This window comes from Spodoptera frugiperda, chromosome 24 (assembly GCF_023101765.2).
Source record: "Spodoptera frugiperda isolate SF20-4 chromosome 24, AGI-APGP_CSIRO_Sfru_2.0, whole genome shotgun sequence".
Lineage (NCBI taxonomy): Eukaryota > Metazoa > Arthropoda > Insecta > Lepidoptera > Noctuidae > Spodoptera > Spodoptera frugiperda.
The window spans coordinates 5,333,885-5,394,832 of NC_064235.1; the positions used below are offsets into that span (position 1 = coordinate 5,333,885).

General features: G+C 39.2%; 4 protein-coding genes and 1 long non-coding RNA gene across 5 annotated transcripts; 2 read left to right on the plus strand and 3 right to left on the minus strand.

The window, feature by feature from the left end:
• Window positions 1-3,561: 3,561 nt before the first annotated feature.
• LOC118279003 (serine hydrolase-like protein) lies at window positions 3,562-8,031 on the plus strand. The gene is made up of 6 exons (XM_035598516.2): window positions 3,562-3,692; window positions 4,121-4,191; window positions 4,938-5,207; window positions 5,862-6,061; window positions 6,860-6,957; window positions 7,676-8,031. Exons 1-6 carry the CDS (start codon window positions 3,658-3,660, stop codon window positions 7,968-7,970), a joined length of 969 nt encoding a protein of 322 aa, XP_035454409.2. The 5' UTR covers window positions 3,562-3,657; the 3' UTR covers window positions 7,971-8,031.
• Window positions 8,032-9,465: 1,434 nt separating this feature from the next.
• Window positions 9,466-14,909, plus strand: LOC126912290 (uncharacterized). The gene is made up of 2 exons (XR_007706920.1): window positions 9,466-11,829; window positions 14,743-14,909. It is a non-coding gene; the product is annotated as an uncharacterized LOC126912290 (long non-coding RNA).
• Window positions 14,910-16,331: 1,422 nt separating this feature from the next.
• LOC118278629 (uncharacterized) lies at window positions 16,332-31,474 on the minus strand. Its single transcript, XM_035597928.2, has 15 exons — window positions 31,163-31,474; window positions 30,517-30,648; window positions 29,945-30,082; window positions 29,270-29,420; window positions 28,735-28,872; window positions 28,110-28,428; window positions 27,456-27,516; window positions 25,342-25,503; window positions 24,572-24,706; window positions 23,153-23,260; window positions 22,273-22,436; window positions 21,009-21,115; window positions 19,894-20,175; window positions 19,288-19,431; window positions 16,332-16,670 (listed from the first exon to the last, which is right to left on the minus strand). Exons 1-15 carry the CDS (start codon window positions 31,215-31,217, stop codon window positions 16,361-16,363), a joined length of 2,406 nt encoding a protein of 801 aa, XP_035453821.2. The 5' UTR covers window positions 31,218-31,474; the 3' UTR covers window positions 16,332-16,360.
• Window positions 31,475-35,670: 4,196 nt separating this feature from the next.
• On the minus strand, window positions 35,671-42,240 carry LOC118278633 (uncharacterized). The gene is made up of 3 exons (XM_050703821.1): window positions 42,055-42,240; window positions 38,217-38,304; window positions 35,671-37,536 (listed from the first exon to the last, which is right to left on the minus strand). The coding sequence occupies exons 1-3, from the start codon at window positions 42,074-42,076 to the stop codon at window positions 37,281-37,283; spliced, it is 366 nt and encodes a 121-aa protein (XP_050559778.1). The 5' UTR covers window positions 42,077-42,240; the 3' UTR covers window positions 35,671-37,280.
• An 8,961-nt stretch (window positions 42,241-51,201) lies between these two features.
• On the minus strand, window positions 51,202-60,736 carry LOC118278768 (homeobox protein Hox-C5a). Its single transcript, XM_035598111.2, has 4 exons — window positions 60,048-60,736; window positions 56,114-56,192; window positions 55,317-55,458; window positions 51,202-51,467 (listed from the first exon to the last, which is right to left on the minus strand). The coding sequence occupies exons 1-4, from the start codon at window positions 60,502-60,504 to the stop codon at window positions 51,348-51,350; spliced, it is 798 nt and encodes a 265-aa protein (XP_035454004.1). The 5' UTR covers window positions 60,505-60,736; the 3' UTR covers window positions 51,202-51,347.
• Between the last annotated feature and the right edge of the window lie 212 nt (window positions 60,737-60,948).

Consider the following 60,948-nt stretch of genomic DNA (forward strand, 5'->3'; position numbering starts at 1 on the left):
TACCTACTAGCAAACTCGGCTAACTCCGTTTCGCTAATGACTTTCCCTGTTTTTCTACTTTACTCTTAAATTTTTTCCGGAGTTTTCTTTGCTATAAACTTTACGGAGCCCGATTCCTTTCCAACGAATTCAAAACCGTGGAAATCGGTTCGTGCGTTCTGGAGTTACAGCAACAGGAAGGAAAACCCGACTTATATTTATATTATAGATGTATTTGTTAACCATATTATTCATAACATGTTTTTACTGTTTTATTCAACTAAATTAGATCTACATCGTATTCATTTTAACCAACTTGAAACTTTTAAATGTCCTTTAGAGCCAATTTCAAATTATTTACAATCTTTTATTGTTTTAAACAGTAGTATCATCAGAATAGCGTGACATACTTATCTGTAATTACATAATAAATCATCGATATATCAATTTAAGTACATAAACGTGTGTAATAAGAAAATGAATTGATAATAGTCACGTAGAAACTAGATAAGGCTTTAGTACGTAGTAGCTTCTAGTAACATAACTCTTTATTGTCTTTTTTTCACTGAGAAGACAGATGGACTCGCACCGTACACAATGAGATACGGTTCTCATGCATTTTTCTTCTATTTTAAAGTCAAAGTCAAATCATTTATTCCAATTAAACCATATACTTAGGTACTTTTGAAACGTCAACAAAGAATGAAATAAACAACAGTCTGTCAGTCTGTCCGTCAGTGAAGCTAGGTGCTCGTTCCAAAGTGTAGTCTGCGTTCACTAACTCGCCTGGTGGTAAGCGATCATGATCAAGGGGCCAACGATAAAACATGCTTACCTACGCCTAACTGGCGTCGGGGATCGCGCGACAATCTCCGGTCACCGTATAAGTGCGGGTCTGCGGACGGTGAGCAAGGGTAGCTCGCTGTTCTACCAGAACCAGACCCGTGCGTGAGGAGCCTTGCAGTCCGCGCGCGCCTCAAAGAGCTATCAGACTACCACAAATGGGGCCCAGTAGGGCTGATGCCTGATCCGAAGCTGCGGACTACCTAGCGGGTTTACAGGGGCTCCGGCTCGAAAAACAGGAGTAGAAACAGGATTTAGTCAGTTAAGAGTCTGACACTCCCTCTCGCCTTGCCTAAGACGGGAGAAGTCGTAAAATGATTTTCCACTCTTAAAAAAAACCTTCGCCTACCTACTTACTACTATTACTAGACATAAACAAATGACTCTTAACAAATTAATTATTATGTTATCGGCTTACTCACGTACTGTTTTGACGAGGAACTCGACTAGCTTCAAGCCATGCTAGCGGCCATGCTAGCGACTCTTAACAAGGCGGGAGCGAGCGTCCTGACTAAAACTATCCTGTTCCTGGCTCCGAATTGCACAACTTGATTCCCCCTAATCCTTTCCATCATCGAACCACAAGACATCACCATTTCATGGTAGATATCCCACCCACTCACACGAAGCGCTTCGCTTCAAGCTTCCTTGTGCGAACTGCTAGGGAGTGGAACTCCTTGCCGGAGTCTGTGTTTCCTGATATAACGTGGGTGTCTTCGAGGCCCGAGTGAATAGATTGCTCATGGGCTGACGTGCTCCATCGTAGGCCGCATCATTACTTACCATCAGGTGAAATAGCAGCCAAACGTCGACCGATCAAATGTAAATGAAACTGTCATTCCAATCCACGACCACAGACGATCAGTTCTAACTGATCCAATCGGTTGCGTCATGCCAATTGGACGATAGAAAGTATGTTGTGTGGCCACCATAATAAACTACAATTACTTATCAAAAACCATGGAATGAAAAAAAACATTTAAGTTTAAAAAGAAAACAAAATCGCTTGAATATCTTGAAACATTTATCTTGTCATCGATTACATTTTTTTACAAGATAATAATGATTATGTTAAAAAAATGTAAAATAATATTAAAACCAATTTAAACATACAGTTTACGGTGGCGCTAGTTTCTACAGCGCTTATTTGATCCTGTTTTTAAATTTTATTTTAAAGGTACACATACATATGTATTTATTTAAGCCTTTTTTTGAAGGAGGAAAATCATCCAATGACTTCTCCCGCCTTAGGCGAGGCGAGAGGGATTATCAGACTCTTACTGACTAAAAACCACTCCATTCCTACTCTTGCTTTTCGAGTCGGAGCCCCGGTAAACCCGCTAGGTAGTCCGCAGCTCCGGATCAGCCATCAGCCCTACTCGGCCTCATCTGTGGTGAATATTTTTGAATAAAATGTTAAACTAATTATTATATGTTATCGGCTTACTCACGTAATTGTTTGACGAGGAACTCGACTAGTTTCAAGTCATGCTAGAGGCTCATATTCATGAGCAGCATTCCGCGACACACGACGCGGCGATTGTCGCGCTGCTACTCCATGGAATAAAACTAGTAGAGTTCCTCGTCATACAGTTACGTGAGTAAGCTGATAACTTAATCATTAATTTAGTATGTCTCACGAAACTTATAATAAAATGTTAAACGTTTCATTAGTTCCAATTTTCTCCACCCGCATTATTAAATTGGTGGCGCTGTGTTCAATTGTTTTTTTATTACGTCTGCTATTTGTTAGTGACGTAGTATTATGATATTTATGATTTTATCTCTTTATTGATGTATTTGAAGTATTATAAGGCGTTTATGAAGATGTTTACTGTACATGGTGTAGTTATTTTGAAGGCGCTAGTATCGCAGTGGATTGTCACGGGCATTGGATGTTGAAGCACTCAAATCTGACTATTAGGTATTATATTATTTTAATGATGTCCTTACTTGATAATTAGAAAAATAATGCTGTTTTTTAAATATTTGTTAATGCACATTCAATAACAACAATTAAGTATTGCTGCTTACCGGTACAGACATCTCAAGTAATAAATAAAATTTGAGTGTCGGTTTGTAATATTGAGGTATTTATTACCGGAGTTGTCATATTAGTAGGTATAACAATAACTACTGTTTCTGCACTGAATCAATCTTTATTTTCTTACATGCATACTAAGTTTAAGTGTGGGAGAGCCATGCTTCGGCACGAATGGGCTGGCTCGACCGGAGTGATACCACGGCCGAGCAGAAAACTGACGTGTAGCAACGCTTGCGTTGTGTGAGTGAGGTTACCGGAGGCCCAATTCCCCCTTTCCCAATCTTCCTAATCCCCGATTCCCGAACAACAACCCTTAAATTCCTAACTCCCAAAAAGCCGGCAACGCACTTGTAACGCCTCTGGTGTTTCAAGTGTCCATGGGCGGCGGCGATTGCTTACCATCAGTTGTTAGGTACGTCTGCTCGTTTGTTTCATAAAAAAATATATCTCGTCTCGCCCAAGGCGGGAGAAGTCAGTACCTACCTAGGTACTTAGATGAATTTCCTCCTTAAAAAAGCTAATAAAAAAACATAAAGTCTTTAAACAAACAATTCCTAGATACTTATTTATATAATTACATGTTTAATTGCAATTTTATAATTAATCTACACATACGCAGGAAAAAATATTTGAAAAAACCATGTTATCTGACATAAAACTGACGTCAGACTAATGCCTTAATAAATACGCTTTATATTTTGTGTATAAATAAATAAACACGCTGTGAATTTGTTACATTCGTTCGTCAAGGCCATTTATGATAAGTCTGATAAGGTTTTACGCTGCAAAACATGAGATTGACGAAAATATTGAGGACAATACACACGTAAGTTACTTTCTATTTCAATATTCTTTTATATAAATGTTTAAATTAAGATTTTTCCGCCATAATTGTTATTTTTAAGTGTTATTTTTAACAATCTGTGACATTTATAACCTTTACCTAGGTTAAATTTAATTATTCCACATAAAATATTACAATCAAATAACCTTCAGTAGCAAACAGGCTTTAGTATCGTGTGATTGTGTCAAAATATAGACGTTTAACATTAAAATTGATAAATAAATAAAAGCAAAACGTATTTTTTACGTTTAAAACAAAACTTTGTTTCTTTTTTGTGCATTTGTGGATAATAACGCCATCTAGTTTGAGAAATAGTAACTAAATTCATTGGTGTCGTCAATTGAGTTATAATTATTAATTTTCTGAGTAAGAAAAATAATTAATAATATATTTTGTGATTATTATTTTAGGACAATGAAAAGTGCATTACGATTGAAAGAGCAGGAGTATTCGATAAAAGCGCCATGGGGGAATATCGCTGGTAAGTATTATAAATGATAAATGATAAATGATATTTATTTCTGTAAATAGATTATAAAATAACACTTTTACACGTCAATATTTCAAATAGCTAGATGAATAGTATTTACATAATAGTTCTTAATATTACTATAAGGGTGATTTTCTAACAGAGATGTGCTAGTAATAGCTAAGTTGTGAAACAATGTGACCGTTTCCAATGATACTACGCTACCTATGTACTTAGCCGTGAGAGGAAGACGCGCAGCTCGAGTATGCGATGTATCGATAGCAGGGAGCTCCATAGCAAACATCTATAGCACGCATTTTTCCTTATACAAAACGTCGCTTAACTGAGTCCGTTTCCCCCAGCGCTAAACTATGTATACCGATGAATATGATTAGCGGAAGCCAAACGTATCCACAGTAACGTAGCATAGCGCATCTCTGGTGGAAAAGCACCCTTAATGTAGTGCTTACACTAAATATTTGCCAGAAAAAAAACTACCTATGTATGGCTGGAAAAATACATAAAACTATTTACTTACTGAAGGTTTTAATTTTTGCGCTGAGCAGATGGCGCTACAGTAGAATAAAGTCAGCAGTGGCCACTTATAGTTTCTTGATTATGACGATGATGATACGTAGCGAAGCACACGCCGTGGTGGTCACCGGTGACCGACGTTAGCGGAGGATTTGCCTTCAACAGTTTTTTATTGTCAGTCAAAGACTTAATACGATACTAACCCCCCCTTTATTTCTCCACAGCCTTAGCATGGGGGGACCCCTCAAATCCACCAGTGATCCTCTGCCACGGGAAACTCGATGCAAGCTCTGGTTTCCGACCCCTCGTCTCCAGACTACCAACCTGCTTCTTCTACCTCAGCATTGACCTTCCAGGGAACGGGAAGTCAGATCATTTGCCGAAAGGAGTCCGGTATACCGTCGTGGACCTGGTACCGACTATTGTAAAGGTTAAGGATCACTTTAAGTGGGACAAATTTATCTACATTGGACATTCTCTTGGAGTTCCTATTGGTAAGTGACCGTTTAATCAACTCTTTTTTTGTCGGGGGGGGGGGGATCCTCATGGACTTCCTTCCCCCGGGGAAAGGCGGAGGGGTATGCCGCCGGACTCTTACCGGCTAAAAACCCCCCGGTGTCCTCTCAGCACGTGATCGTGGGGGGCGCGAGAATCCATTCTTCCGCAGCCCCACATCACATGCCGGCCAGGTCCGTCTGACCTCATCTCTTGCACGGGGTAGTAAGGATGGACTGACCGATACCCACTCACGCATTTACCTCGGGTTATTGGAATAGGGGGCGGGGACTTCAATCTCTGGAATCCCTAAGTATTATAACTTAAACACAAACTAACATATGTAACACTTATAGGTAATAACGTCACGCCCAGCGCCGGCGTGAGGGCCACTGATACCCTGGGCGAAAATATTGTGGCGCCCACTTAAGGGAAGCAATATCTAATGTTAGTTTTTGGGCCATCGCTATCACGCCGGCACTGGTCACGCCTTTTATCCCTAAAGGCGTGACAGAGGTGCTCATTACGGCACGCAATGCCGCTATACAATATACACCCACTTTTCACCATTAGCCTATCTGTTCAGGAATAAAACGACGAAAAAATAACGTTGTTGTATTAACAGCTAATCTTAATAATCCGTCACGTTCCAGGCAAAATCTTCAACATAGCCTACCCAGGCCACATCACGCGTGTGGTCGAGCTGGACCCAGTACCAGCGCACCACACGTGGCCATTCACCAGACAAGGCCTACACGACTGGTACCACTCATACTATCTGATGTACAATGATGAGAGGTTCCACAAATTCAACAGTGGGCTCGATACTGCGCCGAAGTATAGTTATGAAAAGGTGAGACGTGTTTTGTGTAAAAGCTAGGATTCTGAATACTAAGCAACAGCAACGCTTACGGCCCGCCTGATGGTCAGCAAACACTATAAACTAAGTATATAGGAGCGCTTATATCCTATCTACACCTCTTTACTTATAATATCATTGGACAGGGCCGTGTTTGTGTCACAGTACACAATCACATTATGGCATCTCCTCTTTGTACTTGCTTCATGGTGATTTTTTAGAGACTAACTAGAAAAAGAGAACAGTAATAGCACATTTAAAGCAAGATCTACCTATCATGATAAGTAATTAGTGAACGATATTTATACACGTGATTGTACTCATGATTACAAACAACTTTCCCAAAGAAACTTCTTTTGTATACCCATTAGTTTTATTTTTATCGTAATAACAAAACAACAAAATTTCGCGCGTGCGTACTTTCGCATGATTAGCTGTTAGCAGCGAGGCACCCGCGCCCGCGTTATAGGAAGACTAGTATGCATGATAACAGTGGGTCAGGCATACCCGCTGTCATCATTTTTGTGCTTTTCTCCGGAAGTTTAACTTACCAGTCTGTCTGCGCGCAGTAACGTCAATACTATACTCTGGTATCTGTGAGAGGGTGGTATTTCTCCGATCCAGGTTACCATTCAAGTTGAATAAAACAGTTTATAGATTTCACGATGGCAATACTAGCCTCTGCTCTTTTTTGATTTTGTTTTCCACAAAGTAACACCTGACTCTATTTAATAAATTATAGACCGGTTTTGTAAAACATTACCAGTAATTTCGTGTGTCGTGTGGTTTCAGGCACAACAGCTGATGATGCAGACGCGAGGTTTGTCTAAGGAGGCGACGGAACACGTCCTGGAGCGCTGCCTGGTGCCCGCAGGAGACGGGCTATACAGGTATGAACGACTAACATAAATATTTACCTAGTAAAAAAAAGCAACGTCACGCCTTTTATCCCCGAAGGAGTAGGCAGAAGTGCTCATTACGACACGTACTGCCGGTATACAATGTACACCCATTTTCCACCATTTGTGTTATAAGTTCCATGTAAAAGGGGGTGAACCTATTGCCATATACTGGACACATTTCTAGACTCCGTGCTACTACTGAGAAATTTTCGAAAATCCGAAAAAAGCCCAATAATGCTTTGCGCAAAAAGCCCAGTAATACTTTGAGTTATTTACCAAGTATGAGGATGCTTTTCCACCAGAGATGCTATGAAGATGTAATAGCTAAGCCAAACGCATCCACAGCAACGTAGCATAGCACATCTCTGGTGGAAAAGCAGCCTTATGCCCCCTTCTTTTTGGGATAAGCCCTCCACAACCTCCCATACCACTGCAACTCCTGTGCATCAGGATCCACAGTAGATACAACTATGAAAACACCGGAACATTGATGTCCGCCGCGTCCCAGGAACATGAATGACTGTCTTGGATCCCGCAACGAAACAAATCAGAAGATATTATTAGAGGAGAAGAAAAAGAAAACAATAGTTTCCATTTCCCTCAGTGAATTTAATGCAGGAGACAGAATGGCTTAAGTCTAAAGGCACACCGGTGCCGCCTCTGCCATATTTTACCAGTTTCTAAACAAACAATTCTTTTTTTCCAGATTTACCTTCGACCAACGCATGAAAGAAGTATCAGTGTTCCCGTTTTCCGGAGATATGTTGAGACAAATCTATACTACTACAACAACTCCTACATTTTGTGTGATAGCAAAGAAAATGATAGAGTTAGGCGTCTACGAACCAGTCCCATTCATCATGGATGAAAAGGCTTGGCCTCACGGTAATTACAAGTATAAAATCGTAGAAGGCGGCCATGACGTACACATAGACAATCCAGAGTATATGGCGGATGACATTTCAAACTTTATTTTAGAAGGCGCGAAGGCGAAATTGTGATATTTTTCGTATTGGTCCTACTTTTGTATTATTTATTAAATTAAATGTTTAATTTTTTCTATTTATTGCTGTTTTAATTATGGTATAAGCTGGTAAATGAGTAGACGGTTCACCTATTGGTAAGCAATCGCCGCCGCCCATGGACACTTGAAACATCAGAGGCGTTACAAGTGCGTTGCTGCCCTTTTGGGGGTTAGGAATTTAAATTTTGTTGGCGAATCGGGGATTGGGAAGGGTGTAAGGGGAAATTGGGCCTCCGATACCTTTTTTTTTTTTGGTGACGGGGGGAAACCTTCAAAAGGCGCCTAGCTTTTTGGGGATAAAAAACTAGGGAGTGTGGGATTTTTACCTCACTAAAACCACCCCGGTGGCCACCCTCAACACCTGTAAGGGGCACCGGGTCCTCTTAATAGACCTGCTCCGGAGCCCCATGGTGCAACGCCTGTTACGGCACATCCCTAGGGAGACGCGTGCCTCCCCTGAGCCTTACTATGCAAGTTGCACGGCAGCACGTGACCACTGTGCTGCCGTCTTCCCTGGGGTCACTGGGTGGGCGCCAAGAGTCCCCACTCTATGCGCCCGTGGCCCCAAAGGACCGCTTGCAGTTGATGCAAGCGGTATTTCGGCGTATTAGGCGTCAAGGCGGTTGCCTCCTCGACGCCTTCTACGAACAGGATCGGCCCTCTCGCGATCCCGCTCAGCAGCTTCCTTTTGGGACATTACAGTCTCACAAAAGGAAGCCACTTCCCTCCAATTTTCGGTCTCTGCCAACATAGCCTTAACTACTGCTGACAGAGACAAATCTCGCCCGATCCTGGTGACCAGGACCCGCCGCTCAGAGGTCCACGCTGGGCACTCCTCGAGCGTGTGCTGTGCGGAATCCAGGTCACCTCCGCAGTGGTGACAATTTGTCGTGGCCTCTCGCCCAATTTTGTTCAGGTACTCACCGAAGCAACCATGTCCGGTGAGCACCTGAGTGAGCCTGAAGGAGACGCGCTCCTCTCTCTTCAGCCAGGCTTCGAAGTGCGGCAGAATGGCTTCGACAACGCGCTTGCGTGAGTACTCCGGCTGTTCTAGCCGCTCACGCCACCGCTCGAGCGCGTGTCGCCTTGCTTGCCGCCTCAGCCTAACGAACGCCACTCCTGGCATCCTACCGCCGTTTCGGCGGATAGTACGAATTTGGTCATAGACCTTTGCGTCCATATCCGCCAGGATATCCAACGGCGGAAAGCGCGCAGGGCCTCCGATACCTAGGATAGGTTTGACCTTTTTTGTTTTTCGGGCACTCCAGTAGGTACCCTTAGTATGAGATTGCTTTACGTTTAAAAACGAAACGAGAGAGCGTTCGGCGCTCTGATTAGTTGGTTTATTCGAGCCGGCCAATCAGAGCACCCAACGCGCTCTTGTTTCGATTACTTTAAACGTAAAGCAAGCTCATACTAAGGGTACAGACCACTCAACCACTATTGTTAAATAAAACACTCATTTCTTTCACTACTAACATTTATTTCTCAATTTATGAAAACAAAATGTGACTACTTATACTGTGTTTTACATTAACCACATAACAAAACAATGCAATAAGTATTTAACCGACAAATAATTAGGTGAATGACCTCTTAACAAGTTCATACCGACACAGTTAAAATCTTTTCTACTATTAGCACACGCTGCTGTGTATTTGTGCCTAATCTGATCTAAAATTTAATAATAATAATAAATAAATAAGTTCATACATCGACCCCGAGACCCCTTGTCCGGGAGTCGCACTTAGAAATAAAAGTACTTTAGTATCATAATAATTTAATCAAAAAACAAAAATACAAAGAGGAGATGTCATAACTGGATTTCCCTTTAACATAACGCGTGACACTTTACGGGGAGCGCGGGACGTTACAAACCACGCCCCTCTCTATTTTCCATCTAGCGGTCCCATACTACAAAAACGTTGCCAATTGTCCACATTTTAATGTGCCACTTTCTGAGCGCTTATAAACTATCTACACCTTTTTACTTATAATATCATTGGACAGGACCGTGTTTTTGTGTCACAGTGCACAATCACATTATGGCATCTCCTCTTTGTACTTGCTTCATGTAATAAAAATGTATGAGAATTTTACATAATATAATTACATGACGTCAAACGCTTAATACATACGCAAGTAATATAGGTATATACATAGATACTAATATATTTTTACATAACAACGACCAATAAATTACCTACCTAACTGCCGTATTCAGAGTAATTTAATGCTTACTTAAAGCGGACTACCTAGCGGTTTACCGGGGCTCCGGCTCGAAAAGCAGGAGTAGGAACGGGGTGGTTTTTAGTCAGTAAGAGTCTGACACTCGCCTCGCCTCGCCTAAGGCGAGAGAAGTCTTTAGATGATTTTCCCTCCTCAAAAAAAACCTTATCCTTAGCCATTGTTTTCGGAACAAAATCGTTACTAAGGATTAGTTTAAGTAATCATTAAATGTCTCTGAGTGTGGCAGTAAATTAAGTAAAAATCACGGTTAATGTGGGAAAACCTTTACTGAAAAAAGCTCAACTAGTACTAATAGAAGTAGGCTGCGCGACGTCACCGCGTCTGCACACGCTGCTTAAAATGATGAAGAGTCCCTCTGTGACTCGAAACTAGTAGAGCTTTTCTCTATTAATTTATGTGTGTAAACCGTGATTTTTATTTAATTTAGTATGTCTCAAGATTGTTATTATAAAAAATACCTACCTAAACATTGTGTAATATCAGTATTTGAGTATTAATTATATGTTTGAAGATAATTGTATATTTAACTAATATAATTGTTAGTAATAAATATACATTAATGCGTTAAAATTAGGCCCTCAGTATAAGACCTCTCAGATGGGGCCCAGTAGGGCTGATGCCTGATCCGGAGCTGCGGACTACCTAGCGGGTTTACCGGGGCTCCGGCTCGAAAAGCAGGAGAAGGAACGGGGTGGTTTTTAGTCAGTAAGAGTCTGACACTCCCTCTCCCTCCCTCAGAACAAATATTTATGATTATTTTTCATAGATACCTAGGTAATTAGAAAGATTATTCTGACCTGGGGCCTTAGTCTGCTATTACAATTGTGTCAGAATGGTCGATCACTGAGCAGTGCGAGAGGGACGAAGCTATGTAGGTTGTATAGCTCCGTCCCTCTCGCACTGCTCAGTGATCGACCGATCGATGATAATAGCAGACTAAGGCCCCTGTTGTCTATAGACAGACATATTAAATCCAATCCAAGATAGTTAATTATCACTTCTCAAGTCTTTAGATATTAAGGCTTAGGCCTTCAGTCATTCCATACATGCCTAGCATAAATAGACAGACAATATTAATTTACACCTACAAATTAATTATTATGTTATCGGCCTACTCACGTAACTGTTTGACGAGGAACTCGACTAGTTTCAAGCCATGCTAGAGCAATAGCAGCGCGACAGTCACTGCGTCGTGTGTCGCGGAATGCTGCTCATGAATATGAGCCTCCATGGCTTGAAACTAGTCGAGTTCCTCGTCAAACAGTTACGTGAGTAAGCCGATAACATAATAATTAATTTAGTATGTCTCACGAAAGTTATAATAAAATTACACATACACATACATAATTATTTTAAATCGATTTGGTATCTTGTATTTAGGCTTTAAAGCCAGTCAAGAGGCTCATATTCATGAGCAGCATTCCGCGATTGGAGTTACAAGATATAAAGAAAATCGAAACTACACATATTAAAAATGTAGCTAAGTGCTAAGTGTATTTAAAAAAAGCTTTCAACATATATTTTGTCAAGGTATCGCTTTCTATGATATTTCCACACATTCGACGGTCAGTTTATACCAGTTATAAGTAAGCGTCCACAGGCCCGCATCGTACGCATCGCACGCAACGGATTTTAGTTTGTCTTGTATAGAAACTCATACAACGGCGTTCACTGATCCGCATCGTACGCATCGCACGCAACGGATTTTAGTTTGTCTTGTATAGAAACTCATACAACTACGTCCACTGATCCGCATCGTACGGACCGCATCATCAAATGATAAATGATATTATTTTGCAAATAGGTTATAAAATAACACTTTTACACGTTTTACAATCTCTTAAATAACTAGATGAGGCCGGCATTTCCTATTGGACTACTCTGAGAAGAAATGTCGAAACAAACTCAGAGGTAAATTCATCGGTAATGCCTATAGCGATGCGTACTGATGACGTCATACGGAATGCGTACGATGCGGGCCTGTGGACGCTTACCTTATATGTATTACCACATTTACCATTGGGGTTACTCCATAAAGTCGTATTATCAATCACACCATCTTAAAACCTTTAAATTCGTTGAACCTGTGTCGAGTTTGGTATCGCCGGACTATTTAAACTATGTCCCATTTTGAGTTCTTTAAAAATTAACATGATTTACAAAAAAAGACGAAATATTCTACTGATATGTTAAGATTAAATTACTAGGATGCTTACCTCAAGTCTAGGTGTTATTTTGTGCTGTACTCTAGACAGAGCTGCGGACAACGTAACCGGTCTTTTTTATGGTATAAGCCGGTAAACGAGCTGACGGATCACCTGATGGTAAGCAACCGCCGCCGCCCATGGACACTCGAAACACCAGAGGCGTCATAAGTGCGTCACCAGCCTTTTGGCGGTCAGGAAGGAATTAGAAATTTAAAGATTTTGGGAAATCGGGGATTGCGAAAGGGGTAATTGAGCCTCTGGTAACGTCACTCACTCAACAAAACACAATGCAGCGTTGTTTCACGTCGGTTTTCTGCTTGGCCGTGGTATCACTCCGGTCGAGCCGGTCCAGCAGTGCCGAAGCATGGCTCTCCTACACTTATTTACAGGTTACGGGGGCTCCGATTCAAAGCAGGAGTAAGAACGGGGTGGTTTTTAGTCAGTAAGAGTCTCGATACTATTGCCTCGCTCAAGGCGAGAGAAGTCATTGGATGATTTTCCCTCCTCAAAAACGCTCATACATTGACTTTTCTACACACTTGTTTAAGTAGGGTTTATACAGTAATACGATTTGAAGCCCTCTACCCCATTCAGGCGACTTTTTTTTGAGGGGAGAAAATCATCGAATGACTTCTCTCGCCTTGGATTTAGGCGACTTAGGACCTTAAGTCAAGTCAGTTAAGGTTTAAAGTTGCAGTGCAAGGAAATATTATGGGCATACCCAAAAATTCTAACAAATATTTAAGAAAAACTCAAAATGGGACACCATATCCAGATAACAATGTAATTAATCCAATTTAAGTGCATTATTCTCCCAGAAATCCGGATCGCCCGTCAGCAAACGCATGCGCAGGTCGAGAGTCCTATAAAAACGTTACAATTTAAATTTAAAACTAAATTATTACCATATTGTAATAATTTTCAGATAAAAATATATTTATATCATATCATATACAAAAAAAATATACATAAAATATGTACCTTTTATTTATTTTTCAAAAGAGGTTTCTTGGTACCTTTAGTATGAGTTTGCTTTACATTTAAAGTAAGTGTAGCCTACTGGGAAAACGTCGGCAGGGAGCTCTCTCGTTTCAATGTCGTTTAACGTAAAACAAACTCATACTACACCAGAGACGGCGAACTATTCATATAAAAGTGCCATTTTTCTAAAGAAATGTTGTTTGAGGTGCTATATGTGCCATAAAAACAATGATTAATATTTTTGAACGAGCAAATAGCTTCACTAGAGGACTGACCGACAGACAGGCATTATTAATATTATTATATTTGCTTTGACGTTCAAAAGTGCCATCCTGGTCTATTTGAAATAAATAATTTTGACTTTGACTTTTGAAAAATAAATAATTTTGACTTTGATTTTTGAAAGTTTGTTAAAGCAGAATTTCTCCTAAATTGGACTCATTTGTGTAACTAAATCTTTAATGTTATACACATATGAAAATAATGACACGCATAAATAGATTTTCAGATCAAAGACGTGCTTGAAATATTGTGTTGCGTGTCATTAATGGCACGCGTGCCAATGGTTCACCATCTCTGTACTACACATTCTGATCGGGATGGATCGACAGTATAACACATATACAAAACACAACACAAACAAATTAAATACTTTAATTGAGATTTATAAACAAAAATAAACACATGTCTCTTATATCTACAGTCTAAAGCGACCTCTTCCGTGAGCGATCTAGAAGCGAACGCGAAGCGGTGCGGTGACACGCGAATACAACGCGATGCGGTGTGACGGCGGCTATGTCCTACGTGCATGTGAATCGTTTCGTTTTGTTTCTGTTGCCGACATTATAAACAAACACGTGACGGCACCGCGTCCAGTTCACGCGGCAATATCAAGACAATACGCTAGTTTCCTACTAGTCAAATTTAATACTTTTTTCGAAACGTCAAAAACGATATTTTCTATGAACTTTGTATGAAGTACTCTATTATGACGTCATCAGATTTTACGTCAAATAGCAGACTTATTTCTAGAAATTTAGCTAGAAAAAATCGAAAATTAAGCCTAGTTCATCAAATTTATGAATGAGAGTGATTATTTTTGAATATTTTATTGTATATACTTATTGAGAAGTTGTAGGTAATAATTTATTTTTGACCGAGAATACTACCCAATTGATCGCGTTCGCCGCACCGCATCCCACGTGCGGTTGGTGACGTAGGCCACGTCAATACATTTTGACAGTTTGTTGTTTTCGCACCGCGCCGCATCGCTTTCGCGTCTAGATCGCTCATGCAGGACGTCGCTTAAAGGTAAGCGTCCACAGGCCCGCATCGTACGCATCGCACGCAACGGATTTTAGTTTGTCTTGTATAGAAACTCATACAACTGCGTCCACTGATCCGCATCGTACGGACCGCATCATCGGCAATGCCTACATGCGATGTGTACTGATGACGTCATACGGAATGCGTACGATGCGGACCTGTGGTGACTACTGAAAAGAAGCTTGACATAAAAAAAACTAATAAATAAAAAACATTAAATTATAAAAAAAAAACACTCACCTATCTTTTTTCTATAAAAAATAATAAAATAACACAAAAATACATTATTTGTATTAAAAGTTTACTAAATACATTAACAGCCTATAAGTGGCCACTGCTGACCAAAGGCCTCTCACACGGAGAAGGTTTGAGCATTAATCACCACGCTTACTCAACGCGGGTTGGCGATTTAAAACTTATACATAATTAGAAATTATAAGCCCAGGTTTCCTCACGATGTTTTCCTTCACCGTTTGTCAGTGGTGTCTAAATAATCTTAGAAAGTACGTATAACTCGGAAAGAGTCACATTGGTACTTGCCGTTGGTGGGTTTCGCAACGGCACTCTCAGGGTGTTTTTCTACCAGAGATGTGCTATGCTACGTTGCTGCGTATGCATTTGGCACCAATCATATTCATTGGTACACATAGCTTAGCACTGGTGAACTTAGCTAAACTTTGTTTTTTATATGGAAAGATGCGTGCTATTGATGACTTCCGTACTATCGATACATCGTATACTCGAGCTGCGTATCTTCCTCGCACAGTTACATAGTTTAGTATCAGTGAAAACGGAATAGTTTCACAGCTTAGCTATTACATCTTCGTAGCATAACTACATAGCACATCTCTTGTGGAAAAGCACCCTCTTGCATGAGAAGCGAGCGTCTTAAACCTCCGGGCCACCACGACATAAACATGAATGTTTCTACTTATCTACAAATTCTAAAAATACGTCTTTTGTAACTATTTTATTCACTAATTTGAGATTTATATGTAAAAATATATTTAACAAAACAAACACAATATAATAACAAAAATAAATTAAATTAACAATTGATACAATAACTGAGTATAAAAAAATAAATATGTGATGGAAAATCCTGTCTGATTCACTAAAAAGTGAGTTGATCTAATATTTATAAAAATATTAATTATTTATTATATTGATAATTACTTAATACAAAGAAATAGTTGGTAGATTTGTATATCGATTAATTTAGTGTTGAAGAATGATTATGCCTCAATCTTCTTTAATATAAAAATAAGTCGGGTTTTCCTTCCTGACACTATAACTCCAGAACGTACGAACCGATTTCCACGGTTTTGCATTCGTTGGAAAGGTCTCGCGCTCCGTGAGGTTTATAGCAAAGGAAATTCGAGAAAACTTCAAGAAAACAGGGAAAATTATAAGCAGGAAAACAGGAAAAATCATTGGTGGCGAAACGGAATTCTTCGGGCTTGCTAGTACCTACATAATACATTTTCATAATTATACCTCCGATAAAACTTATCTGGCGTTGTAAAAATCGGCCCTTTAACAGCGAATCAGACAGAATTTCCCAAAAAAAACAACAACCAAACAATAAAAAAAAACATACCTATTATAACTTAGAATTAACTTTATTATCTTTCAAAAACTTATTAACATGTGGGGCAACTCTTTCTGGATGCGTAAAATGCACATCATGGCTCCCAATTACATCTACACGATTAAAATTGTTTAATTTTGACAATCTATCTATAAGTTGTAAGGCGCGGTCCCGCCATATTGGATTTGTTGGCGCGCTTTTCATACCATCGCTAGCGACGACGAACAAACATGGCGGAATACTTTTAAATAACTCGTAATAATAATCATTTCCATAATTTTGAGGCGCGAGATTTTTTAAACGGTTGTCCCAGGACAAGTACCTGAAATTTTGAGGATTTTTTTTTGAATTTCAGAATATTATATCGTACACCTAATAATATATTGGCACATCTCCAAAAAGTGCGAAATTGTTTTTGTTTTTATGAACTGCGCCGGTAAACGACGGATCACCTGATGATAATCAATCGCCGTCGCCCATCGGATACTGAAACGCTACTCAGAGGTGTTTAAGTGCGCTGCCGGCTCAAATGTAGTACTTACTGTCGCTATCAATCTATACTAATCTATACTAATATTATAAAGCTGAAGAGTTTGTTTGTTTGATTGTTTGTTTGTTTGAACGCGCTAATCTCCGGAACTACTGGTCCAATTTGAATAAGTGCGGCTTTTTGTGTTAAATAGTGCATTTATCGAGGAAGGCTATAAAACATCACGCGTATGGCCAATAGGAGCGTAAGGTGTGAAACCGCGACGGAAATTAGCTAGTTCTTTATAAAATGACAGAGATAGCACGATATTTAAGTACAACTTAAAGTTGAATAGCTATTTTGAGTATGTCGGGCCGTTAATGATTACTTAAACTATTCCTTAGTAACGATTTTGTATTGAAAACAATTACTAAGGACTGGGTTAAGTAATCATTAAATGACTCTGAGTGTGGCGGTTAGTGTTAGTATAATAGGGATGATGACGGGGTATGATAAATATAAAAAAATCTATTTAGTCCGTCAGTTAGGTAATGAAAAGATTTATATGACACGTATTTTTTTGTTTTGTCATATAAGATAACAATACTTATATAAAACGAATCAAAGTTTAGGAGTGGGAGCAAATACGTAATTTCTACGTATAAAATGTACCTAGAAGTGACGTCATGCGACATTTCAAATCAATATATCTTCGAAAGTATTTGTATCCGTAAGAAAATAAAAAATACGTGTCTAATATTTTATAATAATCTACAAGACGGACATTGAAATAAAAATTAGTCATCTACCCTATTATGTATGTTTTTTTGTTAGTTATTTATAATTAAATTGAGAGTAGCATATTAAATAATTGAATCTAATTAGTATTTCAAAATATCTGTAGTCATATCTTCATCATTTGAGTATATTTAAAACAAACTAAAATTAAAAAAAAAATGAATAAACAAAATAAAAAAAGTAATTCAAGAACATTGGCAAATTAATTTAAACATATAAACTTTCTAAACTATCGCTATCTCTTTCTAACATTTATATGTAAGTAAATACAAAGAGATGTCATAACTGGATTTCCCTTTAACATAATGCGTGACACTTTACGGGGAGCGCGGGACGTTACAAACCACGCCCCTCTCTATTTTCCATCTAGCTGTCCCATACTATCCGGAGCTACGGACTACCTAGCGGGTTTACCGGGGCTCCGGCTCGAAAAGCAGGAGTAGGAACGGGGTGGTTTTTAGTCAGTAAGAGTCTGACACTCCCTCTCGCCTCGCTCAAGGCGGAAGAAGTCATTGGATGATTTTTCCCCTTAAAAAAACAGTCCCATACTACAAACACGTTGAGAATTGTCCACATTTTAATGTGTCACTTTCTGAGCGCTTATAACCTATCTACACCTTTTTACTTACAATATCATTAGACAAAAATGTGTGGCATATTAAAATGTGGACAATTGGTAACGTTTTTGTAGTATGGGACTGTATTTTTTAAAGGGGGAAAATCATCCATTGACTTCTTCCGCCTTGGGCGAGGGGACATTTTAAGTGTCACTCTTACTGCGCATACTCAGAGACATTTAATAATTACTTACAACTATTTCTTAGTAACAATTGTTGTATCGAAATGTGGACAATTGTTAAGGTTTGGGTTAAAGTAACCATTAAATGACTTGGGTGGCAGTTACTGACTAAAAACCACCCTGTTCCGACTCCTAATTTGGCATCTCCTCTTTGTACTTACTTCATGGTTATATCTCAAGGTAGACTAGAAAAGCAGAACTAGGACATTTAAAGCAAGACGAGGCTTAGGGCCTATGCACACCACGTGTTTTAAACGCGCCGTCGACGCGCGTTTGTAGCGATACAGGCGCGATACGCACGCAAGTTAGACGCAGCCTGTAGACCTTTGCACACCTGACGCGCGTGTGTAGCGAAACAGACGCGATGCAAACGCGCGTGTGTAGCGATACAGACGCGCGTGTATATCGATACAAACGACAACAAACTGCTCTGCAGGAGAAAAACGCGCCGGCGACGCGCGTTTGTAGCGATACAGACGCGCGTGTGTAGCGATGCAGACGCGATGCAAACGCGCGTGTGTATCGATACAAACGACAACAAACTGCTCTGCAGGAGAAAAACGCGCCGCGACGCGCGTTTGTAGCGATACAGACGCGCGTGTGTAGCGATGCAGATGCGATGCAAACGCGCGTGTCTAGCGATACAAACGCCTACAAACTGCTCTGCAGGAGAAAAACGCTCCGACGACGGGCGTTTGTAGCGATACAGACGCGCGTGTGTAGCGATGCAGACGCGATGCAAACGCGCGTGTGTATCGATACAAACGCCAACAAACTGCTCTGCAGGAGAAAAACGCGCGTCGACGCGCGTTTAAAAAACGTGGTGTGCATAGGCCCTTAACAACACAAGAATAAAACACAATATCAACTTACCCGACAGGGTCATGATCACGCATATGTTTGATAATTTCGCTGAGGTCCAGCGATGGGGTCCCGTCGGGGCAAGTCGTTGATTTCGGTACCTCGCGCGTGATGCGCACGCGTTCCGGATTGTCCGCGTTCAAGGTGCCTAGTTCACTGGAAATAAAAAAATTATATTATGTTTATTATGGCATAGGTAAATAAATAAAATGAGAGGCAGTAAATGAGGCAATCAACGAAATAGTCAACGAGGCAGTCAACGGGTTCTCTTCCCGGGTCGGGCAAAATCAAATATTAGATCAATCTATCACCAGGAAGGGGGTGAAATTCAAATGACTAAACCCAAACAAATAAATAAATAAACAAACAAACAGGGCCAGCTAAATTAAATCGTCCAAAACTCCAAACAAAAAAAAAAATCTAAAAAAAGCATGACATTAGGCTGCGCGACGTCGCGTCTACGTACGCTGCTCATGATGAAGTCCCTCTATGACTCGAAACTAGTAGAGCTTTTCTCCATTAATGTACGTGAGTAAACAGACCGTGATTTTTAGTTAATTTAGTTAATGTCTCACAATAGTTATTATAAAAAAATATATAACTTTAAAAAATACTCACCCCGAGAACCGAAGCTTATACTGCCTCAAATACTGCTCAACCAGCTGCGAGGTCGTCAACGGAGGCCCAGGGCTCCTCATCTTCTGCACCAGAGACCCATCATCAGAATCCGACTCGTACTCCAACACTGGAGACGGACTTTCCGAGATCCCTTCTAATAATGGATTCCATACATCATTCGAGGATCCGGCTCCGTCCTGGCGAGACTGTTCTCGTCGGGCCTGCTCCTGTCTCCGTCGTTGCATTTCCTCCGAATGCCACTCTTCGAGCTGATGCCAACTGCTGTTGGAGTAAGAGGTTCGTTTTCACATTAGTGTGGGAGAGCCATGCTTCGGCACTAAGGGTTGGCTCGACCGGAGTGATACTAGGGTCGAGTAGAAAACTGATGGGAAACAACGCTTGCGTTGTGTGACTGAGGTTACCGGAGGCCCAATTCCACAATCTTCTCAATCCCCGATTCCCCAACAACCCTTAAATTCCTAACCCCCAAAAGGTCGGCAACGCACTTGTAACGCCTCTAGTGTTTTAAGTGTCCATGTGCGGCGGCCATTGCTTACCATCAGGTGATACGTCTGCTCGTTTACCAGCGTCTTCCATAAAAAAGACCGCTAAACTTGTCCGCAATTAATATCTGTCCGCTGTCACTGTCCCCAAGAAAGAGAAAGAGAAAGAGAAAGAGAAAGAGAAAGAGAAAAAGAAAGAGAGAAAGAAAGAGAGAAAGAAAGAGAGAAAGAAAGAGAAAGAGAAAGAGAAAGAGAAAGAGAAAGAGAAAGAGAAAGATAAAGAGAAAGAGAAAGATAAAGATAAAGATAAAGATAAAGAGAAAGAGAAAGAGAAAGAGAAAGAGAAAGAGAAAGATAAAGAAAAAGAGAAAGATAAAGAGAAAGAGAAAGAGAAAGAGAAAGATAAAGAGAAAGAAAAAGAGAAAGAGAAAGAGAAAGAGAAAGAGAATTGGGTGTTATTTAACATAATTTGCCGACACTGACAATATCAAAGAATTGCCTCCCATTATTTTTGTTCATTTTGTTATTCATATGTCTTTATTAACCATAATACATAATTATCAATCCAAACTAGACCTTAACATCTAACAAATAAGGTAACATTCAACTTACTGATCGTCGATTTCATGAAAATTCCTTTGGAGTAGGAACGCACACTGAGGGTCGTTCAGGTCTCGGAGACGCTTCAGCGCCTCAGTGGCTGTGGTCCTGGTGTACAGCTGAAATATAATCTATATATTAATACGTGATGCAAAAACTTTGGACCCCTTTTTACGAAAATTGCGCGGACGTAGGAGCATAAAATTTGGTACACTTATAGTTTATGTGTAGGAGAAGTGCAGAACGCTAATATTTTTCAAAAATAATGCTTATAAAGTACATTAAATCAATAAATAAAACATTACACACACTACCATGCATAGTATCTGATCGTATTTGACAAAACGTCAAAATCGACAGACATTGCGATGATATTCTCACGTCTCATATGAATAGAGTTTTCCTGTTCATGATGCGCCGGTATATATTAATTAGAATTTTACAAAACTAGCAATTCGTTAAATAAAAATTATCCTTTAACGTATGTTAAGTGGTATTGTAAATTAAATCGTATATGGTCGAATTTCGACCACTAGGCGACCACTAGTAATATTAAATCTTTGACTGCCAACGCCGGTCACCGGTGACCACCACGGCGTTCAATGTGTTAAGAGTGGGAGAGCCATGCTTCGGCACGAATGGGCCGGCTCGACCGGAGTGATACCACGGCCGAGCAGAAAACCGACGTGTAACAACGCCCCTTCCTAATCCCCGATTCCCCAACAACCTTTAAATTCCTAACCCCCAAAAAGCTGGCAACGCACATAACGCCTCTGGTGTTTCAAGTGTCCATGGGCGGCGGCGATTGCTTACCATCAGGTGATACGTTTGATGGTTTACGGAGTGTTCCATAAAAAAAATTGTGTGCAGTGGCTGAGCAACTGGCTATCACGCAACGTGTAGCGGGTTCGATTCCGGCAGCAACACTTTGTGTTATCCACAAATCGTTGTTTCGGGTCTGGGTGTCATGTGAACTTGTATGTTTGTAAACGCACCCACGACACAGGAGAAAATCCTATACAACGTGTTTAAAAAATTATATGCGATAATAAGATATGTAACTGTGCGAGGAAGATTCGCAGCTCATGGATGCAATGTATCGGTAGTAGGGAAACATAACAAGTTACCGGGACTCCGGCTCAAAGCAGGAGAAGGAACGGGGTGGTTTTTAGTCAGTAAGAGTCTGACACTCCCTCCCACCTCACCCAAGGCGGGAGAAGTCATTGGATGACTTTCCCCCCTCAAAAAAAAGGAGGGAAACTTAGTTTACACTGACCTTCCTCTCAAAATTCTCATGATGGAAGTTATCATAGTAACTGTCGTAGTAGATCCTCTGGAACTCCCCTGGATCCTCAATCTGCATCCTCATCAGGGTCGGCCCAGCATCCAGGAGTATCATCTTCGTTATACGATTCGGATATATCGCATTGAAGAATAGACCTGTAAGAGAAGATTTTTAATGGTATAAGCCGGTAAACGAGCTGTCGGATCACCTGATGGTAAGCAATCGTAACCGCCCTTGGACACTTGAAACACCAGAGGCGATACTAGTGCGTTGCCGGCCGTTTGGGGGTTAGGAATTTAAGGGTTGTTGGGGAATCGGGGATTGCGAAGGGGGGGTAATTGTGTCTGGAAAGTAATTGTGACGGATGTTCAAGGCAATTCTGGCGACTTATTATCAGGAGATTCGTATACACGTTTGTTCCCTAACACATAACTTAGAATAGATAAAAATACAAGTGTAGGAGAGCCATGCTTAGGTACTGCAGGGCTGGTAACTCGACTGGAGTGATACCACGGCCTCACAAAAATCCGTGTGTGTGTGAGGTTACCGGAGTCCCAATTACCCCCTTTCCAATCTTTTGGAATCGATTCCCCAAACCCTTAAATTTTAGGTTTTGGGGGTTAGGCCCCCAAAACCGGCAACGCAATTGTAACGCCTCCGGTGTTTCAAGTGTCCATTGGCGGGGGCGATTGCTTGCCATCAACTGATCCGTCTGCTCGTATTCCAGCAAACTCCATAAATATCTTATCTACATACTCTTTTGGTGTCTGGATGTCCAAGGGCGTCCCTGATCACTTACTATCAGAAGATTTGTCCCCTAACACATAACCAAAAATACACCATAACCAAATAGAAATAAATAACAAATTACCTTGTTCACATCCCATCGAGTGTCCCATGAAGATGAATTTCTCCCATCCAAGGTGTGCGATGACCAGCTCCATGGCTTTCAGGAAGTGGAACCTCATCAGCTTTGGACCTGGTGGTGTTAAGGATAAATAAACATGGAGTTACCAACACTGCAGCTCAAGAATGGCTGGATGAATTTTGATTATTATAATATCGGCTTATTCACGTAACTGTTTGACGAGGAACTCGACTAGTTCCAAGCCATGCTAGAGGCTCATATTCATGAGCAGCATTCCACGACACACGACGCAGCGATTGTCGCGCTGCTACTAGCCTCTAGCACGGCTTGAAACTAGTCGAGTTCCTCGTTAAACAGTTACGTGTGTAAGCCGATAACATAGTAATTAATTTAGTATGTCTCACGAAAGTTATAATAAAAATATGGATGAATTTGATGATATTAGCTTGTTCCAATTATCAGAATAAAGAAGGAATTTAAGCATCATATAAAGGATGCTTTTCCACCAGAAATGTGCTATGCTACGTTGCTGTGGATGCGTTTGGTTTCCACAAATCGTATTCATCGGCACATATAGGACAGCACTGGTGAAAACGGACTCAGCTAAGCTATGTTTTTTATATGAAAAGATGCGTGCTATGGATGCTTAAAATTACAACATTAAAACTACATATACGTACATTAAAACTAACTAGAAATAAAAATTTAAATAAGCCAAATAAACAATAATTTAATTTCCTATGCTTAAGTGTTGTAGTGACTACGCTCATGAATATGAGTCCCGATGTCACTTGAAACTAGTCGAGCTTTCCTCCATTATTGCACGTGAATATGCCATATAAATTATTGTTGTTTACAGTTTATTTATAATAATAGGTCATATGTTAATAATTATGTCAAATCCAATTGTCCACATTTTAATGTGCCCCTTTTTGAGAGTATGCTGTACGTGATGTCCAACTCCATCTTGCTTATGATACCCTAGTACTTCAAAACACACAACTGCTCTATGCTATACGTTTCACTTGATAATTAATGATATTTTATAAACACTCCACGGATCATATTCGATATTATTTAACGTGCTGAGAAACGTAAACTTCCCAACACTAGTATATATTTATGCGCAGGTGCCATATGTGGAATAAAATACAAAATTGAAAGTTATTCTACAAATGGCACCCACGAAAAATACCTATGTGGAACATATGGCCCAATGTGGAACATCATCGGTGCCATTTAAACGGGTGTCCAATGTGGATTACCTTCTGTAGAATCGCATCACTCGTACAAAACTGTTTAACTCGTTATCAGCCCCAGACGTCTAACTCAATGCATATAAAAGACAAAAAAAAACTGACAGCCGCAAAAAAAATCCGCAAATAAAATCAATAAGCGCATCAAGAAAACCGACCGACTCACCGGACCGCGGATTCCTAGTCGTAAACGTGATAACACGCGCCTTACAGAAGTCTACGAACGCCTCACTGGGTTTAGGCGGGGCGTCGAAATACACCGCGTACCGCAGGTGATTCGGATCCTCCTTCTCTGAGGCGGCTGGAAAACTCCTCATTTTCAAACGGTGTTGATGACCAAAACCCAACACGAAGTAACGGAACCCATAATATTCATATTAAGTAATTAATTTTAGTATATACACTTTATAGTTAGTACATACACTTTTTCTACTTAGGTACCATCATGAAGATTTTTCTAAGTACGCAATAATTGGTAAAATTACGAAACATACACTAAGAATAGCCCATCAAATCCAAACCTGCGCTACATATACAATATAGAAAAGAAAATCCAAGTGTCCCACACACTGTTAATAACTAAGAGCCCTGTTTCAATTCGAAACTAATCGAGCTTTTCTCAAAGAGTTCACGTAGCTAAATAAGCCGTATAATACATTTTTACAATCAATAGAGTATGTCTCGCTACATTAGTTGTACTAAAAAACTCAATACTTTTCAAAGTTAACTAAAAATCAATCGTTCTGCGGAGTCATGATGAAGACTCCCTCTGTGACTCGAAACTAGTAGAGCTTTTCTCCATTAATGTACGTGAGTAAACAGTGATTTCTAGTTGATTTTTTATGTCGCACGATAGTTATTATATTTCCAAAGTCATCAACATACCTATATGAGATATCCACCAAAAACAATCACAAACCACTCAGAAAAACTTACCTTTAGGAAAGGCATCTGAGAGCCCGTTGCCAGGCATGTCGAATGCCACGTAGAAGTACTGGTCTGACATCATGCTGATGAGGGGTGCGAAGACCGAGGAGCTGTCCTGTCTCCCGTGCACCACCAGCACTGGCTCGCCATCCGGGTGCCCTCGGCTGATCACTGCAAGGGAAGGAAACGTGATTTTGGGTGATAAATAGATATGTTTCAGTTTAGTAGATCAATAGCATTGCGAAGTTTCGGTGAATTAAGTAGCAGGTGTGGACGGCGGTGAGTTAGTAACAACCTTGTAACTTTCTATCGACGTACTGAAGAAACATTTCAGCCATAAATCGCTTCGTAGGTTTTATTCTCTACACACAAAGTAACAAGTACGGCGCAATTGCATAAAATGCACTATACAAAGAGGTATGATGGTTCACTTCAAATTAGGGATGTTATGGATATGGAATTTCGGATATGGATATGGATACGGATAGTGGATTTTTTTATATCGGTCCCGTTTTCGGATACGGATAAGAAATTATTCCAAATTATCTGGTAGTTTCGGATAGTTTCGGTTACGGATATTGGATTTCTAAAGAATTTTAAAAGTAGACAAACAAATAGATAATCAAATGGTTTTATTTATAAATAGGCAGGTACTTTAATCTGCCTATAAGTAGCTTTTCGTAACTTCTCTCTCGTCTCATGTCTTATTTAGACAACATTCTAATTTGTTGTTCATGTTTATTCTTATTTATCCGGAACATTTATTTCAGTTTCGGTTACGGAAATTGATATTTTTTTATTTCGGATAACCGATAGTTTCGGTTACGGATGTGGATATCCTTAACATCCTTGCTTCAAATCAATTTGAATGTCAATACAGTAGAAGCTCCTTATTCGCGCTTCCTTCATTCGCGTTTTCACTATTCCCATATTCGCGGTCTAAGATTTCTTTATTCGCGGATCGAATCGAAATATCGGTGAGTAAACTTAAAAAATACATTCGCTATCCCTTGTCAACGTGTCAGTAGAAGGATAAAAAAATAAAATAGACCTTATTACAGCTACGTCTAGATTGTGACTTCTGCCTAAACCTAGTGTGACCTAAACCTGTTGATAATAATATTATCATCAGGCAATCTGTATGATCAGAAAGTTCAATTAAACATTTTTTTTATCTACTATTTTCTATATAACCCCATACAAATTACCATTTCATATTCACGGTTTCTGTATTCGCGGCATATTTACGGAACGCATACCCCGCGAATAAAGAGCTTCTACTGTACTATAAATTTACATGTGAAGTTTTATTTTTAACATTTGATGGGTCGACGTTTTGCCACTATCTCACCTCATGGTAAGTGATGAAGTAGCCTACCGTGCGTGGAGCATGTTTGCCCATAAGTTTACATGCGAATAAACATGGATATAAAATCCATGTGTCAAAGTTGTATTTGTACCTAACTATGATAAAAACAATGCAAAAATAATATTGTAAGACAATAATTAAACTCCGTGTATTGTTATTTTTTCTTTCCAAGTACCTATTGTTTCATATTTTTTGTGCACATTGAATAGGTAAATGTACTTATATTTAAATTTAAACAGCCTCGACAGCCACCTTAGGAGGCTGGTGTTAAGCGGAAAGATCAAAGACCTGATATAACTAGAAGGCAGTTGTTTTTTTTATGGAATGGGAAGCAAATGAGCAGACGGGTCACCTGATGGTAAACAATGAGTGATTGTGTGGTTTCTATCTCTGTAGTCTTAACTACTGGTTGCTTGGACCATGCTTCTGCTACTGGTCGGCTCCTATTTTTATTTTGATGTTTTTAGAAGTATGTAGTATTTAAAAATGTGATTTTAGATTTATCTATTTGACTGCAAGATAGGCTGTAATAGTGACTGCTGTGCATCAAACTCATACAGAGTTTGATCACCTTAAATATTATAAATGGAATTAATCTATGGTATTAACCAGAAATTATAGTTATTGAATAATGAAACGACAGTATCATGTGTAGTCTCTGAAACACTTGCATCGAGAAATATGATTAGAATCTTCTAAATATAAGAATTTTTATTGATGTCTTATTAGAAAAATAGTAAAAAAAAATACTCACAAGCCATCTGCCCCCACGGCACTTGAATTTTCCATTCATGTTGGAATTTCATTTTCACAGATTAGTTACTTATATTTATTCACCAATACAAAATAAAGAAAATATTACATAAAAATTGTTCCGAAAATAGTCAATTGACGATACGCAAGTACTTAAGTACTTAATGAATAACTTTAACACATAATTTTGTAGAACAAAGTTCACGATATTGGGTTTTCGTATGAATTACCGTTGGTTTTACATTATCATGAAAATAAAACAAAGTATTTGTGTCTCTTCCTATCAGTGATAAGAATATTGATTTGATTTTGATAGAGAAAACTTTATTACGCAGAATCCGTACCTTGAATTAAAATTATTTCAGTTTTTTAGCATTGAGTTTAGTTCTATCTTTCTCTTTTTTAGAAGGACGGAAAGAGATAGCGCATATGTTAGTGTTCAAATTAGGAAATTAGTATTCGCTGGTATCTGTCAAAATGACGAAGTGTCAAAGTGGTAGTCTAGTGTTGGGCGAGCATTAGCTTTTCTAGTGAAAACTATTATAACAGTTGATAACAGTTTACGTTTTTTATAACGGATTTAACTAACATGTTATTTCTTTTGCAATTTGTAATAGGCAAATTAAACAACGTTTTATTAAGTACATTTTATTTACAATTTACTTTTTACAGTATCGTTGCTAAACGTTTCTGGTGATCGCAAGAACTTTTCAACGTAAGGAGCGACACCTTCCGCGTTTGTTATGTGCACATCATGCCCTCCAACAACCGTAACACTGTAAAAATTGGGCAATATTGCACGACAGTTTTCAACTACTTTTAGTGCGAACTGCTTAGCTCTTTCATTAGTATTGACACCATCAGAAGCTTCAACGACAAGCGTTGGCGGTGCATGTTCAGTTAATATAGTGAAAAACAGTTCTTCTGACATCGGTATGGCAGCTATTTTCTTCATCCTGGGTTCCCAAGACAATCTGAAATGAATAAATGTAAGAAATTAACTAAATATCGCGGTTTAATCACATATATTTAATGGAGAAAAGCGCTACTAGTGTGGAGTCACAGAGGGGGACTCTTCATCATGAGCAGCGTATGCGGACGCGGGGACGTAGCGCAGCCTAAACTAAAGTCAGAGTAGACTGATTCAAACTGTGATTTTTAGGTAATTTTGTGTCTCACGATAGTTACTATAAAAATAATGTAAGAAGTTGTTACAGGTATTAAATTTGTCTTCATTAACAGTTAAACGATTTCATAACGTTTGTTTCCTTGAAACTCACCTGAATTTGCCATCACCAGCTGGGATTAATGATCTAGATAGAATGACTTCGGCTTGATCTTCTGTGATATTTCTGTTGCGAACTGATAGACCAACTGCTTCTTCGAGGGTCAAAGTCTTATGAGGGCCAGTTATAAAACTACAAATAGGAGTTTCATGTTATTTAATATTACAATTGCTTATAAATGTAAATATTATGTTTTATTAATGCTAGCCAATGTCTAGCTTCGTTGGTCAAACGTTGGCTAAACGTTTACAAGGAGTCTCCAATTCATATTTAGACCCCATTTCTATTTCTTTTCTTAGATGTTATACTCAATGCAGGTATTAAAATAGGATCAGCCCCTATTAGACACAACTTATAACAAGATATTAGACAATGATAATTATGTGAATTTCTATTTAAATTTTTGTTATTGCTTAACCATTTTGTTCCGAAAACCATTACTAAGTACTGGGTTAAGTTACCATTAAATGACTCTGAGTACGGCGCTATGTTATTTTCTGGGAAATACAAAATAAACTGAACAACTTACCTCTCATAACTATTATAATACATGTCATAAAGGTATTGATGCCAAATGCGTGGTTTGTAGTGGGGATAGTAATACGACGCTACTGCTACAACTGGGTCCAAATGCACCATTTTTGTTATTTTACCGGGAAATATGTGATTGTACACAATACCTGCAAATAAATAATAATAATTCATGATGACTTGTACTTTGTTGTGTGAGTGAGCTTACTGGAGACCCAATTATTCCCCTTCCTAATCTTCCCAATTACCGATTCCCCGACAACCTTTAAATTCTTAAGCCCTGAAAAGTCGGCATCGCATTTGTAACACCGCTGGTGTTTCGGATGTCTGTGGGCAGCGGTGATTGCTTACCATCAGTTGGACCGTCTGCTCGTTTACTGGCTTGTAAAAAAAAACTTAGAGATTCTTGAGACTAAAGCATTCATAATAACTAATTTCGATAAAAGATCAACACTATAGTCATATCTTTTTTTTTGATGGGGAAAATCATTCAATTACTTCTCCCGCCTTGGGTGAGGCGGGAGGGAGTGTCAGACTCTTACTGACTAAAAACCACCCCGTTCTTTCTCCTGCTTTGAGAGCCCCGGAGCACCGGTAACCTTTTACGTTGTCCGCAGCTCCGGATATTATAGTTATATTAAAGTTAAGCTAGTGCTAAAGAAATTTCACTTACCTATAACAAAACCCATGGAATGTGCCATAAATGCGAATTTCTCCCATTTCATGTATTTTACAACTAATCTAATCGCTTCCACCATGTTTATCTTTGACACAATAACCCCTGGAGGAAAGGGATCAGATTTGCCGTGACCTAAACAAATAAAATTACATTAGGTTCATGTTCATTGTATCTCGGAGATGATATTAAGTCACCGCGCATTTCTTATAGTAATAGTCGTTAGTGCTGGAACAAAATTCATATCTAAGCTATAAGAAATATTTGATAAATAATCAAGAATCTGATTTCACTTCTAATGAATGGTCTAGGTAAACGCTTCGTGAGACATACTAAATTAACTAAAAATCACAGTTTTTCAATCACGCAGCGACGTCGCGCAGCGGATCGGTCGCCGCGTCTGCGCACACTACTCGTGATGCAGGGTCCTTCTATGACTCGAAACTAGTAGAACTTTTCTCCATTAATATACGTGAGTAAACCGTGATGTTTAGTTTAGTAAACACTTCATGTAATTTTGTTTACCATGTAAAATTAAAACTAAAATAGATTCTAAGTCGTTTTCTCACCTGGCAAATCAAAGGCTACGTAGTAATAATCGTCTGGAAGTTGGTCGACCAATAAAATGAAGGTAGCTGCAGTATCCATGTACCCGTGCACTAGTAATATAGGCGGATTTGCAGGATTACCCCATGATATCACTAAAACAGAAAAAGGTTTGTAAATGTCACGTTTTTAGAATAAAATTAAATGAAGACTGATGACAATTGGCATTGGATTGTCTCTACCCACTCCATGGGAGACAGGCGTGGGGTTATGTAATTATAAAATGACAAGATTACTAATAAGCGAATTATTTGAATCCCATTCAAATTAAATCATGACTATCCATTGTTTAAAAAAACCTTTTCTAACGTTGTTTAAAATAACTTAGTTAAATTTATCGTAACGTTTTATCTTTCGTTATGACAGCACCAATAACGTTAAACATTGACGTGCCCATCACTAGTCTAAAAAAGAAAATTTATTTTATACCATTGTAATTTCAACCGTATTTTTATAACGATAAAATCTAAAATAGTATAAAGTATTATAAAGATAATTTTGACAGTACGAATGGTAGAGGTACCTAGAGTTTTACTTAACAACAATTTAACATTTTTAATTTGTTGACAAAATAAATAATTCTGTAAACAATAATTGAGTTAAACTTACTTGCAATTTTACCCCATTTCGTATCAATCGTCCATTCTTTCTCGATTTTCTTCATTATTTTAATAATTTACTATTTTAATTTACTTAGCGGACCACAGCCACGGACCAATAGCGTAATCTTTGTCTCTCTCTAATAAAACAGTAACATTTTTCTCTAATTAATTAAATGTAACGAGACGGCACACGAATTTATTTCGATAAAGATACGTCATAAATACACCTAAGATACGTTTGCTTACTATAAAATGCTGAATTGTTATGAATATGAACTATGAACATAGAAAATATGAAAAAAAAGTGAGGTTACGTCACAGACAAAGTCCACGGCCAATCAGCAATGAGATAGATAAATACAGATTTTTAGTAAATTCCATGATAGCAATTGTAATTGAATTTAAACTTTAGTACATTGGAAATAAGATTGTTTATGTAATGACGTGTGTATATTAGGGCTATTTGAATTCTTTTTTTAATGTGTCTATTATCTACTTGAGAATGTAATTAAATTAAAACCTTAGCACATTAGAAATAAGATTGTTTTTGTAATGTACGTGTATGTATTAGGGCTATTTGACTTTTTATTATTGTGTACTTTGAGCCCGCGTTTTTTTATTTTAGTCATAATGACTTAGGTAAATCTTTGATATCTTTTAAAACCTAGGACTTATTTAATACCTAGTTGCTATGTCTTAATACCTATTTGTTTATTATATAGGATTCATTAATTAGGTAATTTTAAGCATTAAATTGATACGCAACTTGCTACTGAAATTACATAAATTAATGATTATGATAAGCTAATTAATAAAGTAGGTAATTATCTATATTTAGTAGAATCTGAATAGCTAGCTAGACTAGACAGTAGGCGCTGGAATAAAATAAACAAACTTTATAAGTTTTTAAACTGACATGGTCACTAACACTAGAATTGGAACTTGAAACGGGATATTTATTAGTTTATCCGTGATCATGGCGCTTGCAACAGTGCCGAAATATCGAAAACTCATAGAAATTGAAAAACATGGTAAATAAACAGTTTGTTTTCATATTATTATTCATATCTTTATAAAATGCCGGTTAGGTCTACAAACTGATTAGATAATGCTTAGCCCGACCTCAAAACCTTTATTTGACCTGTCTACGAGACGACAAGAAACAGTTTTAATTACAATCAAATTAACCCTAATTCTATTTGATTATAAAAAAACAATTTAATGAATATTTAAGAGAACAGTGCCATCTAGTAAACAGAAATCGAATTTACAGCACGCAAAGTATTCAATAGATGGCATTACGATTCGCGGAAGGATGTTTGATAACAAATTCAGCTTGTCGCGACGGGATAGGCAGAGATTCTGAGATATTAAATGATCAAGGAGATTAAATAAAATCAACATCTACTTTCTTACCTAAATAGGTACCTAATTTATTGTTTTTTATCGTTGATACAAGTAACTGTTATATTTCTGATACTTAAATACCTATTGTTTATTTTTCATACCTGTTTTTAAACATTGTTCTTGGCGGGAAAGTATAGTTTAAGTGTGGAAACTGTTTTTTTTTATGGAATAGGTGGCAAACGAGCAAACGAGTCACCTGATAGTAACAATCAGCGCCGCCCATGGACACCCGCAACACCAGAGGAGTCACAGATGTGTTGCCGGTCTTTTGGATTACCTAAGTGTTGGCTATGTTATTACAATTAGTTATAAGATAGTATCTGTTTGTTTCCTAAATAAAATAAATTGTTGACATTGTTTTTTTTTTTACTTTTAATGGGTCGACGTTTGGCCGCTATCTCACCTGATGGTAAGTGATGATGCGGCCTACGGTGGAGCACGTCTGCCCATAAGCAACCTATTCACTCGGGCTTTAAAGACACCCAGGTTATACCCATCAGGAAACACAGACTCCGGCAAGGAGTTCCACTCCCTAGCAGTTCGCACAAGGAAGCTTGTATGGCATTTAAGTCGTTTCCTTTAGCAGTTTAATCACGGAGCCGCCGTAAAAATTGTCCGGACATGAGTGTATTGTCCTTTTTAAAGAGTGGCCATGATTTGTACTTACAGTTTAAAAGGACAATTATTATGACCCTGACACCTACTTATTAATTTTGAACTTTTTAAATTAGTGGTTGATACAGCTACATGAGTTCAAATTTTGACGGCAAGATCCGATCTCTAAAAAATAAAGGGCTGTGAACCCATTTGTGAGTTGTAACTGCTTTCTCCAGTTCTTTTTTTAAAGTGGGAAAACCATCCAATGATTTATCCCACCCTAGGCGAGACGAGAGGGAGTGTCAGACTCTTACTGACTAAAAACCACCCCGTTCCTTCTCCTGATTTTCGAACCGGAGCCCTGGTAAAACCGCTAGGTAGTCCGCAGCTCCGGATCAGGCATCAGCCCTACTGGGCCCCATCTGTGGTGGTCTGATGGCCGAAGGTCGTTTCGATTCGGAAATAATGCCGACGACAGCTCATTCCACAGTTTTACTGTGCGAAGCAGAAAGTTTCGCGAAAAGCGCACAGTTCTGGCCTGCCATAGAAGTGCTGTCGTATATATATCATAAGTACATTTTAAGTGTGGGAGAGCCATGCTTCAGCACTGCTGGGCCAGCTCGACCAGAGTGATACCACGGCCTCACAGAAAACCGACGTGAAACAACGCTTGCGTTGTGTTTCGTGGTGTGAGTGAGGTTAAACATCCTAACCCCCAAAAGACCGGCAACACACTTGTAACGCCTCAGGTGTTTCAAGTATTCATGGGCGGTCACGATTGCTTACCAACAGATGATCCATCTGCTCGTTCCATAAAAAAGTACATAACACAAATATTATTATGTACAAAAATACAAAGAAATAAATAAGATTATATTGTTTTCGATCTGAACGAGTGCAATGACCTCGTCCGGGCAAAGGTACATTGCCCACCACATAATATACATACACTACACATCTGTTGACCATCCATTTTATCATGAACTCGCTTTGTATGGTCTTTCTGCACATTCGAAGGTCAATTTATACTGGCATTATTAAAATCCAGTTTATCATGAACTCGCTTTATATGGTCTTTCTGTGCAATCGAGGGTCAGTTTAAACTGGTTAATATGGGTACAATATTTGTCACATATAAAATATTGAATGAATGAATTTAACGACAAAATCTCTGGCACTTTATTGCCATTGTGTAGTATTTTGTGATTCGGAGATTGATATTATTATCAATTTGTTTTGTAGGTGGGTTAAACTAACCCGGAGCTGCGGACAATGTAGCAGGTTACCGGGGCTCCGGCTGCGCGCGCCTCAAAGAGCCATCAGACCACCACAGATGGGGCCCGGTAGGACTGATGCCTGGTCCGGAGCTGCGGACTACCTAGCGGGTTTACCGAGACTCCGGCTCGAAAAGCAGGAGTAGGAACGGGGTGGTTTTTAGTCAGTAAGAGTCTGATCTAGTTCACTTCGAATTTTCCTTCCTTCCTTTTGAATCGAAAAATACAGAATAAACTAGTAGTTATAGAGGAAGTAGGTAAGTATAGACAAAAGAAGTGTTAAAAATAATACAGATTAATTTCTTGTTATTATTTATTTCACCATAATATGTATATTTATTACACCATACGAGTAATATCCTGACTGCCCAAATATAGCACCAATAATTGACTTAGTATACTTAGTTCGTTTTATTTATTATACATATAAATACAAAATTAAAGAGAGTAGGTACATATGGTAATTAGTGAAGGATATGATTATAAACAACTTTCCCAAATAAACTTTTTTGTATACTCAATAGGTTTATTTTTATGACAGTAACAAAAAAACAAAAATTCGCGCGCAATAGTTGTTTGTAATCATGAGTACAATCACGTGTTTAAATATCGTTCACTCAGTATCCAGATTATCATACAATTTTTACTGACGGTTCCAAAGATAAAGATTTGGGAGGCGCAGCCTTTTTGGATCCGATTCTAATAAGTCATATGAAGATTAAGATTGATTCAGATATTTCTATTATGCATATTGAACTGATTGCTATATTGGAAGCCTTATCCTATATTCTATCAGTCAGCGGTGATAAATTTGTGATTCTGACAGACTCCAAAAGTTCGCTGCAACATTTGGCTCGAAACACTTCTCACATGCGAGGTATTCCGACAGCCTACGCCATATATGAATTAATCTTAAAACTTCAATCTAATTCCAAATGGTACGTCTCCAATGGATTCCGTCACATGTTCAATATGAAGAAAATGATGTGGTAGATATGCTCGCCAAACAAGCGTGTGTTGATGGTGTTCCCATGAATATTACCCCACTGTTTTCGGACTATTTTGGAAGAGCAAAAAATAAGTGTTTCGATCTTTGGCAGGAGTATTTTGATGAAAGATCAAAAGAAAAGGGGATCTGGTATCGAACTATACAGCCAGAGATTTCTCGGGTTCCGTGGATTGACTGCGACCTTAATAAAAATTTAATGACTATCGCCTTAAGACTCCGTTCCGGACATATTCCATCAAATAAGTTTAATTATTTAATGAAAAAAGTTCCGTCACCATGCTGTGATTCATGTGGAGTGGTTGATGATGTCCTTCATATTTTGATGGAATGTGCCCGGAATGAAAATACTAGGGTTAGTATTTTTGGTCCGCAAAGAGTGAATGACATCGGCCTTTGTAACTCCATGCTTGCTTTTCCAGTGTCCGATAAAGCACAACACTTGTACAAATTAGTGATAAGTAGATCGTAAGCTAGTAATAAGTAACCAAACTTTGTTTTTCCTGCACTGGGCGATATGGTCGCCAAGCGACAAAGCCCTTTAAATAAATAAAATAATAAAAAAAAAAAAAATATCGTTCACTAATTACCAGTCACTCTATATATTTATAAAGGTAAGTAATATTATGTTAAATATCACACTAATAATTATAAATGTAAAAAGTTTGTTTGTTTGGATATTTGTCCGTCAATCACGCTGAAACTACTGAACGGATTTTAATGAAATGTCCCGGATGAGTTACCTTAGTACGAGTTTGCTTTAGGTTTAAAGTAATCGAAACGAGAGCGCGTTCGGGACTCTGATTGGCCGGCTCGAATAAACTAACCAATCAGTACCAGTAATTGAATCGAGAGCACGTTCGGCGTTTTCATTGGTTGGATTTTTCGCACCGACCAATCATAGTTTTTTTCAACGTAAACCAAACTCATACTAAGGGTATTGATATTGCAGACGTATTTAGAGGGTGTGGCGGATTTGTAACATTAAAAAAATACCACTATACAAAATCTTATTTGTCTTAAACTAACTTATTTATTTACAAATTATACATCTACCCCATAATATCACAATTATTGTATTGATTACATATTTAATTACATACTTTAATTAGGTATAATAGTGGTTTTAAGGTACGCATCCACAGGTCCGCATCGTACGCATCGCACGCAACGGATTTTAGTTTGTCTTGTATAGAAACTCATACAACTGCGTCCACTGATCCGCATCGTACGGACCGCATCATCGGCAATGCCTACATGTGATGCGTACCGATGACGTCATACGGAATGCGTACGATGCGTGCGATGCGGGCCTGTGGACGCTTACTTTTAGTATGTATCCGTTATATCGCAAGCATTTAGGGTCGGTAGTCTCGAATTCTGGATCGATCCATCGATCGATAGAAATCGGTCGATAAGTCAAAATATTTCAATCAATTTTCAACTTTATCACAAGAACATAAGGTTGAAAATTGGTGAAAAAATCTTACGACTAAGTGACGGATCGTTATTCTGTTGTCAAAGTTGGGACTACCAGCCCCAAAAAGAAACTACCTTTGTACGTTCCAACAGTAATTTTCGTTAAAAATAAAAATATCAAAATTTCGCAGTCAAAACGTCTATTTAAAGTCAATTTGTTCGACACAGGAATCGAAATCGAGACCTTTATCAATGTCAATCTAGCTATCTCTATCCTTTTACATACAAATAAAAGAGAGACATAACATTTTCGTTCAAAGTACAAAAAAATAATAATCTACACTTATTTGTAGAATTTTGAACCCTGTCACCTTAAAGATAAAGTCTTATATCAGTTGATAACATATCACAAACGGCTTAAACTATAATTTGGACCGAATATATTGGTAAACAACACTTTTATCACCATTTTGGCTCATAATTCTATAATAAACATGATCATAGGATATAAATCCATCGTTTTCTTTATAAAAATTAAAACATGGCCTCCTGGCTGAACGCCGTAATTGCCTTTGCCTTAGAAGCAAGTCGTTTAAAAAGTAATCTCTGTCATAGAGGTCGCTGTCATCGTGACGTCTGGAATTATTTTGGCGGGAAGTCGTGCGTATTTCTGGTGATCTGTAAATGTACAAAATAAATTATTTAATAAAAATGTTGTGTAAAATTAATTATAGGATTAATTATTGTTATCGTAATATAATAGGAGATGCGCCAAAATTAGGATTTATTGAAATTTTGACATTTAAGTTAATCCCTTTAGTAGTTGGGTGTTTCTTTCAAAAACCTTCGATCTCGATTTTACAAATCGATTATTCTCCCGTGTGCATTAAGCAGCATAGATGAGCTTATTAGTCATCCTTATTCTTATTGGATTGATTGGGAGTAGAACCAAAGTGTTTCAATCGGCAGAATTGTTAACTTTTGGTTGAGGATAATGACGCCGTTAACTTTTTGTGTTCTTTTAATTTTTAAAGAATCAACTGTTCCAGTGCAGTGCCACTATACTATAAGGGCCACTGATACCCCGGGCGAAAATATTGTGGCGCCCACTTGTGGGAAGTAATATCAAGTTTTTTGCTGATTGCAAGTAAAATTATATTAAGAATTTCATCTTTCCTTTATATGCACAGAGCGTAGAGCACAGTTTTGAGGGTTTGCATCAGGAGAGGCAAGAGACTCCAACTTCAGACCTTGGCGCCCCCCAGAATTTGTCGCCCTGGGCCATCGTCCCATCACGCAACAGTAGGTGAGATACTTAACCTTTGTTAATGGTAGATGATAAATAAGTAATTACCTACCTTTTGTAACACGAGTTGAATCTGGTCACCCATCCGTCGAAGTCTGTGTACATTGTTTCAAGGCTGCTCACACCTTTGTGGGCAGGGGCTGCAAGACAAAAATAATTTCAAATAAGTTTTTTTTATTGCCATTCAAAGTGGCAATAGCATTGCCACGAACCGCCGGCAACGCACTTGTAACGGCTCTGGTGTTTCGGGTGTCTAAAAAAATGAGCACAGCTGAACAACACAGTACTTTTTGTTTATATGGAACACGTAAACGAGCAGACAGATCACGTGATGGTAAGCAATCGCCGCCGCCTATAGACACTTGAAACACCAGAGGCATTACAAGTGCGTAGCCGGCCTTTTGGGGGTTAGGAATTTAAGGGTTGTTGGGGAATCGGGGATTCGGAAGATTGGGAAGGGGAGAATTGGGCCTCCGGTAACCACACTCACACAACGAAACACAACGCAAGCGTTGTTTCACGTCGGTCTTCTGTGAGACCGTGGTATCACTCCGGTCGAGCCGCCCATTCGTGCCGATGCATGGCTCTCCCATACTAAATGCAGTAATTTGTCTTAAAACATTGAATAGACTATTTGCTTGTGTGAAAATAAAGTAGGCAGGTAACTAAAGTACCAAAATTAACTGTTATCATCTATGTTAGATCTCATACATAATTGTTATTGTAAACTAAAACAATGTAGACAGATTTATCTAATTCTCAGTGTACGTCAAACAAGTTCATTGAGATAACAAATATAGATATTAAAATGTACTTAAGAATGTTTAATTTAAGATCTAGGGGTTTCTCGGAAGCAGTCATGCTAGCTAAGGAGGAGGCGGGGCGCGTGAGGGAACGAACCTCCTCAAGCCCCAGCCGTCGCGAGAGACACTCCGGGCGTCGGGGATCGCGGGATGATCTCCGGCCACCGTAACTGCGGGCCTGCGGACGGCGTGCGGCGCGTCGCGTTCCGCACGCGCCTCAAAGAGTCATCAGACCACCACGGATGGGGTCCAGTAGGGCTGATCATTTAATGATGTTCCGCCATTAAAAAAAGATGTCAAGTTGATTAGGTAATTCTGTAATATATAAAGGGCCTTCTAGCCTTTCTGGGACTCTGGACTTCAGCGTTCCGGTGTTTTCATGTTTGTATCTACTGTAGATGCTGGTGCACAGGAGCGTAGCGGTATGGGAGGTTGTGGCGGGCTTGTCCCAGAAAAAAAACCTTAGTATGACGTAAACGAGAGCGCGTTCGGCGGTGATGGGTTGGTTCAGTTGCTCCGGCCAATCCAGAGCGCCGAACGCGCTCTCGTTTCGATTACTTTAAACGTAAAGCAAACTCGTAGTAAGAGTACAGATCAACACACTGCTATTGTCTACTCATTCAATAAATAACAGACACGCTCTTTTGTTATTTACTTATTTACTTATTTACACAATACATGTTTCATTGTTATGTTTTATCACTGAGCTACTTTTATTTATAAACAAACCGTTATTATTGTAATTGTATTATTATCACAATTGAAGTTACACACGATACGACTTGACATAATACGTGAGTAAATAAATAACTGACTGCAAAGGTAAGCATCGCACGTATCGTACGCATTTTTTTTTTAAATAAACGTTTCCCCACATTAGGATTTTCTCCTGTGTCGTGGGTGCGTTTACAAACATACAAGTTCACATACACATCACACCCAGACCCGAAACAACAATTTGTGGATCACACAAAGTGTCTGTCTCCTTGATCGAGGGGACGCAAGTTCAACTGGCAGACAAGACATCTCGGGTTCGATTCCCGGGTCGGGTAAAGTATTGCTGCTGATTTCTCACAGTTTGGAATGGTGGCCAGTATATGGCAATAGGCACACCCCCTTTTTTTCCTGTAGCGGGTTCGATTCCCTCACGCAGCAACTCTTTGTGTGATCCACAAATTGTTGTTCCGGGTCTGAGTGTGATGTGTATATGAATTTGTATGTTTGTAAACACACACACACACGAACACGATACAGGAGAAAATGATACCACGGCCTCACCGAAAACCGACGTGAACCTTCGTCGTTGCGTTATGTGAGTGAGGCTATCGGAGGTTCAATTCCCCCTTTCCCAATCCCCGATTTCCTAACAACCCTTAAATTCCTCACCCCCAAAAGGCCAGCAACGGACTTGTAACGCCTCTGGTGCTTCAAGTGTCCATGGGCGGCGGCGATTGCATACCATCAGGTGATACATCAGGTCGTTTACAGGCGTGGTCCATAAAAAAATCCTTGTGTGGGGCAACGATTTAAAATAATTTCTCATTCAAGATCGTTTGTCAAAGAAAATAACATTGATAAAATAGGGTCGCACAATGACTTAGCCTTGTACTTTGCACTTTAAGTAATACCTAATAGTATAAATAAAACAGTGTTGTATAATAATATTATACCTATTATACAATTTATGTATAAATTTTGCAAACATTGGTTATACAAACTCGTTTGTATTAAATGACATTTTTCCTTTAATAACTGCTGTTGTGTCATGAATGAAATTAATCGTTTTATGTTAATTTTTTCTTATTTCTTACTAAGTAGTTGGTAGCCTTGATATCTTACTAAGTTTAAATAGTGACCTATCCTAGCTTGGCTTAGGTCCTAATTTCGTAATGTTTCTGTTAAACATGTTGATTTTTTCTTTTATAAATAATACAACACGAAAAGAAGATTTTTTATGGTAAGTATAAGCCGGTAAACGAGCCGGATCGCCTGATGGTAAACACTTGAAACACCAAAGGCGTTACAAATGCGTTGCCGGCTTTTTGGGGGTTAGGAATTTAAGGGTTTTTAGGGAATCGGGGATTGGGAAGATTGGGAAGGGGGGTATTGGGCCTCCGGTTACCTCACTCACACAACGAAACACAACGCAAGCGTTGTTTCACGTCAGGTTACTGTGAGGCCGTGGTATCACTCCGGTCGAGCCGGCCCAGTCGTGCCGAAGCATGGCTCTCCCACAATTAACAATATACCTATTTATTTACGCTACAAATTATTTGAATTATTAATTATTAAATATTTAATTAAGGAGTTTAATTGAAACAAAAGAATATAAAATTCATAGCTACTGCTATCGGTTTACTTGGCGCCAATTGGGTAGTTTCTTCAGTCAAAAATAAATTATTTTGACATTTCAATACAATAAAATATCCCAAAATAATCGTACTTTCATTCATTAATTTGACGATATACTTATTTATTTAATTTTCTAGTTAATTTTCTAGAAATAAGTCTGCCATTTGACGCAAAAATCGAATGACGTCATAATGCACTATTGCATACAAAATATAGTTTTTGACATTTCGATAAAAGTATTGAATTTGACTATTAGGAAACTATCCAATTTCATTGTGGATTAATTTCATTACTACCTTAACTGGCAAATAACAGACATATGTTATTCATTGATAAACAAAGTCAAACTCAAAGTCAAATCATGTATTCCAATCAAACCAGAAATGGGTAGGTACTTTTAAAATGTCAACAAATAAATAAATAGTCAAATACCTAATTTATTCCAATATACTTAGGTACTTTTGAAATTGAAATGTCAACAAAGAAAGAAAGAAATAAATAATAGTCTGGGTAGGTACTTTTAAAATGTCAACAAATAAATAAATAGTCAAATCCTTTATTCCAATTAAACCATAATATTCTTAGGTACCTACTTTTGAAACGTCAACAAAGAAAGAAAGAAATAAATAATAGTCTGTCAGTATGTCCGTCAGTGAAGCTGAGGGTGAGGCATTTTAAAATAGGTAAATACACAATTTACTTAACAAAATAAAACGTAAATATTAAATTACTTACCGTTCACGCAAATGTTATCCATTTTTGTCAATAAAAACACATCACAGTTATTTATTCGACACTGTCTCGGAAACGGCTGAGCACTGAATGATAAAATTATATTTTTGTTGTTACTCGGTGTAAACAAACAATGTTGACGTGCTCGCGTGTCGATAGTCGATAGCGAGAGTACGACGTTTATCTTGTAGTGATGCGAACGTGAGGTATCGATGGAAGTTATCGATAATACTCGTAATGTTAAAATTACTTAATTGATTTTGAAATAATTAGTTATAAGAGGCTGCCTCGTTGGTCGAGTGGTCGCAAGTGCGACTGCCAAATTGCCGTGTCGGGCAAAGTATTATTGGACTTTTTTCGGATTTTCGAAAATTTCTCGGAGTTTGAAATTGTGTCCAGGATATGGCAATAAGCTCACCCCCTATTACATGGGACTTATAACACAAATGGTGAAAAGTGGGTGTACATTGTATAGCGGCATTACGTGCCGTAATGTGCACCTCTGCCTACGCCTTCGGGGATAAAAGACGTGACGTTGTGTGTGTGTGTAGTTATAAGAGGTTATGGTCATAATGGCTGTTGGTTCGTGTAATGAGTTTTGTTAAATAAATATGTTAATGAATGTGCTTAATTTTATTTATTTATTTAATTTAATGACCTAAAACAATACATAATTTATTAGCTAAATGAATATATATTCATGACTGGTATTAACAACTGCTTGCTTTACCTCTTGTCTGTCGGTATATGATAGATGATACACAATATAAAACCCATTAAATTAACTAAAAATTACGGTTTACTCACGCAAATTAATTGGCTTTTTGTCACATTAAGTATACCTCACTATTTTTTCAAATTGTACAATTATTTAGATAAAGATAAAAAAATCTGTTTGGTGTTACGAAATGTCTGATATTTCATATATTCATTTATATTGATCATCACTCACTTGAAGGAATCCACTGCTGGATACAGGCATCCTTTTAATAAAGAATTGCAGGTTGGCTGGCTGTGGCTGACTGTGTGGCCCATAGGCTTCCTGTGAAGTTTATAAAAAAAATCATTAAACTTATTGTCTGTTCACCTTGTAGATCCTACGCTGTACCTACCAATTAGTAGCCATTTTTATTTCATTGTATTAGAGAACAAACAACGATAGAATAAAATAATATAAATAAAAATTAATAGTTAATTACAGGTTTTCCTAAATTTTTCTGAGGTATACTTCGGTTACAGAACGGAACCATTTAAAATAGTAAACAGAAAAGTAATAAAATAAATATACCAAAACTTAACTTTAAATTTTAATGTGACAATTCTCCAATCTTAGACACTATATTACATAAAGAAAACTATCGACAAAAAGCAATCTATCGATATAAACATCGAGCAACAACAAACTTACCCACAACACTAAGTATATCGTCACACGTCCGTATTCTGGAACCGGTCGGCGTCGCTTATTGCCAACACTAGTCGAGTTTACATCACAATCTAATATGTTTTGTAACACATTTCGTCATTAGCCGATGCATAGCTACCTACTGCTTAGCTCACAAACTAAGAGACTAATATTATAAAGCTGAAGAGTTTGTTTGTTTGTTTGAACGCGCTAATCTCCGAAACTACTGGGCCGATTAGAATAATTCTTTTTGTGTTGGATAGCGCATTTATCGAGGAAGGTTATAGGCTATAAAACATCACGCTACTATCCATAGGAACCGAGCAGAGCGGGTAAAACCGCGCGGAAGCAGCTAGTCTAATATGTTTTGTAACACATTTCGTCATTAACCGATGCATAGCTACCTACTGCTTAGCTCACAAACTAAGAGCGGAGGCACATTATGCGTTGCGGCGGCGATGCGGTCGTCGTAAATTTTTTTTTACGGTAAACGAGCAGACGGATTGTAAGCAATCACCGCCGCGTATGGACGCTTGAAACATCAGAGGCGTTACAAGTGCGTTGCCGGCCTTTTGGGGGCTAGCAATTTAAGAGTTGTTGGGAATTGGGGATTGGGATAATTGAGAAGGGGAAATTGGGCCTCCCGGCACCTCCCGGTAACCTCACTCACACAACGAAACACAACGCAAGAGTTTTGTAACACATTTCGTCATTAACCGATGCATAGCTACCTACCTACTGCTTAGCTCACTAACTTAGAGCGAGGGCACATTATGCGTTGCGGCGGCGATGCGGTCGTCTTGCATTTTTTTGACGGTAAACGAGCAGACGGATCACCTGATTGTAAGCAATCGCCGCTGCCCATGGACACTTGAAACACCAGAGGCGTTAGAAGTGCGTTGCCGGCCTTTATGGATCACCTGATGTTAAGCAATCGAATGAAAGAAAGAAAGAAAGAAAGAAAAATCATTTATTCGGCACCGGGCACGATGCACCAAAACAAAACACAAAATAGAAGAAAAAAATATGGTAAAATTAATTAATACATTTAAAAAAACACAAAAAAAAATGCACTACTTAATTATATAAAAAAAAATAAAAACACATACAAACACACAACAGATAAAAGAAAAAAAAAAAAACAAGGTGGCAACGTGCCCAAGCCAAAAGGGTTGCCACCTCAGTATGAGCTGGGCACCGAAAGTACCCAGCACTGATTTTCAGTTGGCACCCTTTGCAGTGACCCACGGACGGAGACAACGCACAAAACAAAACAAAACACAAGTAATATAGTAAAATAAATTAACAGAATAAATAAACATAAAAATGAGAATATTAAAATAAACATACATACATATATTTTAAAATACATCTATAAATAAATAAAAATAAATGATAACAATTAAAAAGAACATAATAAAAGAAAAACATAATATTGTGGGTAGGTGTGTGATCGTAAGGTCACCCCGCAGCACGACACTCATTTGACTCCTACCCGTAAAAGTGGTCGCTTTGTCATTACCCCATGGAAAAGAATAAATTATCTAGACTATGTAGGTACATGTCTAGATAACAGTGCGCGGAAGAGCGAGCGTGGAAGGTATAAGAAAATACAAGGGTGGCACAGGACGGCAATCCACCAACAACTACCGCAGACAACATGGGACTCGAAGGTAAGTTTACCAAACTTATTGTATCCCGCATTGCTGCTACATAGCACTCATACATGGTATTTAGATTTTAATAATAAGTAAATGTCAGATTATAAATAAAATAAGATAAAAAAATATGTCATACACTTGTGAACCTACAAAACTAAATAAATAAAAATAAAATAAAAGTCAATTTAAATAAAGGACAGATCAATATTTATTGATTCACTGTCGATTTGTGAGCTTCTTAAAAAGTCCTTTAGCTTTCTTCTAAAACTATAAATGCTTTGCAGGTCCCTAATTGGCGGAGGTATGTTGTTCCAACACTTGGACGCTGCATACCGGAAAGTTGCGGCGCCGCACCGTTCATGTGCCCACTGACACGGTGAAACGTTTGCGAAGCGGTGCCGCAACGCATCATGTGCCCCTGCTCTTACGTATGCGATCGAGATAATGCTTGCAATCGAGTAATCGATTTCATAATATACCTTTAATAATGGCGGCATTTTGTCACACCATTATACTTCTTGTGGATTTTGTAAGTGCCAACTAAAGGGACTATACGTAGGAGTGGGAGGAATACGTCATTTCTACGTATAAAACGAACCTAGAAGGGACGTCACGCGACATTTCAAATCGATATATCTTCGAAAGTATTGGTTTTCATAAGAAAATAAAAAATACGTGTCTAATGTTTTAAAATAATCTATAAGACAGACATTGAAATGAAAAATTTAAAGTGCATGACTTTCTTTTCTTTTTTTATGGTTATAAGCAGGTAACGAGCAGACGGATCAACTGATGGTAAGCAATCGCCGCCGCCCATGGACATCCGAAACACAAAAGGCGCTACAAGTGCGTTGCCTTTAGGGGGTTAGAAAGATAAGGGTTTTTGAGAAATCGGGAATTTGGAAGACTACGGAGTAGGGTAATTGGGTCTCTGGTAACCTCACTCACACAACGCAAGCGTTGTTTCACGTCGGTTTTCTGCTCGGCCGTGGTATCACTCCGGTCGAGCCGGCCCAGCAGTGCCGAAGTATGTACGCGACCACAAGAAGGAGATGTGTTTCGCAAAATGTTATTTCTACATAATGAAAGTTTACCAATCCTTTACTAGTTAGCCTTCGGATAAAACATGGTTGAGTTTTATTTCCGTATGCGGCGCGGAGTGAATGTTCTGCCAAGAATAACCTACTAGGTATAACGGTACTGTCTACTTTATATTCGAAAAGAGATTACCTATTTATAAAACCTATTTTAACAAGTGTGGGAGAGCCATGCTTCGGTACGAATGTGCCGGCTCGACCGGAGTAATACCACGGCCGAGCAGAAAACCAACGTGAAACAACGCTTGCGTTGTGTGAGTGAGGTTACCAGAGACCCAATTACCCTACTCCGTAGTCTTCCAAATTCCCGATTTCTCAAAAACCCTTATCTTTCTAACCCCCTAAAGGCAACGCACTTGTAGCGCCTTTTGTGTTTCGGATGTCCATGGGCGGCGGCGATTGCTTACCATCAGGTGATCCGTCTATGCCGAGATGCACTTAAGTTATATCATAAAACACTCCACTCTGATGTAAAATAAATACAAACGACACACTTTAGCTGGTAGTATCCTTAGTATGAGTTTGCTTTACGTTTAAAGTAGGTAATCGAAACGAGAGCGCCTTCGGCGCTCATCGGTTGATTCATTAGCGCCGACCAATCAGAGCGAAGAACACGCTCTCGTTTTATTTTCGTTTAACGTAAAGCAAACTTGCACTAAGGCTACTGATTGGTTGATTCATTCGCGCTGACCAATCAGAGCGCCGAACCCGCTGTCATTTCGCTTTCGGCCCACATAAAGCAAAACTCGTACTAAGGGGTACAGAATAAGTGTTTTTTTCATTAATCCAAGAACAAAAGAGACTACATAATATAATATAATCTAAGTAAATAAAATTAATCTCTACATAACAACAGTAAGATTACAAAAGGACGCTCTCGCTTGACCGATAAAGTGTTCAAGGGTAAATTCAAATGTTGTTTATTTATATGTTACTATCAAACCCGGCGAACTCCGTTTCGCCACCAATGGTTTTTCCTACTTTCCTGCTTTTCTCTTGAAATTTTTCATAAATTTTCTTTGCTATAAACCTCATCGCATCAAAAACCGTAGCGCAGTTTTAAAGATTTAACGATCTAACCATACAAGATTTAACCATAGATAGGGACAGAGAAAGCGACTTTGTTTTACCACGTTTTCCACGGTTTTGCATTCGTTGGAAAGGTCTCGGGCTCCGTGAGGTTTAAAGCAAAGAAAATTAATTGGGCCTCTGGTAACCACACTCACACAACGATTTACAACGCAAGCTTTGTTTCACGTCGGTTTTCTGCTCGGCCGTGGTATCACTCCGGTCGAGCCGCCCCATTCGTGCCGAAGCATGGCTCTCCCACACTTAAAACTCTAAAAAATAGTGCGCCTTACAAAGTTCTAATAGCAATATATGGTGCCCCTGTATGATTTGTAATAGCAAAACGTTCTGCTCTACTAACTGCTACTTACTGCAGTAATCAGACACATTTAATGATTACTTAAACTATTCCTTAGTAACGATTTTGTACCGAAAACAATTGCTAAGGACTGGGTTAAGTAACCATTAAATGACTCTGAGTGAGGCGGTCACTCGCTAGTCAAAACAATATTAATTTAAGAGTGTGTACCAAATATCAGCAGCAGCCGAGCAGACGGATCACCTGATGGTAAGCAATCGCCGACACCCGAAACACCATAGGCGTTACAAGTGCGTTACCGGCCTTTTGGGGGTTAGGAATTTAAGGGTTGTTGGGGAATCGGGGTTTTGGAAGGGAGGTAATTGGGCCTCCGGTAACCTCACTCACACAACGAAACACAACGCAAGCGTTGTTTCACGTCGGTTTAAGGTAAGCGTCCACAGGCCCGCATCTTTGTTTGTCTTGTAATTCCCCAACAACCTTTTAATTCCTAACCCCCAAAAAGCCGGCAATGCACTTGTAACGCCTCTGGTGTTTCGAGTGTCCATGGGCGGTCACGATTGCTTACCATCAGATGATCCATCTGCTTGTTTACCAGCTTATGTATCATAAAAAAAATACATCGGCAAGCATCAGCTCTACTGGGCCACATCTGTGGTGGTCTGATGGCTCTTTGAGCTAGCGAGACTGCTTCGCTGAAGAAGGAGACGGCAGCCCAGTCCCCCTTGCTCAGCGCCATAGCTTGAACCAATGAGACCTGGACTGCAATATACCTACTGGACACAATTCCACACTCCATGCTGCTACTGAGAAATTTTCGAAACACCAAAAACAAGCCCAGTAATACTTTGCCTGACTCGGGAATCGAACCTGAGGCCCCTTGTCTGACAGTCGCACTTGCGACCACTGGACCAACGAGACAGTCTTACTTACCCTTTTTATAGAATAGTAAATAAGAAAATAAAACAAAAGCAAATTATATTTAAAATGGAATTTTTATTTATTTATTTATATTGACAATTTACACTTACGAGTAGTTTAAAATACACACTTAATAGGTATGTACTTACTTAGGTAAATATTAAATTAATGCTTCTATTTCTATTTAGTCCTTATTTTTCAGTTTTTAATGTAAGCGAGAAAATCCATTTGTTATCATATAAATAACTAGTAACCCATTATTATATATATTCATGTATTAAACATATAAAATTTCCTCTTGAATCACTCTATCTATTAAAAAAAACCGCATCAAAATCCGTTGCCTAGTTTTAAAGATTTAAGCGTACAAAGGGACATAGGGACAGAGAAAGCGACTTTCTTTTATACTATGAATTCATATGCTAGTAAGGATGATGACGGGGTATGAAAATTAAAAATCTATTTAGTCCGTCAGTTAGGTAATAAAAAAATATTAGACACGTATTTTTTTTTTTTTTTGTTTTGTCATATAAGACAACTATACTTAGATAAAAACTAATCAAAGTTTAGAAGGTAAATACGTCATTTCTACGTATAAAACGTACCTAAAAGTGACGTCACGCGATACTTCAAATCGACACATCTTCGAAAGTTTTAATGTTTCCGTAAGAAAATAAAAAAATACGTGTGTAATGTTTTAAAATAATCTACAAGACGGACATTAAAATAAAGATTAATCATCATTAGTTGTCAGTTAAAAACTTTGATTCGTTTTTATCAAGAAGTATGTATTGTTATCTTAAATGACAAAATAAAAAAAATACGTGTCTAATATTTTTTCATTACCTAACTGACGGACTAAATAGATTTTTAATTTTCATACCCCGTCATCATCCCTATTATCAGTACCTACTAAAACAAAAGAATGATGGCAAGCAACCGTTTTCTCCCGTCGGATACTGGGGCCGACGGGAGAAAAAGCGAAGCGCGAATCACTTATGAGAGCATACTGGTACAAGCCACAGGGCACCCGAGTCGTTTTGCAAATAAGGACAAAGGTAAATACGTTGCCTAGGTCATTCTACCTATCCCCTATCTTCACACACAAAATTATCTAGGTGTCAGAATTATCTGATGGTATAAAGATGACTGACTGACTGACTGACATTGTCATCTATCAACACTGCCCAAACCACTGAACGGACTTGACTGAAATTTTGCATGCAGGTAGATGTTAGAATGTGTATTCGCTAAGATAGGATTTTGATAAATTCTATCCCCAAGGGGATAAAATAGGTGACGAAAATTGGACAATTTTAAATCGATCAGGTTAAGACTTTGCATGCATAAAGCTGCTATAAAGTTCCTACGTTTATCCCCAAAGATTTTTTGATAAATTCCATTAACAAATCATGATACTTCTTAACTTGAGCAAAGCCGCGGGCAAAAACTAGTCGCACTATAAATATAAAAGTTTGTTTGTTTGGATATTTGTCTGTCAAACACGCCTAAACTACTGAACGGATTTTAATGAAATTTGGTATACAGACAGGGTATGAGCTGACTTGCGTGATAGGATACTTTTTATCCTACGGGAACGCGGGCAGAAGCTAGTTATTTTATATTTCCATCGCTTACATTAAAAACTGTCACAATTTATGTTAAAAAACTGATCAATAACTATTTACAAAATATTAAATAGATAGTGGGGGCATCGATCATAAGTAGGTAGTGAAGGTCATAAGGGATAAGGAAGTGTGTTCGGGCATGTATTTTCGTCGTAGGGAAGATCATTTTGAAAAAAATTTTGCAAAATAACATGTTTTTGAAATTGCGCTTTTCCCTTTACACTCTACTTATCATCAATTAATTCATTTGTTTTTGGGAATGTTGTAAATAATTTTACGTTTCTGGGTAGGTAATAAACCAAGGAAGCTTTTTTAATAGTTTGTACGCTAAGTGTCATATATTTTTTTCGAAATAAGTCCAGTTAACTATCGACCAAATTACTGAAACAAAACAAAATTTCATAGGAAATTACTTGCTATATTAAAACGAATAATATTTCTGCGATTATTAGTATTTATAAATGATAACTGATGTATTGGACAACTGATTAAAACTAAAATAACTAAAATCTAACAAGTATTTTTTTATAAATATTGATGTTTTTGTAATCAATTCGGGATATTTTTACCAAAACGTGCTAAAACGGTTGAATATCTCAGATAACTGCCACTTTTCGCCCAAGGTCCTCAGGGCTATTTCAGTAGAAAATTAGTTGTATTTCACCTCCCGAGAGGAATACGCGAATTCAAAGTCACCCTGTATACAGAATAGCCCAACAGAAATTATTATTGTTACTTATCCAATTTCAATTTTGATTTATGTCTGCAATCGAGTACACTGGGATTTTTATTTAATTTAGAAATTAAATAAACATATTCCTTATATTTAACACTTACTTTCATCACATTTAAATAGTCCCGAAGTCAATCTCTACTCCATTTGTCACCCACAGATAGTTTTTGACACACTAACACTGATTTAAAGTCATTAATTTCACTTTTCGGTTACATACTCGCACTTTTCCCGTTAAAAGTAGAACATTTCCGTTACGAAAAATTCCCGCTAAAAGTAGAACATTTCCGTTACGAAATTGCACTATTTCCCGTTAAAAGTAGAACTTTTCCGTTACGAAATAGCACTTTTCAGCTAAAAAAGAACTTTTCCGTTACGAAATAGCACTTTTTCCGTTAAAAGTAGAACTTTTCCGTTATGAAATCGCACTTTTTCCGTTATGTAGTGGGTGTAGGCGTCGTGTTTTAGATGTCGTCATCTCTGTCGTGTGGCTGATGTCTTTGCAGCACAGCTAATCGTTGCTGTGTTACTTCAAGGTGGTGTTTCCGCCATTTAATGCGGCGATTTTGAAACCATACTTTGACCTGTGTAGAAAAATATTTGGTTAGCAAATAATTATAACACTGTTTTATTGTAACTTTCGTGAAACATACAAAATTAATTACTATGTTATCGGCTTACTCACGTAACTGTTTGTCCTCGTGTGTCGCGGAATGCTGCTCATGAATATGAGCCTCTAGCATGGCTTAAAACTAGTCGAGTTCCTTGTCAAACAATTACGTGAGTAAGCCGATAACATAGTAATTAATTTATAACACTGTTATTCCTCCAAAAATTATTGAGTTTTTAATAGTTTCACCATCAATCTATCGACCGAGCATTTAAGAGAAATTTTCACCATGACTGTTTATTTTGATAGTCTATAATGAGTGGGCCTCACTAATACAGCAGAGGAGATTAAAGGTACGCGTCCACAGGACCGCATCATACATCCACAGGACGTCCACAGCACGCATCGCATGTAGGCATTGCCGATGATGCGGTCCGTACGATGCGGATCAGTGGACGCAGTTGTATGAGTTTCTATACGATGCGGACATGTAGACGCTTACCTTCAGTCGAAACATTTGATTCAATTTACAACTTTATTACAGACGAATAAGGTTGAGAATTATTGAAGAAAGACTTATTCATTCAAGATTCCATTCTTTTGCCATTTTATTACGTAGAATAATGAATTAATATTTAAAATAGTTCCTATAGAAGGTTTGGTAGCTTTTCCAGAAAACCCCAATAATAATAGGTACCTTGTTTTTATTTTAGTTTTAAGTTAGTTTTTATTTCTTACAAATTAACATAAATATTCTAATATACACATAGTTAAGACTAGTTATTAAAGGGATGTTATCTTTAGAAAAATTAAATAGCTATTTTAGTAAGTATATAAAATTTGTTTTACAATGATTGTTAATTAAATACTTCCCCGTTTATAAAAACCGTATTTTATGTCAAATGGCTGCCAAGTGCCCAACATTCTATGAGGGGTGATAGTTAATACGACATCGCTGATTTGATTCGCTCTCGGATTATTGGGTTTTATACAACCAGGAAGGACTCTTGTTAATTTTCATACGACAACCGGGACGGATAGATTTACTAGAAGTCAGGAGGGTTATTTTTTACTAGCCCGTTTTACCCGTGATTTGGCTGCGTAGATTAGTGAGTTAGACAGTATTTTGTCCGGCTAAGCTAATCTGTTATCCGGAGCTGCGGACATCGTAACAGGTTACCGGGGCTCTGGCTTAAAGCAGGAGTAGGAACGGGGTGGTTTTTAGTCAGTAAGAGTCTGACACTCCCTCTCGCCTCAACCAAGGTGGGAGAAATCGTTGGTTGACTTTCCTCCTTCAAAAAAGACTATTCTGTAACGTTCAATTCGAAAGAATGAAGTGAAATCAATCACGGTCCGCCATGTCAATCACGCCACGGCGAGACATGCAATATTTCACTTTAAAAGTTCCCATTGACAATTACAGAATAGCCTAGCAGTAAAGACTAGGCATGCTTTTTAATATTGAAAGAAATTTTGAAATTGTTTCAGTTGTTTTATGTTAAATCATTTCAAACATACATCCGTAAAAAATGATGTTTTTTTACGGATGTATGTACAAACATTGCATAGTTTGTATGTAACGAACTCAATGATTTGACTTTGACATTGACTCACCTGTGCCTCAGTGAGCTGCAGCGCGTGCGCGAGGTACAGCCGCTCCGGCCCCACCATGTACTGCTGCCGCTCGAACTCAATGATTTGACTTTGACATTGACTCACCTGTGCCTCAGTGAGCTGCAGCGCGTGCGCGAGGTACAGCCGCTCCGGCCCCACCATGTACTGCTGCCGCTCGAACTCAATGATTTGACTTTGACATTGACTCACCTGTGCCTCAGTGAGCTGCAGCGCGTGCGCGAGGTACAGCCGCTCCGGCCCCACCATGTACTGCTGCCGCTCGAACTCAATGATTTGACTTTGACATTGACGGTCACCTGTGCCTCAGTGAGCTGCAGCGCGTGCGCGAGGTACAGCCGCTCCGGCCCCACCATGTACTGCTGCCGCTCGAACTCAATGATTTGACTTTGACATTGACTCACCTGTGCCTCAGTGAGCTGCAGCGCGTGCGCGAGGTACAGCCGCTCCGGCCCCACCATGTACTGCTGCCGCTCGAACTCAATGATTTGACTTTGACATTGACGGTCACCTGTGCCTCAGTGAGCTGCAGCGCGTGCGCGAGGTACAGCCGCTCCGGCCCCACCATGTACTGCTGCCGCTCGAACTCAATGATTTGACTTTGACATTGACTCACCTGTGCCTCAGTGAGCTGCAGCGCGTGCGCGAGGTACAGCCGCTCCGGCCCCACCATGTACTGCTGCCGCTCGAACTCAATGATTTGACTTTGACATTGACTCACCTGTGCCTCAGTGAGCTGCAGCGCGTGCGCGAGGTACAGCCGCTCCGGCCCCACCATGTACTGCTGCCGCTCGAACTCAATGATTTGACTTTGACATTGACTCACCTGTGCCTCAGTGAGCTGCAGCGCGTGCGCGAGGTACAGCCGCTCCGGCCCCACCATGTACTGCTGCCGCTCGAACTCAATGATTTGACTTTGACATTGACTCACCTGTGCCTCAGTGAGCTGCAGCGCGTGCGCGAGGTACAGCCGCTCCGGCCCCACCATGTACTGCTGCCGCTCGAACTCAATGATTTGACTTTGACATTGACTCACCTGTGCCTCAGTGAGCTGCAGCGCGTGCGCGAGGTACAGCCGCTCCGGCCCCACCATGTACTGCTGCCGCTCGAACTCAATGATTTGACTTTGACATTGACTCACCTGTGCCTCAGTGAGCTGCAGCGCGTGCGCGAGGTACAGCCGCTCCGGCCCCACCATGTACTGCTGCCGCTCGAACTCAATGATTTGACTTTGACATTGACTCACCTGTGCCTCAGTGAGCTGCAGCGCGTGCGCGAGGTACAGCCGCTCCGGCCCCACCATGTACTGCTGCCGCTCGAACTCAATGATTTGACTTTGACATTGACTCACCTGTGCCTCAGTGAGCTGCAGCGCGTGCGCGAGGTACAGCCGCTCCGGCCCCACCATGTACTGCTGCCGCTCGAACTCAATGATTTGACTTTGACATTGACTCACCTGTGCCTCAGTGAGCTGCAGCGCGTGCGCGAGGTACAGCCGCTCCGGCCCCACCATGTACTGCTGCCGCTCGAACTCAATGATTTGACTTTGACATTGACTCACCTGTGCCTCAGTGAGCTGCAGCGCGTGCGCGAGGTACAGCCGCTCCGGCCCCACCATGTACTGCTGCCGCTCGAACTCAATGATTTGACTTTGACATTGACTCACCTGTGCCTCAGTGAGCTGCAGCGCGTGCGCGAGGTACAGCCGCTCCGGCCCCACCATGTACTGCTGCCGCTCGAACTCAATGATTTGACTTTGACATTGACTCACCTGTGCCTCAGTGAGCTGCAGCGCGTGCGCGAGGTACAGCCGCTCCGGCCCCACCATGTACTGCTGCCGCTCGAACTCAATGATTTGACTTTGACATTGACTCACCTGTGCCTCAGTGAGCTGCAGCGCGTGCGCGAGGTACAGCCGCTCCGGCCCCACCATGTACTGCTGCCGCTCGAACTCAATGATTTGACTTTGACATTGACTCACCTGTGCCTCAGTGAGCTGCAGCGCGTGCGCGAGGTACAGCCGCTCCGGCCCCACCATGTACTGCTGCCGCTCGAACTCAATGATTTGACTTTGACATTGACTCACCTGTGCCTCAGTGAGCTGCAGCGCGTGCGCGAGGTACAGCCGCTCCGGCCCCACCATGTACTGCTGCCGCTCGAACTCAATGATTTGACTTTGACATTGACTCACCTGTGCCTCAGTGAGCTGCAGCGCGTGCGCGAGGTACAGCCGCTCCGGCCCCACCATGTACTGCTGTCTCTCAAACTCTGCCTCGAGCCGCTCCAGCTGCTCCGGAGTGAATATTGTGCGTATCCTCTTACTTCGCCCGGAACTGTAGGGAAGAATATAAATACTTATATTAATTAAATTCTAGGCCAAAGTAACCACAAGCATGCATGAAGAGATTAGTCTAATGACTTCTCCCGCCTTGAGCGAGGCGAGAGGGAGTGTCAGACTCTTACTGACTAAAAGCCACCCCGTTCCTACTCCTGCTTAATAGCGCCGAGTGTGGTCTTATGTTAAACAAGAAATTTTCCGCGGACGAAGTCGCGGGCAGAAACTAGTAACTATAAAATAAACACAAGACAGAAACTTGCGAAAATATTGAAAAAAATAATCGAGATCGTATTTTTCCACCAGAGATGTGCTATGCTACGTTGCTTTGGATACGTTTGGCTTCCACCAATCTTATTCCTTGGTACCCATAGCTTAGCACTGGTGGAAACGGACTCAGCTAAACTATGTTTTTTATATGGAAAGATGCGGGCTATAGATGGCTTCCCTATTATCGATACGTCGCATACTCGTGCTGCGCATCTTCATCGCACACCTACAAAGCTTAGTATCAGTGGAAAAGGTCACATAGTTTCACAGCTTCGCTATTACATCTTCGTAGCATAGCTACATAACACATCTTTGACGGAAAAGCGTCTTCAGTAGTAGACCTAAATAAAATAAGATAAAGTAAGACAAATAGGTATTCTAACCTGTTAGAACACGTCATAGAATGACTTCTGGAGGTCTTCATCTGTCCCACCTGTGGTCTCATCTCTGGCCGTGGACTGTCTGCAAGGAAATACCATGTGAGAAAAGAAAAATGAAAAATAATATTACAACTAGTTTAAGTCAAAGTCAAAGCATTTATTTAAGTGTGGGAGACCAGATCGACCGGACATAGAAAACCGACGTGAAACTACGCTTGCGTTGTGTTTCGTTATGTGAGTCAGACAACATCCCAAAGTCAAAGTCAAAGTCAAAATTATTTATTTCAATTAACCAGGAAGGCACTTTTGAACGTCAAAGCAAATATAATAATATTAATAACGTCTGTCTGTCGGTCAGTCCTCTAGTGAAGCTATTTGCTCGTTCCAAAGTGCAGATTCCTATGGAGAAGAACGAGCAAGAAACTCCATAGGTTACTCTTTTCCAATCAATGTCCCCAATCCCCAATTGCCCAACAACCCTTAAATTCTTAACACCCAAAAGGCCGGCAACGCATTTGTAACGTCTCTGGCATTTCAAGTGTCCATGTTTACCATCAGGTAACCCGTCAACTCGTTTACCGGCACTTGTTTACCAGCCCGTTTACCATAAAAAATATATAATATAGGTATTAAAAAAGGCAATAATAGAATCAAAACTCATTAAAAACCTAAACAGCAGGAATTCGAAATAACAACAGACGAGAAAAAAAGAGCAAACAAATCCATTGACAATATTTGCGTGGTGTCTGTGCAGACGAGGTACTTTCTTTATTAAAAACGTTGCCCCACACTGAGGTCGTCCCCTGTGACGTAGGTGCATTTACAGGCATACAAGTTCAAGACAACCATCTTGTGTATTGTAAACTTGAGGAGAAAATTATAGTGTGGGGCGACGTTTAAAAAAATCCACGTTCGGCGCTCTGAATTAAAAACTCGTAGCTCGTACTAGACTCTCCGATCTCAATCCAAATTATCTGGATCGATTCAGGATTTATGTCAAACATCAATATAATCCCATAAAAAATGCAAATGTATGACTTATTTAATTATTGTTTTTCGGCTTACTCAAGTAATTATGTAACGAGGAATTCGATTCGTTTAGACTAGAGTAGCAACGAGACAGTCGCTGTGACGAATGCTGCTCATGAATATGAGCCTCTAGCATGGTTTGAAACTAGTCGAGTTCCTCGTCAAACAGTTACGTGAGTAAGCCGAAAAACATAATAATTAATTTAGTGATTAACTTGACTGCACGGTTGACGCGGTGACTGGGCAACTGGCTGCCGTGCAACGTGTAGCGAGTTCGATTCCCGCACGGAACAACTTTTTGTGTGATCCACAAATTGTTGTTTCGGGTCTGGGTGTCATGTGTATGTAAACTCGTATGTTTGTAAACGCACCCACGACACAGGAGAAAATCCTAGTGTGGGGTAATGTTTTTGTTGCAAGCGCCACGATCACGGATGAAATTTCAGCACTGTTGCAGTTCATCCGTGAACATGGCGCTTGCAACAGTGCCGAAATATCGGAAACTCATCGAAATAAATAAACATGGTAAATATCCCGTCTCAAGTTCTAATAATAGTGTTAGTGACCATGTTAGTTTAAAAACTTATAAAAAAACGATGTCTCTTGAAAGTTACAAGTTATTACAAGTTACAAAATAATCTACGACTTAAATCACTGCAACGAAAAAATCTCCCGTCTGCACAGCCAAAGCCCCCAATCCGCGCACATTACCCATCCACCTGCAAGCCGTCCGAATGAATGTCAGAATGAATTCATTAACAAAATGGCGGATGGTTGTGTGACATCAAATAAATATTTCTTTAATTAAACCCCGACATCGCTGTCCCCTCGTTACTCCGGTAATGGGGTAGGGATGATCATTGTTATCTTGCTTTTTTTTTTATTAAATACTTACTTGTAAAGCTTTTTGTAAAGTGTGATTTGTATTGTACTATTTTTTGGTGCTGTCTTTGTATTTAGTTGGTGGGTTATAAGTTTTTAAACTGACATGGTCACTAACACTAGAATTGGAACTTAAAACGGGATATTTACCATGTCAAAAAAAGTCAATAGTCAAAATTATTTATTTCAAATAGACCAGGAAGGCACCTTTGCACGTCAAAGCAAATATAATAATATTAATAACGTCCGTCTGTCAGTCAGTCCTCTAGTTGCTCTATGTGCTCGTTCCAAAGTGTAGATTCCTATGGAGAAGAACGAGCAAGAAGCATGTTTTTAAATTTTAATGAGTTTCCGATATTTCGGCACTATGATCACGGATAAACAGTTCATCCGTGATCATGGCGCTTGCAACAGTGCCACATGGTAAATATCCCGTTTTAAGTTCCAATTCTGGTGGGTTGTAAGTTAATATTAGAACTCGAAACGGGATATTTACCATGTTTTTCTTATTGCTAGAATACTTAGTTTCCGATATTAGTTTCGAGTTTTAATACTTAGTTTTAGTGACCATATCAGTTTAAAAACTAATAGGGTTATAAGTTTTAAAAAAAATGCGTTTGGTATAATAATTTTACATATTTTAGGTTTCTTTGAGATTTCATTTAGACTGCAAAAAATAAGTACTTATCTTTAATTTATAATTCTCGTGTTTATAATAGGTGAGACTGTAAAATTATTATTTATAAAGATTTAAATAAATTATATTTTGAAACTTTACCTATTTTCTTACAAAACACCCACATTCATTAATAGCAAATAATAACTGGCGCCCAACATGGGGCAGTTTTTTTTTATTCGAAACTAATGACGCCCAGCAAGGGACTCATTAAAATACTCAAAACATACATTGAATAAAATAATAATTTAACTACACTTTGGAACGAGCACCTAGCTTCCCTGACGGACAGACTGACCGGCTATTATTTATTTCTTTTCGTTTCAAAAGTACCTGTTTGTGGTTTAATTGGAATAATTGATTTGACTTTGACTTGTACTGTCTTGTAAAATTAAACCGAGACTACAACTGCCTATATAGATTAGATTAGTAATTATGATTAGATTTTTAGTTCAAAATTATTATTTTCTCGCGACCAATCAGTAATTTAAAATTATTATTTATTGTTAGCCGTGGTCGTTTCACTGCAGGGCAAATGCCTCCCTATTTTAAATTAGGTATCAAAAACAATGTTTTTACTTATTTAAAAGATTTATAATAATAATATAGTTTATAACAAATTGATTTGTAAGACAGTTTCGGTAGTAAAGATTTACGGTCGATCTAATCTAAATAATTTGACAATAGTTTCTATAAAAATCGAGATTGACCAGAAATGTTTGATAATTTTTGTCCGTCAGTATTAATTTTCGACTCATAAGTAGCGTAAAAATTGTTTATCTCTTATAAATTAAAAAAAAATCTGCTTGTTAGTCTCGCTAAAATTTGAAAATAGTTGGACAGATTTGTTTAATGTTGCTCTTGAATTATTTGTGTAATACCAGGGAAGGTTTGATAGATTGACGGACAATTCAATTTAACGTTTCAAAAGTGCCTAATTTAGGATTAATTGAAATAAATGCTTTGACTTTGACAAAGGTGGAAAAAAAGTTATTGAGGCAGTACGAAGTTTGCCGGGTCAGGTACCTACTAGAATAATTTACGATAAAATCAACAGCCCTTTTTTTAAGTGAGGAAAATCATCCAATGATTTTTCCCGCATTGGGCAAGTGTCAGACTCTTACTAACTAAAAACCACCCCGTTCCTACTCCTGCTTTTTAAGCCGGAGCCCGGTAAACCGCTAGGTAGACCGCAGCTCCGGACCGATATCAGCCCTACTGGGCCCCATCTATAGTGAACTGATGGCTTATTGTGGCCCAGAACGCGACGCGGCTTGGTTCAGATACCCTTGCTCACCTCGCGTGGCCAGAGATAATCAACAGCCTTTACATATCAGTAAAATAACTTACCTTGTCTCATCCCCGTCGGCACTCCGACCATACTCCTGCAGAAACCCTCGTTGATCCTCTGCACATCATGGCCAGCATACAAGTAGTTCTGCAGCTGCCTCTGATTCTGCTGCAACCGTTCCTGAACACTCAGGTTCATTACGTCCTCCTCAGAATTCGTTAAACCAAGAATGGCCGCAATAGTAAAAGATTTCCCTGCTAAATTAGTCCCTTTGCCAGTCAAATCGACTCCAAAAGCCGATTGGCTACTGTCTCCGTCGTCCAAGGTTGACACCGGCGATGATGATCGGTCGACGTTTTCCGTAAATCGCTCAACGTTGTCCGCGTAATCGCCGCTGTATTTCTCATCGCCGTCGGATATAGCCGATAGTCGATCCACATTCTGCTGGTAAGCCGATACAGCTAAAAGATCCGTTAAATTCGACGGGTATAAATTTGAATTCTGACGTTCCATCATTGTTTTATTTTTTTAATTCACATTGAAATATTTAAATTTCATCGTTCACTGTATTGCAACACACATTTCACTCTTACTTAAATTAAGTTAATTTGTTAAGTTAATTTATTGCTTTAATGGTTAATTAGATAGTTAATTTTAAACGACTGTCCCGGTCGAGTAACGAGAGGATATTGGCTTGCGGTTTTCCATTTAAAAACGGGCACAATTTTAAAATATCCCAGGGCGTGGTTACTTCTGATCGGTTTGGAGCGCAAAAAATGACATCGTGAGCGGTCAATCGAGGTGGGGGGATTGTACAGGGGTAGGGGGTGAGTTTGGGAAGCTGTGATTGGCTTAACTCGCGCATGCGTGAAAGGGGCGGGTCCAGATTGGAGGGGTGTGGTTTAGCAGTGATTTGCGGTCGGTAAAAGCCTTTGATTGTGCCAGGGCCGGGTTTGGGGG

Coding starts and splice junctions, on each gene's coding strand:
- LOC118279003 (XM_035598516.2), top strand. CDS start 3,658: ATGAGATTGACGAAAATATTGAGGACAATACACAC. Junction 4,192..4,937: donor GCCATGGGGGAATATCGCTG/GTAAGTATTATA, acceptor ATTTCTCCACAG/CCTTAGCATGGGGGGACCCC. Junction 5,208..5,861: donor TTCTCTTGGAGTTCCTATTG/GTAAGTGACCGT, acceptor GTCACGTTCCAG/GCAAAATCTTCAACATAGCC.
- LOC118278629 (XM_035597928.2), bottom strand. CDS start 31,217: ATGAAGAAAATCGAGAAAGAATGGACGATTGATACGAAATGGGGTAAA. Junction 30,649..31,162: donor GAAATGGGGTAAAATTGCAA/GTAAGTTTAACT, acceptor TTTCTGTTTTAG/TGATATCATGGGGTAATCCT. Junction 28,429..28,734: donor GCTGGTGATGGCAAATTCAG/GTGAGTTTCAAG, acceptor TATTCATTTCAG/ATTGTCTTGGGAACCCAGGA.
- LOC118278633 (XM_050703821.1), bottom strand. CDS start 42,076: ATGGATAACATTTGCGTGAACG. Junction 38,305..42,054: donor GGATAACATTTGCGTGAACG/GTAAGTAATTTA, acceptor TTTGTCTTGCAG/CCCCTGCCCACAAAGGTGTG. Junction 37,537..38,216: donor TTCAACTCGTGTTACAAAAG/GTAGGTAATTAC, acceptor GTACATTTACAG/ATCACCAGAAATACGCACGA.
- LOC118278768 (XM_035598111.2), bottom strand. CDS start 60,504: ATGATGGAACGTCAGAATTCAAATTTATACCCGTCGAATTTAACGGAT. Junction 55,459..56,113: donor TCTATGACGTGTTCTAACAG/GTTAGAATACCT, acceptor TCTTCCCTACAG/TTCCGGGCGAAGTAAGAGGA. Junction 51,468..55,316: donor TGCAGCTCACTGAGGCACAG/GTGAGTCAATGT, acceptor TTTTCTACACAG/GTCAAAGTATGGTTTCAAAA.